The following is a 71,171-nucleotide window of genomic DNA, read 5'->3' on the forward strand; positions in this document are numbered from 1 at the left end:
TTGGTGTTTTTCTCCCCCAGAGTATATGAAGGTATAATCATCTCTCTTCATGCATCCATTATTAGTCCACCTAGTTTCTGCAATACCTATAATATCTAGTTTCATCCTATTAGCCGCCTGAATGCGGTTATCTAATTTCCCTGCCTTATACAACGTCCTAACATTCCATGTCTTGTTTTCAGGGACAGAGCATCACAACCTAATCTTTCCGAAGGCTTTGAACTAGGTTGGTCATTATAATTTACCTTATTTGCAAAAGGCAGCAACTCTTCCCGAAGGCTATTTACAGCAGGACTAATTGTTTGGGGACCAGTCAGGCTTGCATCTCGCTTTTCTCTCTGTCTGTACTTATTCATGATGTTGCAGACAATGGTAATATACATGTACATGGTGAGGTAACAAACTCTTCCATGGTAACTGGCCGTTGGCTCCATGTAAGCTCATCCGCCCGTAAGTTCTATATGTTATAGATCTATAGGATGGCTACACACCCTATGTTAATTGGGTGACGGTTCAGTTGAGCTGTCACGAGCATGAAGAGAATGGCATGATGACACATAGCAAGCACCTTAAACTACGAACTAGCCCTACCGGGAAAAAAAAATGCCTGATCTTGCTGCACCGTTCTCCAGCAATTTAAGGTACAAGACCAGCTAGAACATCACTCACAGGTGCTCTAGTAAGACAGGTTATAACCTACTTACTAGTTACAGCTAGCCATGTATAATCCAACTTGATCTCCCATAACTCTCAAGGCATCTACAACTATCCATCACCCTGCACGTCGCTGGCTGTAGTGTCTACGGCATTACAGTAGCAATTGTGAGACAAGAAGTACTCAAAATTGGCCAGACCAATTCAGAGGACCTATAATTATATGCTATCCATAATTAATGTGACATAGTACCCCATGGGAGAAGGCGCTCAGGAGATAGAGAGATAGAGTGGGAGGCAAAAAAGATTTTTGCTATGAATGGTATTTATCCTATTCAAAAAAGCAAATCTAGATTTGATAAGTCATAATCATAAATAGTGAGCAAGAAAGTGTGAGACATGGTGAGAGATGGGAAGAAAGGGAGAGAAAGGGAAACAGCTGATATACAGCCGGTAATAATCGCAAAAAGCAACAAAGAGAGAGAGAGAACAAGGAAGCTAAAATAAAATATGACTCTTATACAATAACAAATTAATCTGATAAACAGTACTTTTATATAAAAAAAAAATATATACAAATATACAAAAATAAATATGTGACTTGGGAACCTGTACCACCAAATTAATAGCAATAAAAAAAGAGGACGGAATTCAATGCGTAAAAAGAGCTAAGCCTATCGAAAAAAGGACAAAATCTTTGAATTTAAATGTGACTCAGCTGTAACGATGTCTCTGCCGGTAGGCGAGAATAGAAAGAGGATGAATGGCGGGCGTGCGTTGCGCACATGAACCCTGGGAAGGCGAATTATGGGGGTGGGGCATACGCGATTGTGATGTTTTTAGAGTTGTGGCGTAGTTTGGATAAACTAGCAAATGATAGGTAGATACATTGATTTATTGTGGTAAATATGGGTATTATGGATGGGTACAATGGATGGGAAAGATAATGAAGAGAAGATGATAAAGTATGAGAAGAAGAAAGAGTATAAATGATAATGTTCTAAAAGGACATAGAAGTGAGAGACAGAAAAAAAAGCAAGTCCATGCAAAGCGTCCCTTCGCCGGGTAAAAATGGCCTATATTTAGCAAGTTTTTAATATTTATGAGCTGCCACCTTTGACCTTTGACGTACATACTCAACAACATTACTTACATTATTGAATGAAAACCACATTTTCGCATATATAAATAGGTATTTGGCATATTTAAAGAGCTATGACCTATGACCTACATACTCCAAAGTTGAAATTATGCCATATTTTGATACCATGTACCTTCATATCAAGTTTCATTCAAATCGTCGAAAAATTACTAAGATTATTGAACAGAAACCAAATTTTCTTATTAGCTTTTTCCCCACATAATAATGAGCTCTGACCTTTGACAAATACAGAAAAAGAAAAAAAAAGACGAAGACATTAACAAAAATACAAACAAATAGAAAGATAAAAATGATATAGAAAGAGGAAAGATACAATTTTCTTTTCAAAACTACACCCTTTGCGATCTCCTCACAACCTTCTCAATCTTGACCACCCTTTCTTTCCTTCCCTTTTTTACTTCCATATGACCTAATTCTTGGTGTACAAACCACATAGTGTTACCGAAAGCCTTGAATTGTGAATGACATACGATATTCTCCTATTGAAAGAAAGATTCAATACTCTTAGAAGATGTAAAGAGCTATCAAGAGAATTCTACAATATCGAGAAACATCCCTGCTGCAATGGAGAGAAGGGTAAACCAGAGAGAACATTGGACAAGATAAACAGCTGCTAAACAATACTGAGAATGATTAGGTATTACACATTTGAAGTAGAGCCTACTGTATTAAAACATTAATTTATATTAGTGGAGACTTGAGAAGAAAAGTAGAAAAAGCTATATATTACATCTTTATTATATTTTAAAGGAGTCCTATCCTACCATAAGAAAAATCAAAACATCCCACAATAAAAGCAATTATATATGATTAAGATACAAACTGGAAAGATAAGAGAAGGAAAAAAACTATTCATTTCACAGAGAGTCTAACAAATCCTATTAGAAAACACACATGGGATTTACAGGTGCTGTATACCTGAAAATAGTGAACACGATGTATTTTTTGTCTGATATAATGCTTAATATGTCCTCTAGTAAATATGAATAATAAACTAAATTTAATTTTGTTTTTTACCCCAGCCACATAAAGGTGATTTATTTCTTCATATGTGATTTTGTGTTTCTTCTTCGAATTGGTAACATGTCAGGAAAATGCACCCCTTTAAAAGATAGGATTGAGAATAATCCACTACAAATAGAGAAACAGAAGGGGATTTGCTTTACCGGTATATGAGTAGAACCTACATATGCATAACATGTATATAATGTATAAGAAAATAGGATTAAATAAAAGTAATTGCAAATGGGAGAAGATGAGATTTCAGTTGTTTCTTTTAAGGGACTGGAAATCTTTACCAAGAATTTTATGATCACTAATGCTAAAGGATTATAATGGTTTTAGTGTTTTCCCGTGTAACTCGTCTCGACTTTGAAGGGAACACACATCCTTTTTTAAACTTAATTTTAAACCTTTTTTTTATAAAAAGAATGTGTTCTATTCAATTTAATTATTTTGTCCATCTTATTTTGTTTTCATTTAACGTCTCTTTTCAAATTTTAAATTTCATATTTTTTAATTGTATTTTATCATTAGTTTGCAACCATTTTTGTAAGTTCATTATTAATTGTTGGCATCTTTTTTTCTTATTCTTTCGTGCATTCCACATGAAAGAACATTCTGTCATTCGGTCAATTGAACACATTTTAAATTACACATTGCTCATTAATCACCGAGTAGGTCATATTAATAATTTAAGCTTAACCTTTATAAACTCAACACTAAATTTTATAACAATAAATAATACACATTGAAATATCAGTACAACTACTTTTATGAGATGGATGATTGCAAAACCAATAACTAAACTTACAAAAAAGAGACAACTTCTGAACCCTTATAACAATATAACGTATATTAAAAAAGATTTTCAGCCAAATATTCACAAATTCTCAATGTAATAACCTACATGTCAAACCTCAAAAGTATACATGACTTCTATTAGGAGGTATTGGGTAAACTGATCTGGTGAGTAGGAATATATTATCACAAGGTAGACATTGAAATACCTGCATACTTACGACGTGTGTGCGCGTCCCACGGTGAGGCCTGATCTGTGGAATAAAGAGGTTAAACAAATGTTGTATTAGGCATCTCAAAGGATATGATGGGCAGATAAAATCGTAAAAATAAACACAAATTAAACAATTTTGTTAGGTAAAGATTATACCAAGTTTATACATTAATTTCAAAATAGATTTATTTCTGAGTATGTAGACAAAATATAAAGACGTTTTTCACCTTTCAGCCCTACATTTTACATTATATAAACATTTTCCACATAGAGGATACATATAAATGGTATACACTCCAAAATGATGAGGACATGTGCAAACAAAAGCAAAGATGAAGACTCCCCATGTTTTGCCAGGTAATGCTATAATGCTATAAAGAATTAATACTATTTCAAACATATGAAGCCAAAATAATGAACAGTAGACATACCTTCTTGGAATAATTTACAGGCGGTCAAAGAAAGGGAATGGCCTCCGGCGTCTACCTCGACTGACCACACCCAGTCTTTCTTGACTACGATAGTACAGCGGGTCTGGTTTTGAGTGACCATGCACTACCCGTCTCGGCTTCCTCCCTACTACTCCTATAGCAAGGCGTTTACGTCCCGAGAACCTCAGCAGTGTTCGACCCAGTATCCCCCCTCGGTCTCCCCCCTGCTGCTTCTGCGAATCAGTCTGTAGGAAAGGAGAATGAAGTGAGTTTAAAAAATCATTTATACTAAGGGGGAAGTCCACACTTAAATTAAGTTGACTGTAATAAAAGCATAACAATAAAAATATGAAAGTTATGAATTTTAAAGCTGTCAGTGAAAAAAATGTGACATCATGCAAGCTCATCTCCTATTTGCTCTGTAGGCTACAGACAATTTCATGAATTTTCATTTTCTTGGATATTGATGACGGAATAGATACGTTTCATACAGGGGTTGCTTAACACTTGAAATGATAATACTTAGGGTAAATATTTGATTGAAACATTAATTGATTGCACCTTTAAAAATTCATAACTTTCTTATTTTTAATCGGTTTATGCCCAAACTTTCACTGACTGTTTCTCTCATGTTCTGATTCTAAAAAATACACTTAATATCATGGTGGGCTTCCCCTTTAATTTCATTATGAGCAAGATGTTTCTGTTTCAAACTTTTTTTAAAATAAATAAAACAGATTATGTTTTCAGATAAATGAATTTTGAAAAACCCCTATATCATTGTGACAAATAACAATCATACTATTTGGAAACCTTGGATGCATCTCAGTTCATTTTGATCCAACTGATCATTAAAAGTTGCTGCTATGTTGTAAAGTTTTGGCTCATTGTCAAGTCTTCAATTAAAAAAATTGTGTTTGGTACATTGAATACATTGCATGCTCATCTGTTTAGTTATTTTTTGTTGTGGGGGTAGGAATTGTTAAAATACTTAAAATTAGGAAAGCATATAAAAAAATTTACTTACCCAGGCTACAATCACACATTGCCTCGCCTCGCGGCAATCCGGGCCGACCTCCGCAGGTTCTGGTTTGCCCGATTGGCGGCACGACGTTGCTCTCTCTCCGCGGCGAGTTGAACAGCGGCGGCAGCTGCGATCTCTCGCTCTACCAGACGCGGTGACCTTCGTCTCGGGTGGAGTTGCTCACGCTCCTCCGCCCTCCTACGCTGTTCATCCTGCTGTTGGCGATGAGCAGGAACGACCTCCGCACGACCGTTCTCGCGATGCAACTTGTTGACTGTATAAACCAAACGAAAACATAAATGAGGACATGCTACTTAGTACATGCATGGCATTTCACAGATCACATTCAAATACACGATTCTCCATTTATTCTTGAATATACCCCCTGTCAATGCACCAACGTACACATTCAATGATCCCATATTACAGGGTAAAGGGGTAGGCTACTTTTCACGCAACAAAGTAAGGCCCGTACATACACAAAAATCTGGCCAGTATTGACTTTACACACCGGAGATAGGGGGTGCTTTCAAAGGGAGGCCATGCATATATGCTGCCTACCCTAAATAACACTGAGTGGAGGGGGAGGCGGAGGGGGGCAGTGTAATTAGTTTCAAAATATTTTGAATCAATATACATATGTACATGAATCAATATTTACTCTTCCATTTTTAATATTTTTACCAATGGCAATATGCTGCCCTCGATCCCTGGAAAATTCTGGATCCGCTAATGGTCTGGGCAAATACATGTAGATCTATAGTCTATGGTCCACAAGACGCCTTTTTAAAATGTAGATCTAAGTTACATGTGAGAGATTTACTTTGAATAAATGCATACCGTGTTGCGTGCAGTAGAGTTCAACAGCGTTTTCGTCTAGCGAGTGACGTCCACGCCGGCTGCAACGTCTGCCATTCCCATGAAGCCCAATATGTGCAGAGCACTGGACCTCGGCTGGCTGTCTGTAATAAAGGAAACATAAAACAGGACATATAGTCTATTACTACTAGATTGCAAATAATAGAATGCGAATATATAAGACAAAAGTGCAGATGTTGCAATTTTGGTAAGACATTCGATAGGGTAATTACAATGAATGATAACTTTCAACTCACTGAAGGGTCAATATCCTGCGTGTATTAAAGGGACTGTATCAGCAGTTTCCATGCGCAGAAGGCCATAATTCGCTGACACCAGACTTGGTGGAAATACCATTAATGGGGGTACAAATCTGCACACAGCAAACCCGTTGGCCAGTCAAGAATCCCCCCCCCCCCCCTCTGATTTCTCGGATAATACTCGAGAGTTTTCGGGTAACGGGGAAACCAAAGCATTACATAAGGTCTAATGGTCATAAAACTCAAGGCTAACCCGGGTGATTGACAACACCTGTTGTTGGGTAAACACCCGAACGGTGTCGAATTCTCCATGAGAGCTGACTACCGAGTTGGTAAATTCATTTTTAATTTAGAAAATAACTATATACATACTGTCGGTGTTGCCAGCACTCCTCCGGTTCATCAACAGGCAGGGGTGCCTTCCTCCTACAACGAGTACCCTCCAGGGTATTCATCACACAGTTCCCGCTGAACTTGTTGCCGTAAAAGACCATTATTACACAAGTGAAATAACAGTGGTTCAAAGCAAGCTAAGCGAAGCGAACGAAGCAAAAGCTAAGTAAATATCTCAAAACGACTTGTCTAGGACAGAATCTAGCAGAGAATGGTAAATTTCTTGCTTCCCATCTTACTCGAAACCTAAAACCGATTCGCGCGAGCGGTCTCTATTTGCATGTTCAATTGAAATACATCACGTGATTTGTTTATACGGCCAATAAGTGGTGAACACTAATTGTTCTCTGGCATGCGTGACGGAATTATTGCGTTGAAGGTGTTTCATTTGAATATGAAAAGAGAGGATGCGAGATAAGGGTGTGGTGTGTAGAGGGAAGTCATTCTAGCTTCAGAGTGACATCTGTATGTGATGGTTGCTATGGGTGATATTATGTGATAAACGATGTTAGGATGAACTATTATTTGTCTGCGGTACGATTGTATAGCAGACAAATGTTGTTTGTATCGTTAATGAATGCATACTTATGTTGGGCGGGGGGGGGGGGGGGGGGGGGGGCTGTGCCCCGATGGAATGTATATTTGCATAGGCAGCTCGTACAGGTGTGCGAGCTAATTCTGCTACGGAGACCAGGGCGTGGCATGAATTAGTGTGTAATATCATTCTAGCTTGAACTTTCAACAAGACAACTTTTATTTCCAATAAAAGTGCGTTGTGTCATGTAGTGTTACATCAGTGGCGGATCCAGGAGAGAAAAAAATCATGTAAAATCACGCGATTTTTACCTTTTTGGGGGGTTGGGCCCCCCCCCCCTGGCGCTCAAGGGGGGGGGGGGGTGCAAATTTTAAAATTTTCGAGGACCAAAAAAAAAAAAAATGTGCTCACTACCCCCCCCCCCCCCCCCCCCCCCCCCCCCCCCCCCCACTGAGCGACCTTTTCGGCTGGTTGAGTCGTTGCGATTTTTTTGGGGGACTCAAAAAAAAAAAAAAAAAGTGTCCGCTTAATTGATGTGCTATTGAGCATACCGTGCTACCAGGCAGGGGCGGATCCAGCCGGCGGCAGGGAAGGGGAGGGGGCCCAATTCGTGAGAAAATATTTAGTGGCGAAAATTTAAAAATCGCACTGGCCGAGAATTCGCTCAGTGGGGTGGGGGGAGGGGGGGGGGGAGGGGATCGTAGGGATATACTATATTTTTTTTTGGGGGGGGGCCCTTGAAAATTTGGAAAGTTGCATCCCCCCCCCCTTGAACGCCAGGGAGGGGGCCCATCTCCATAAAAAGGTAAAAATTAACGTGTCTTTACACATTTTTTTCCGGGGGGACCACAGGCCCACCGGCACCCCCTCCCCCCCCTGGATCCGGCCGCCACTGCAAGCACATTTTCTTTCCCGAAATTAAAAAATTTGGCCGACCTATATTTCGATGGCTGGGGGGTAAGGTCACTTTTTTGGGGTCACCCTTTTGCACACAAAAAAAGGGTTTTTTTCTTCTTTTTTTAATTAAAAATCACACACATCAAAAATGTTAGTGGGGGTTCGACCCCTAAATTTAATTTTTTTTTTTACCCCAGCCACATAAAGGTGATTTATTTCTTCATATGTGATTTTGTGTTTCTTCTTCGAATTGGTAACATGTCAGGAAAATGCACCCCTTTAAAAGATAGGATTGAGAATAATCCACTACAAATAGAGAAACAGAAGGGGATTTGCTTTACCGGTATAATGTATAAGAAAATAGGATTAAATAAAAGTAATTGCAAATGGGAGAAGATGAGATTTCAGTTGTTTCTTTTAAGGGACTGGAAAACTTTACCAAGAATTTTATGATCACTAATGCTAAAGGATTATAATGGTTTCAGTGTTTTCCCGTGTAACTCGTCTCGACTTTGAAGGAAACACACATCCTTTTTTAAACTTAATTTTAAACCTTTTTTTTTATAAAAGAATGTGTTCTATTCAATTTAATTATTTTGTCCATCTTATTTTGTTTTTCATTTAACGTCTCTTTTTAAATTTTAAATTTCATATTTTTTAATTGTATTTAGTGGCGAAAATTTAAAAATCGCACTGGCCGAGAATTCGCTCAGTGGGGTGGGGGGAGGGGGGGGGGAGGGGATCGTAGGGATATACTATATTTTTTTTTTTGGGGGGGGCCCTTGAAAATTTGGAAAGTTGCATCCCCCCCCCCCCCTTGAACGCCAGGGAGGGGGCCCATCTCCATAAAAAGGTAAAATTAACGTGTCTTTACACATTTTTTTCCGGGGGGACCACAGGCCCACCGGCACCCCCTCCCCCTGGATCCGGCCGCCACTGCAAGCACATTTTCTTTCCCGGAAATTAAAAAATTTGGCCGACCTATATTTCGATGGCTGGGGGGTAAGGTCACTTTTTTGGGGTCACCCTTTTGCACACAAAAAAAGGGTTTTTTTCTTCTTTTTTTAATTAAAAATCACACACATCAAAAATGTTAGTGGGGGTTCGACCCCCAATCCCCCACCTCCTGCGTACACGCCTGTACCTATCTATAGTACTCAAGTTATTTTGACCCTCTTAAAAAAAAAATTAGGAGTCCAAAGACAGAGAGAGAAAAAAAACTCCCTCTTTTAGAGTTTAGAGTTTAAAAAATTAAAAAAAATGATAATTCCAAGAGTTAACTATACTACTATAGTATACCCTTTGACTGAATTTATGTGACTTTATGCTGGTGCAACATTGAGATATGATTAAGAATAGGCCTACAATTAACATGACACGTTTAAATAATATCCAACTAAATGTTCTGTGATTTTTACAATGTAAATGTATATACTTTTAACTTGTGTCAGTGGCGGATCTAGGGGGCACAGGGGGCACGTGCCCCCCACCCCCCCCCCAAAAAAAATAGTGCTCACTACTCCCCCCCCCTGCATGGGGAGCAAAACAAAATAGTGCTCATTACCACCCCCCACCCCACCCCCACCCCCACCTAAGAAATCCTGAATCAGCGACTGTGTGTATTCAGTTCTGATGCTGCCAAGTTCATGAAAGCTGCAATAAAATACAATTATCTAATACGGTTTTTCTCCCGTCGTTCAAAATAAGCCCTTTTTCTCCAATCATAATGGTTTGCTTTGTTTTTGACCTGATATCATTAATTCTTTTATAACTGATAAACGTATGTTATTAATTTACATCATTAAATTATGTAAGCAGTGGCATAGCTAGTGGCGGGGCAAGAGGTACACCCCCCGGTCGAGTGTGAACCACAGGGACAGAAAAAAACTGAGCAAGACTAACATAAGGGTTCAAAAGAAGCTAGAGGGAAAAGATGAGAGACTGAAATGCCTCCACCTCAGGCACCTACCCCAATCAACAGGCAGACGCGGATCCAGGATTTCTTAGGGGGGCCCAAATTTAAAATTATTTGAGCCAAATATTGGTAAGTAATGGTGACCAGCAGTGACATAATTGGGAGGGGGCGAGTTTTCCCCTTTTACGTTTCATTAAATCATTAGAGAAAGAAGACGAATCGTTGTACCGTTCTCAACTCTTAATCCTTGTCTAAATTCAGTCCCCCCCCCCCCTCCCGCGAGAAGCGCGGAAGCTTCGACGTTTCATTAAATTATTATAGAAAGAAGACGATTCGTTGTACCGTTCTCGAAAATTATCCTTGTCTGAATTCAGTTCCTCTTTCCCTCTCCTGCGCGAAGCGCGGAAGCTTTAACGTTTCATTAATTCATTAGAGATAGAAGACGATTCGTATTTCCATCCTTGACTCTTAATCCTTGTCGAATGTAGTTCCATCCCCCCTCCTGTGCGAAGCGCGGAAGCTGTGACGTTTTGTTAAATTATTAGAGAAAGAAGACGATTCGTTGTACCATTCTCGACTCTTAATCCTTGTCTGAATTTCAAAAATGTTCTTTATCTACTCGCTTTTCTCCCTACGTCCTCTTCCATTTCTCTCCTCTCTTTTTTTGGCCGGCGTTTTAGGGGGGGACCACCCCACCGCCCCCTGGATACGTGCCTGCGGTCAAATGAACATATGTTGATACCTTGTCCGCCCCAGAAGCTCAGGGATTTAAGGCAAAAATTTACGGTCAGATTATCATTCAGGGGTCCGCCTTGGGGCCCTAGGCGGGGTCCAGGGGGCAGAGCCCCGGAAGTTCAGTGGTTTTAGGCATGCAATTACGGTCAGATCAGCCTTATTTTGATACCTTCTTATTTTGTGACACTGGCAGGACACTGTTTGGCGTGGGGTCCAGGGGGCAGAGCCCCCAGAAATCAGGGGTTTTAGGCATTAAATTACCGTCAGATGAGCATCTAAGGGCCCGCCTTGGGGCCCTAGGTGGAATCCAGGGGGCAGAGCCTTGGGGGTTTTAGGCATTTAATCATGGTCAGATGAGCATATTTTGATACCTCATTATAATGTGACACTGCAGTTAACTATTTTTTCTTTCTTGCTCTCTTTCTTTCTATTTCTCTTTAATATGCTTTTTCAAAAAAAGTGTGGGGGGAGGGGGGGGGGGGGGGTTCGAGGATCCCGATCCCCGCCATTCCGTGGGCCCTGACATCTAGGCATCTCAAGAAGGATTTTCTTGCCTGGCTGTAAATTTAGGAATTGGTCATTTTCCAACAAACGCATAAAAAAGTAAAATTTACTTAAAAGTGTATTTCCCCAAGGACCCCCCCCCCCCCGGTCTACACCTTGTTGGCGGGAAAATTGCAACTGATATCCCTTACCTTTCTTCATTCTCTTTTTTTCTCTCTCTCTCTCTTCTTTCCCTTTCCCTTCCCTTCCTTCTCTCTCTTTTAGATTTGCTAGGGGGGGAAGGTCATTTTGGCCCCACCCCGCTCCACACATTGTTGGCGGGACTACCCGCAACTGATATCCCCTTCTTTTCTCCCTTTTCTTTTCTTCTTCCTCTTTTTTGTTCTCCTTTTGCTCTCCTCTTTTCCTTTTCCTTCCTTCTCTCTTTTTTTAGCGGGGATTGGGGGGGGGGGGGGGATATACAACTTGTTGGCGGGAAAATTGCAACTAATATCCCCCTTCTTTTCTTTTCTTCTTCCTCTTTATTCCTTCCCTTTATCTCCTCTTTTCCTTTTTCTTTCCCTTTCCTTCCTTCTCTTTTATTTTTTGATTGGGGGGGGGGGGGGGGGAGGGGGAGGCAACAGCCTGGGAGGCAAGTCCTTTCACCCCTCCCCCGATCTCCTTCTTCCCTCTTTTCTTTTCTTCTTCCTCTTCTTTTTTTCCCTTTCCCTTCTTTTCCTTCTCTCTCTCTCTCCTTTTTTTTTGCAGGGGGGGTGGGGGGGGCAAGGCCCGCTCGGCCCCCCTGGATCCGCGCCTGCCACTATGCACCACCACTCTCCGTACTGGCGCAGCAATCAACACTCTTTCTTATAAAGGACAATTAATGATTCTTTTTTACTCCAATTGTGGATGTTATACAATTTATTAATCGTCGAACCGTTTATCATACTCAGAAAACATGAATCATATTCTAATTGCCGATTAAGCTGGATTATCAATTGATTTTCTTGAGCATCTCAGAATCATGTCCTCACACGAATATCCCGATTGATGAGACAAATTTACGCCCTCACCGGCCGAAATTTTGAGGCTGCCCCTTCTAAGATGAACGTCCTCGTTTCATTGTTAAAGAATTTATAAGGTTAACATTTCTCGGCACATGAAATAAAACATTGACATGTAGGTACATTCATTTAAAAAAATATATCTTGATCTAACTTATATACATCGTCTGCTTCCTGTGAAAAAGAACATGGTCAAATTTCAACTACAGTTCAACTTGAGAAGAGGGTCTTAAAATGGTTGTAGACATTACAAAATACTTTTTGAAAAATATAATGTTTATTCAGTTCTTATTCAGTGAAAATCATGCTGTATGGCGGTAGAATTTGCCATACACATTTTTCGAAAAATATACCACATTTTGTTGTTTTTGATAATTTTCACAAAATGTCATATCTAATAATTTTCCAACAAAAGGTGATTGTCTTACTAATTATGACATCTTGTAACGTTCATCATGCCCTAAAAGGTCTAAATTCATGCAAAAAGCTGGCATCCTTGAATCTTTAGAGCAAGGAATAAAGCATTTTACCATCTGCTTTCTGACTCTTTTATTGAAAAACCCACATCACAGAAGGAGCTTAATCACAAAGCTCTCAATGCATTATGTGCTGCTCGGAGCCAAATAGCAACAGCCATTGCCCCAGGATCAGGTCGTCCTAACTGGTCTGGGTTGACGTATCTTGCTCTGCCAGCTCTGGCGGCCATCATAGATGTAGCTTCAGCACTTTGCTCAGCAGCCTGTTTAGGATAGAGAAAAATGATAGGTTGAGATCTGAAAAGTAAAGATCTAGTAAAGCTATAAAGGCCAAAAAAAAATCTGAATGGATTGGTTTTCACTCCCTCTATTGGTTCCCCCTTTTTATTTCTCATTGTGTCCATCGTGCTTTTTACCCATACCACCCCCTCTATTGGTTCCCCATTTCTCATTATCTGTTTCCACCTTGCTCTTTACCCGAACCAACCCCTCTATTGGATACCCCTTTCTGTTCCTCTGTGTCCATCTTGCTCTATACCCATACCACCCCCTCTATTGGTTCCCCATTTCTCATTATCTGTTTCCACCTTGCTCTTTACCCGAACCAACCCCTCTATTGGATACCTCTTTCTGTTTCTCTGTGTCCATCTTGCTCTATACCCATACCACCCCCTCTATTGGCTCCCCTTTCTCTTTAACTGTGTCCATCTTTTCTTTCTCTCTCTCTCTCTCTCTCTCTTCTGTCTTTGATCAAAATGCTAAAGAAAAAGTTATTTTCTGGTTTCATGGTTGTGAAGGATTTTAATCATTTCACATGGGACAATCATCCTATTGGAATACAAACATGATATCTTCACCTCAAAAATGAATTTACTTCCGACACTCTCATGTATATAAATGAGAGTGAATGATACAATCATCCTGTCATCTAAAACTGATATCCTAAGATCCTTTTACCAGTATGCATAACTATCTCATAGTCTAATCTCTTTTTTCATTAATTATGTCACTCCTTCAATGATTCTTCCACTCCCTTCAAACCCACATCCCCCAAATGTGTACATCTGCACATGCATATCAGGAGAATAAGAAGGTATTTCTTTTCACTTGGATGAACTCACATTGACTGCATCTTCCAAGGTCTTCATAGAGTCCGAGTTGTTAGTGTGGCCTTCCTTCAGTATCCTGTATGCTGCGTCAAGCGGATCCAGCTGATGAAAATAATCATAAAATATTTGTTAAGAGGGACAAACACTACAGAATCTTGGTTGTCTAGGACTACAGTTTATGCCTTTACTGTGAAAACTTACAAATTAGCCATACCCCTATATTACTCTGGCTCTTACTTCCGTCTTAGTCTTTTTCTTCTTTTTTAAAATAAATCTTTCTTCAGATAGAATCAAGGATAACATCATACATAAATATTCATAACAAGCACTTAACCACATGTTTAAATGAGATCAAATCAAATTATATTCCTGTAAATCAGTAATAATCTTCCTATTGTCTTAGTCTTCATTTAGTTATATCTGTATTATTTCAAATGCAACTGAACTAAAACAAACTTGTGCTTATCTTCTACATTGATTTTGATTAATAATTAATGCATCTTATATGCACAGGTTCCCTCTCTGAAACATAATTCGAAATCAGTCACTGTTGATGATAAAGATGCTTGATGCTGTTGCATGAATATCACAGTTTGATTCTTGCATGCCTCTTAAAATCATGTGCAAGAGTCAATGAACAAAATTGCTGAGGGGCGCACAATTTCCACATAATAACAAATTTAACAAATATTTTACTGATAAACTTTCAAATATGAATATACTGATCCAAAACAACCAATGATGTGTAATCGTCCATGACCTAGCATCGTTTATCCATCCATGAATGAACCTGCATTCAATCAGCAGATGTATTAGATTTATTTTATTAACAGAAAACCAACGCTCCTTCTCTCCCCTTTCCTTTTCTTCTCTGCAAGTCACTCTTCTGCTTTTTTATTTTTATTTTTATTGTTGTATCTAAGTTGAGGGCTGTGGGCACGTCAAGCTACATTGCTTATTCTGTAGCCCACTTGCATCTAATGTATGTTAATTATGCATGCATTCAATATATTTGTTTAATTTTGTATATTATCTGTATAAAATTATATACACTTGAAATATTGTATCAAACCATATTATGTTCATGAAAAAATGTTTGATGAAAAAAAAAAAGATGCAGAAACCAATAAATAAAATAAAATCAAATAAAATAAAATCTATTATGACATATACCATGGTTCTGTCCCCAACCTCTGCTTTGCCATACTTCATAATTCTGTCCATGCCTTGCCTGAGGGCTTCCCATAGGAAAGAAATGAGCCTGCCGCATACTCCTGCGGCAGACTTGCCGCAGATCTGCCGCAGACCTGCCGCAGACAGTCATCTTTTTCACATGCAAATTAGTTTTGCCGCAGACTTGCCGCAGACTTGCCGCATACTCTTTCAGTATGATGAAGAGTCTGCGGCAGGTCTGCCGCAGACTTGCTGCAGACCTGCCGCATACTCTTTCAGTATGATGAAGAGTCTGCTGCAGACTTGCCGCATACTCTTTCAGTATGATGAAGAGTCTGCTGCAGACTTGCCGCATACTCTTTCAGTATGATGAAGAGTCTGCGGCAGGTCTGCCGCAGACTTGCTGCAGACCTGCCGCATACTCTTTCAGTATGATGAAGAGTCTGCGGCAGGTCTGCCGCAGACTTGCCGCATACTCTTTCAGTATGATGAAGAGTCTGCGGCAGGTCTGCCGCAGACTTGCTGCAGACTTGCCGCATACTCTTTCAGTATGATGAAGAGTCTGCGGCAGGTCTGCCGCAGACTTGCTGCAGACCTGCCGCAGACTCTTCGTCATGAATATTCATATCTCATATAGACCTGCTGCAGACCTGCCGCATACTCTTTCATATCCAGTACGTGGCAATACAGTATGCATGTAGAAGAACCAGTGATAATTAAGTGATTGATACTTCATAATCAATATTGGCAATATCGATATTACCAATTAGGTAATACCAATATATATCGATATTACCAATTAGGTATATTCTATTCTCAATTGTATTAACTTCATCACATTGATCATTTGAAGTGTATTCAAGAGTAACATTTAAAGTGACACAGGCTCGTACACATATATATACTAAATATGTATATTGTTTCTTGGTTAGTAATCATAGTTTCTTGGTTAGTAATCAATATATCTATTGCTTAAACGTGAATGTAATTGTAACATGATCAGACAAAATAATCTATTGGTTAATAATGGCAAAAGGAAAATAGAAATCACAAAAATGATGTGCATTGTCTTAATTTGCTTAACAAATCATGATAAATGTATTTTTCTGTCACACGTGTAAAGTAATAATGAATATGCATGAGATGATTGGTTTCAATTGGCCCTATTAGACTTTAATGGGATTTCCTGTGGCAGACCTGCCGCAGACTGTTCCTGTGGCGTACTGGTATGCGGCAAGTCTGGAGCAAAGTTTCGCCCTGCCGCAGATCTGCCGCAGACTGTTCCTGTGGCATACTAGTATGCGGCAAGTCTGCAGCAAAATTGCATCCTGCCGCAGATCTGCCGCAGACTGTTCCTGTGGCATACTAGTATGCGGCAAGTCTGGAGCAAAGTTTCATCCTGCCGCAGATGTGCCGCAGACTGTTCCTGTGGCATACTAGTATGCGGCAAGTCTGCAGCAAAATTTCATCCTGCCGCAGACTGTTCCTGTGGCATACTAGTATGCGGCAAGTCTGGAGCAAAGTTTCATCCTGCCGCAGATCTGCCGCAGACTGTTCCTGTGGCATACTAGTATGCGGCAAGTCTGCAGCAAAACTTCATCCTGCCGCAGATCTGCCGCAGACTGTTCCTGTGGCATACTGGTATGCGGCAAGTCTGCAGCAAAATTCTTTCTGCCGCATACTTCGGCATACTCTTTGCCGCAGACTAAAAGTCTGCGGCAGGTCTGCGGCAGATCTGCGGCAGGTCTGCGGCAGGTCTGCGGCATACTTTTCACTTTCCTATGGGTTCTACCCAATCACCAAATCCAGGTTCATCTCCTAATGCTTGTTGAGCTGCTAGCAGGAACAACCCATAGAACTACAATCAAGATCAAAAAATGAATCAAGGATATCATTCTATAATCTGATATTCACTTTATACCAGGTATGATATGTACAGCTTTAATATGCAAGTTAAAGAAAAGAACTGGGCAAGTCCTAGCTATTTTTTACCATACATTATCATCCAGTTTACAATTTTAGTATATTTTATGATTGTATTAAATTTTAATATAGCCCTCAAAGAGCGTGGAATCATACAAAATCACCAAGAAAATGATACACTTGATGTCAATTTACATACAGGTTCATCAAATTGTAATAAGGAACACCTTAAATTAACAAATACTTTGGACTTGCCCAATTATAAGCAAAGTTAGGCCATCCTATTTTTCTTGCAGAACAGCCAAATAATTTATCCATTTTTTTATCCAAAGATAATCATGAGTATCCATAATACATTTCCATTAGTATTTTTAGAATATGGGAATACGAACTTTTATTCCAAACTTTCTCATCATATTTTTGATATGAGGGCATTTGAGGAGCAAGCCTTTTTATGGAATATTCCTGCTATGATATTCTTCCAAACCGACATATATAATGAATTAGAAAGCCCCAAACTTTTTCTATTTTTTTTTAAAGGGAATGACTATCATAAAGTGGAGTGTATTATATACCAATAAATGAAAACATTTAATGTATATAAACGAATGCAATCTAATTATTTGGTATTGTCATTATGTTACTGATTTATTTACTCTGCTTTGTTATACTATTGTACATGTATATAATTATAAGTATACTTCTACTTCTACTTCTATGGTAATACTCATCAACGCCTGTTCAGCATCTAGATGAGGGTAAAGCATAGAGTTGTTATATACAGCTCTATGCGGTACATTTCCTGAAAAGGGAACTGTTTCAAGAGCCACATCACTGTATTTTTTGTAAATTGACCCTTTGTTTTGTGCTGCTGGTCGATCATTATATACCAATAAATAAAAAATTAATAAATGAATAATCATCTTACCGCCCCTGAGCTTCCTCCCATAGCCTCCTCAGCAATAAGAGACATGTGACCAGTGACATCACTAAAATAGAGCAGCTCTTCGCTTTCAATCCAGGTCTTCATTGCTGAGGGTCAGATCAGTTATTAAAATCAATTAATTGATCATTTTCGTAATGTCACAATCAAATTTAATGCACAATTTTTTGTTAAGTGCCTTGTTACAAATTTTGTCATTCACCTGTTACGAAGAATTGTATTTTAATAGTCAGAAAGCAAATGGCATATATTGTGTGTTGTTGGGTAGGACAATCCATAATGTTTGTCCTACCTAGCAACAACTAATGTACGCAATTAGAATTCCTACTATTGAGATACATTAATTTGTAACAGGTGAAAATAATGACTCGTAAGGAGCGCTTAGAAAGATTTGTGCATTTAATTTGATTATAATATGAAAATGGTCTACCGGTATTGGGCAGAACTACGTACGGTACTGACAAGCCTACAATTTACTAATGTTATACATTGTACATGTAAATGTATATGTCATTTATGTTGTTTAAGGCATAATAATTATTAAAGCTGATTCAAAAGTTGTTTTCATGATAATCATTACACGGGGTACTCACAATTTATGTTACACTATTTTCAAGTGTTGTCAAATTCCCAATCCTTTAACGACTTGTAATATCCATGGAAATATAGGGTTCCACAATATTCATGGTTTCCCAAAATTGAGCAATGTGATTAAAGTTTTTGAGGTACAAACGTGTGCAAATCTTGATCACTTGCAAACGTCTGTTTCTAATCTATAAACCAGTTTAATCCGATCCAATTCAATACAATGCAATTCGTGCATGAAAGCCTCATGCACACATTTATTGTCTTATACTTAAAAATCTAGTATTAATGCACTTTCATCGACTACACTTATCCCCAGAGTATAGTTAAGCTAGGAGCAGACAAGGTGTACCTTCTGCACCCCTTCTAAGAGTGGATCCACAGTCTCCGTCCCCGCTGCTGGTGTCAAGATCGTTTAAAAGCTTCTCACTCTCCATCAATCGATAGCATACACTGCTCAAAACAGTCTTAATTCTCTTACAGGACTCTGGAATTGAACAAAACAAGAGGGAAAATGATTTTTGAAAAATGAAAAATGAAATCCAAAACCTGACAATTTTATTGTTTTTTGTTTTTGTTTCATTGATTTTATTTCTGCGTTCAAATAACAAATACAAGTTTATACATTTTTACATCAGTAGGCTATTACAATAGCAAATCAAATCAAATCATTATGTTTAGAATTAGTCCTTTCAAGGCAGGTAATTTTTAGGGCTGAATGGAACACATATTGTTCTTCAAATTGGCAAAATAAATATTTTCTTACTGCAACATTTTTCTATTTAATAAAATGAAATGTCTCTGAAAAAAAATTACTTGGGGTAAAAATTTTGCAATGAGTAATTTAAGAAATAAACTAAATCAAATACCCGCTTATGCAGTATACTTTCTTGATGGAAATAATAAAAATCTCACCATTACTCATTTTCTCTCCTTTTCTTGTCACATGGGTGCATGGATCCTAAAGAAGCTTGTTCTAAAACTGGGAGTTCTTTACCAAGTGATATGTTACCATGGCGATGAGATACAGATGGCCACGCTGGAGCTGAGGTTGCCTGATCTATCAACAATCACAATAAATTTTTCTAAATCATGCATTGAACAAGATAACGGAAGAACTATACCTGAAGTATCTTTTCCGGTAATCAAACAAACAAAATCGACTTTTACTATTTTGTAACTGTTTTACGAGGTATAAAAGCCATGTAGGGTATTGGTAAGCACTCAAATACTGTCTACAATAATTCTTTATATTAGTGGATAAAAAAGCATGTTTCCCATAATTTTAGGCATGAGTTGTAAGAAACAAATAATAGATACAAACAATTTTTAAATGACTTTGCACAGATTATAGCTTTTTTATCAGTTTCTGTCATATCACAGCACAGTGGAGTAAAAAAAGAGAAACATCACAATTGTGTATTTTAACAAAGACTTAACTCCTTCTCAGTGTGTCATGTCACTCTTTATTTTTATGAGTCTTACATACATCTATTTTATTGATCAGGACTATATTGCTACTCTGTTAAATGAAATATAGAGTTTATAATTAGAGTGTTGGTCATGTGATCATTCTGGAATAAATTATGAAGGTTAGTTATAAGAATTAGTGTACAGTGTGAGGTTTTATAATCTTCATTATGATAATTGTTTCGGCCTTGCCGAAAGTATCACAAACTGCACATAAAATGTATATATATACAGGACTACATTATTTGTGGTATGAAAGTTTGAATTAAACTTTCTTGTCATATTCAAAATGTGAGGTCATTCTTTCTATACTATTTCTCCAAAGTGACATAACAGAATGAGAAAGAACACAATCAAATTTTATCTTCACCAGAACTCAAACAAAGCTTTAAGCCCATCTGCACTAGTTTGGCCAGGGGTATTAGACCTCCCTGCAAGGTAACTGACAGGTGGATATATATCTCATCAAATCAGCTCTCAATTAACATAAGAAAAAGGACAATGATCATGGGGGATCAACGGGTACCGCTCAGGCATTGTTGGCTGTATTGAGGGCGCAAGTAGCTATAAGTAGTGCAGTGGGGCTTTCAGATAGGAGTAAAGACCACTCACCAAGATACGAGGCTCGGTGTCTACTCCGGTCCAGGATGAGGATAGTAAGAGAGATGCCGACCATCTCTAGTGATGTCATGAAGCAGCCACAGTAAACCCTCTCTACCTTCACTCCTGCATCACCTGCAATAGAAGCGAAAAGATCACAAGATCTAAACAAATGTAAACAATAACACAAAAGTTTTCTCAGGAAAAAACAAGATTCTACGAAAAAATCAGCAACCATGGCGAGCAAGACACGTGAGGCGGCAACCAAGGCAGACATGGCCGAGCTGACCAACACGATTGTGAGTCGATTTGATGGGCTGGCCGCCAACGTGGTAACCATTAAAAAAGACATTACCGAACTGCGCAAGGGACTAGAAGACCTAAAAGCGACAACTATCGACTCATCCGCAAGAATAAATGATTTAGAACAGAGCATACCTGCATTAAAGAACGAACGCTTAAAGGCAGAGAAGGAGCTGAGAGAAGCCATCTTGGCGATGGACATTCACAACAGAAAGCAGAACCTACTAATATACGGAATAGCAAAGGAAGCAGGTGAGAATGTGCAAAGAAAGGTACGAGATGTGATTGGAAATTTGGGGTTATCGGGAGAAGTTGTCACAAATATGTCGTTGATAAACGCCCATCGACTGCCTCGTAGATACCCTGGCCCACCGGGAGAGAAGCGAGGACCCGACCCCTTGATTGTATGATTCGGTACCATGTTTGACCGTGATCTCGTACTACGGCAGTATCAACAGAAACAACGCGACTTAATGGTGGCTGCGAGGGAAAATCGTGATGCCCAGAACCGACTTCCATTGGCTCCTTATCGACCTACCCCCACTTTTGAAGCGACGCCGTTTCGAGCTGGAAAAATGTGCCTACAGATTAAGGAAAGAAGGAAATCAGTCAACGAGAATCCGCGTAGTTGGAATCGAAGTAGTGCTCGAGAAGCGAGAGAAAGGTTCGACATCGGCTTGGAAAAGAGAAGTTGAGTAGATTGAAGTTGAAAAATGTCATCATCATCATGGTCACCAGTTCATTTTCCTGTATATTTTGTTGATATTGAATTGAAGTTAGTATTGATACCGTCAATAATACTAAAGCGATCTATCTTCAACGATTGAAAACTTGAAAAGTGTGACTACTAATACTAGTATTACAGATAAAGAAAAGAAAGAAATCGTCTAAGATTCCCGTTATCTGAATCGATTGTGATAATGAGACAGACCAAGGAAAAAAGTCTACATCTACATCGGCTTGAAGTTGAAGGACTAAAAGACCTAAGATATCAACAGATGGTGAGTATCTTTGGTACATTTTCTTTCTTTTTTTATATAGGAATCAAATATTCAGTTTGTATCACTCCAAAGTGACAAATAAAATGTGAAGAATGTTAAGATTAAGATTCAAGCAGTTCTTTGGGCAATGAAGAAAAGCCATGCATGATGTACATCATGATATTTTGTATTATGTCCAATAGTAAATTACCCACTATTTTGTTGGGAATGTTGGTATGTAAAATAATGAAAGGAGAGAATGTGGATATAACTGTAAAACAGTTCGAAAATCAGGCAGATTATTCCTTGCATTTAGATTTTGTCTGTCTAAGATATTTAGAGTGTAATGAACATAAACATTCTTTTGATTTGAACTTAAATTTCCTTATATCCATAGAAAATGTCATTTTCAGAGGATGCTCTGATTTTGATACGTTTTCATTTTTTCACTTATTGTAGTACTCCTAAAAGAAGGAAGGTAGAGAAAATTTTATGTTTAGAGGATGCTCTGATTTTGATGATACGTTTTCATTTTGTAACTTATTGTAGTACTCCTATTAAGAAGGAAGGTAGAGAAAATTTTATGTTCAGAGGATGCTCTGATTTTGATACGTTTTCATTTTTTTTTCTCACTTATTGTAGTACTCCTAAAAGAAAGAAGGTAGAGAAAATTTTATGTTCAGAGGATGTACTGATTTTGATACGTTTTCATTTTGTAACTTATTGTAGTACTCCTAAAAGAAGGAAGGTAGAGAAAATGTTATGTTCAGAGGATGTACTGATTTTGATACGTTTTCATTTTGTAACTTATTGTAGTACTCCATAAAAGAAGGAAGGTAGAGCAAATTTTATGTTCAAAGGATGTTCTGATTTTGATACGTTTTCATTTTTTGCACTTATTGTAGTACCCCTAAAAAGGGAAAGATTATGAATCAAAGTTGTCAGAAGTAAATTTTCATTATACTTCCAGTCTCTGAATTGTTGTTTATCTTTTAATTTTCTTATGTTTAAAAAAAAAGACTGAGGTATTGGTTTTTGGGAAGGATTCTAAGGATCTGAGGATTCTAAAAGTCATATTTTTGACTTGCAAGACAGCAACATGACTCATTTAGTTCATTGGCAGTGGAGAATAGTACTTTTAGTTTAGTTCTGGATGCAGGATTTGGCAACGCTAAAGAATGTATTCAGATGTACACTGTAGATCTCGTAAGAAACCATGCGCATACCTTCAACAGGTGTCTTCCTTTGTAAATTTCAATAAGCCTTTATAGAAATGTACTTGCTTGAACTCTTGAACTTAAGATGTTGCACCATCTATCTCTATCTCTCTTTCTGTTACACTCCCTGCTATGTAAATTAATGTAAATCGTTGCTCTTGTATTTCAAAGGGTCTTGAGAGGATTTATTTTGGCCACAATGCTGTTGCCCGTGGCTTGTCGGTCGTGTCGTTACTCGACCTTTGTGTTTGATGTTTGTGTTTCTGTATGTGTGTTAGTTGTATTTATATTGAAAAAATTTTGCACAGGTAGTTCGTCGTCTTTTTTCGCCTCAGTACTCTCGTCTGATGCAGGGTGACATTACTTTTATTTCAATGAATTGTCACGGCCTAGCAAATGATAAGAAAAGAGAAGATGTTTTGTTATATTTGAAATCTAAACAATATGATGTATGTTGTATTCAAGACACTCATTTCACTCCTGACATAGAAACAGAAATATGTCGCAAATGGGGAGGCAAGTGTATTTTGTCTTATCATACATCCAGCTCTAGAGGAGTAGCAATTTTGTTTAAGGATACTATTCCGGTCAAAGTTAATCAAAGTAGAATAGACAATGGTGGAAACTTAGTAGTTTTAGATTTGACATTATATGAGTACGACATTACACTGGCGTCTTTATATGGCCCGAACACTGATAATCCAACTTTTTATACTGATTTACAACGTATCATAACAGAGTTCGAAAATCCACATGTTGTTATTTGTGGAGACTGGAATTTAGTGCAGGACCAGACCCTTGATACTCATAATTATGTTCATGTAAATAATCCTAGGGCGAGACAGCAGGTTAAAAATATGAAGGACGAATTAGATCTATGTGACCCATGGAGAATTAGATATCCTGTGAAAAAATATTACACGTGGCGCCAGCCGAACCCTTTTAAACAAAGTAGATTAGACTTTTTTTTTATATCATCAGAATTACTATCATTAGTTCATAAATCTGATATTTTATCTGGTTATCGAACAGATCACTCATTAGTTCGTCTTAGCTTGTCTTTAAATAAAATTAAACGGGGTCCGGGAATTTGGAAATTTAATAATTCTCTATTAAAAGATGAAAATTTTGTGTCAAAAATTATAAAAACTATAAAAGAGACAATTACATTTTATGCAAAAGATGAGGTAGAGTTTGATGAAAAGGATATAGTTGGAAATTGTGAATTGTCTATCAATGACCAATTATTTTTTGAAACTTTGATAATGCTATTGCGGGGTGAATCTATATCCTATGGCTCGTTCATTAAGAAACAAAACATCAGTCGGGAAAAGGAACTGGAAAGAAATATCGAAGTACTGGAACAAAGACTAGTGATATCGAATGATAAGACCGCATTACTAAAAGAATTAAGTGACAAAAAGTCACAACTTGAAACCTATCGCTTAAAAGTAAATGATGGAATTATCATGAGATCTAGAATCAAATGGATGGAGCTGGGAGAAAGGTCATCAAAATATTTTTTAAACTTGGAAAAACAGAATAAAGTAAATAAAGAAATACGGCAATTGTCAACAGAAAATGGAGATGTTATTAGTGGACAAGATGGTATATCTAACGAAATCTTTAAATTTTATTCAAACTTATATAAGGCGAAAGACACTGAAGAGGTAGATATAGACACATTATTAAACTATCCAGATATTCCTAAGTTAACTCCAGAATTGTCCACATTATTAGAAGGTCCTTTGAGTGAAAGTGAGGTTTGTTTAATGCTAAAAAGTATGAAAAATAATAAATCCCCTGGGCAAGATGGCTTCACCGTTGAATTTTTTCGTTTCTTTTGGCAATATCTTAAAACGTTCATTATCAGATCTTTGAACTTTGCTTATTTTACAGAAGAATTGTCGCAGTCACAAAAATTAGGAATTATCACTTTAATTCCTAAAGGAAACAAGCCTCGACATTTATTAAAGAATTGGCGTCCTATTTCACTTTTAAATGTTATATACAAAATAGCATCTGGGTGCATAGCTAATCGATTAAAGCAAGTATTGCCCCGCTTGATACATGAAAATCAAAAAGGATTTTTGAAAGGCCGTTTTATCGGAGAAAATATTCGTTTACTTTATGTCTTTTTATGATATATTATTATATACCGAACTTAATGATATTCCAGGCATGTTGTTGATGATTGATTTTGAAAAGGCCTTCGATTGTATATCTCACAAGTTTCTAATCAATGTCCTCGACTTTTTTCATTTTGGGCCATCGCTGAAAAAATGGATTAATCTATTTTATCAAAATGCTTCTTCTTGTGTCACAGTAAATGGTTTTTGCACAGAAAGATTTACTATAGGACAAGGGTGTCGTCAAGGAGACCCATTATCTCCATACCTGTTTTTACTTGTTAGCGAAATATTAGGAATTTTGATTAGACATTCCAATGATTTAATTGGCTTGCATCTACAGGGAAAAAATAGTAAATTACTACAATACGCAGATGACACCATTTTGACACTTAACGGTACAAAAGAAGATTTACAGAGCTCATTGAAAATATTGGGTGATTTTGAAGAAATGTCAAACCTAAAGATCAATATTACAAAAACTCATGTGATATGGATTGGGAAAAATAGAGCCTGCAAAAAACAGCTAATGCCAGAGCACAAACTAAATTGGGTATCAGAAGGTTATTCGAGATACTTAGGAATAGATTTTTCGGTTAACTTAGTAGAGATGGTAAATCATAATTATACTGAAAAAATTAAAGATATAAAACGCCAAATTATTTCATGGTCCAAACGAACCTTAACTGTCCTCAGAAGAATAACTGTAGTCAAATCTTTGTTGGTGCCAAAATTGAACTATTTGTTGCTTTCACTTCCAGAACCGAATTCGCAAATTATGAAAGATATAAATCGTTCTTTGTATGCATTTATATGGGGTAACAAACCTGATAAAATCAATAGAGAACAAATGTGTCAACTGTATAATAAAGGTGGGGTTAAGATGATTGATATTTACATTCATGCTAAATCCCTGAAAATATCATGGATTAGAAGATTTGTAACTAATTCTCAGATAGAAAGTTTCACTTTTCACATTTCCAATTCATTCTTGCCCCAAACCTATTTTTTTCACCTGTATATGGGCTCACATTATTTTAGAAAATTAGCAGACTTGACTCCAAATCCATTTTGGAAAGAGGTCCTTTTCGCTTGGTCAGACTTGGTCGAACTTCTTATTGACGACATTGCAAGTCAACCTCTCTGGAATAACCCCCACATTAAAATAAATGACAAAGTGGTATTTTGGGGGGCTTGGAATTTACGAGGAATACGTTTTGTGAATGACATCCTAAAAATAGATGGTTCTTTTTGTTCATATTTTGAGTTTCAACGGAGATTTGACATACAAACAAACTTCCTCCAGTACTATGGTCTTTATAATGCAATTCGGTCAGGTTTTAAAATGACTACACATGTAGCTCCTAGTAAGGCCTTGGCACCTATCATTCCCGAAGCCGTGCACCTTGTGGTGAAAACAAATGTTGGTTGTTCACATATTTATCAGTCTTTGCTAAAAAACAAAGTAAAAGAATGTAAAGCCCTTACAAAGTGGTAAAGTTTTTTAGATTTTCAAGATGTACTTTGGGGTTCGTATTGTCAAAATTCCATTTTTAGTCAACAATAGATATCAACATGAGGTGGTTTCAAATCAAGATTTTAAATAGACCATTATATATGAAGACAGTTTGTTAAGATTTGGTGTAGTGGCTGACAAGAAGTGTAATTTTTGTAGTAACAATGATGAAACTATCATACATGTTTTTTGCTTTTGTAACTATTCTAATGAAGTATGGTCGAAGTTAGAGTTCTGGATATTTCGTAATACGGGGGAAAGGATCAAATTTACAAATCAAAATAAATTGTTTGGGTTTTGCGGTAGCAATAATAATGCACTCAACTGTGTTCTGATGGTTGTAAGACAAGAAATATTTTCAGCTAAATTACGAAATCAACTACCATCATTTGATATAATTTTATCAGCTGTAAAACGTTATTATGAAATGGAAAAATATATATATACCAAACAAATCTCAGAGAGAATAAACTGAAAAAGAAATGGTTTCACTTTAGAAAATATTTTGAGAGTGTTGGAAATGTGCTAACATAAACATGATCATGTATTTTATGTTTGGTATTTTTTTTAAATTATATATTTAAAGTACTAATTTTGTCATAAATGTTTGTTTTTATCTGCCACAAAAGTTTTTGACCGTGATGATTATTATCTGTGTCAAGCCATTATGTGTGGAAATTATTTCTTTAATTATTTGTATATATATGATATATGGATATTCTGTATAATTATGATGAAATTTGTTTTGAAAATAAAGAACCCTGTGGAAGGGGGGAAAAAAAAATAAAAAAAAATAATAATAATTGATCCAACTTGAGATTCTGGACTTTAATGTGCCCAGTCAGTACAGCCAAAGACCCCGTTCTCATTCACTTCTCAGACCCATCCAGGCTAGATCAGTCTAACCGTGAGTGTGAACAGACAAATAGTCAAGTCGGGTATAGGAAATTGTATATAAATCTGCCCTCGGGAAAGTTACTATTTATGCCTCCTCATTAGCTAATTTTTTTGCTAGACCCTCGAAAGGTATTGTATAGTTGTATACTATTTGATTAGAATAAGGAGAAAGTTTGAGTGTTTGAATGGATTAATTAGTTATGAACTGATTTATTTTGTCTCTTACTGAATATCATTTTCAATGTAGTCCAATGAAGGAATTCATGCTGTCTGTCTATTTTATTACTCCTTCATAAATCTTGCTTGAAATAGGAAGAGATCAGAGATTAGTAACAGATTAACAGTATCGTTGAACAGGTAACTTCTATCACATAATAGATGTATACCCCATCTTCCATAGCTTTCAATTTGATTTCTTCCAAATTAAGACATTTGAGAACTTCATTAATGAAATCCTAAATGCTCCTCTTTCTTTTGTATTGTAGGCCTGTCATGTGACTTTGAGAGCCCCTGTGATTGGCTAAGTCCTCCTATTGACATGTTCACTCCAGGATGGGAGGTACGAGAGGGGGCGTCGACCAACCCTTACACAGGACCCCCCGGAGGTTATGATCCGAGCGGGGAAGGTATAGTTTATATCTTTTTTAATCTCTTTTACATCTTTTATCTCTTTTACTTTCTATTTCATAACTTTAAACCATGGAAAATGAATTATATTATTGAACATTGAATTGTATATCTGATCTCTTGTCAAAATTACTGTTCTGTTGGAAATGAAAATAAAACTGAAAACTGAAACTGAAACATGGTGTCAGAGAGTTGATTTATTTCCTATATCAACTTTATGCTGACATAAAGAACAACAAAATTGAATCCTGGATTGGCGAACAAGTTGCAGCAGAGAGTATTGTACTCACTTTTGAATATCAAGGATAGAATTCTTGATCAAGAACTAAGGGTATAGTTCATTCGGTTCAAAAGGCGTAAATCTTTATAACTAAAGGTCACATAATACAAATTTTCATTGAGGTATACATGTGATACAATGAAAACATTTCCATATTTACTATTGCTTCCACTACCGCTGATTTTCCTTCTGAAATAAGAATACCCTAATGCAATCAGTTATGATGAGAATAAATATCTTCTGTTTCATAGCCAGGAGGGCTTAAAAGGTAAAGATCAGTTATGGAAACGCCCCCCTCTCAAAAATGAATGGTAGCTCTTATTACCAATCATGTGAAAGAATATGTTTTGACTAATACGTGATCATACACCACCTACAATTGATATATTTGGTAAATTATTATATCTATTTGGACCTGATAGATATCGTGCACATGTTGCGTAGTCCCATATACATCTTTCTGTGTACAGTACTTTTAACTTTACCAAGACTGGGCCAAATTTCTTATCATTTTGATGATTCCAGAACCTTGCAGTACACACCAATACTTATATGCTAGATGATCAACCTTTTCTGATCAATTCCACAACGTTCCTTTGACAATGCAATCGCATGATCATAACTGGACTTTATCTTTAACTCTTATTTTTCAAACAGATAAATGTCCTTCTGTCTTTCAACAGACAAGGGACTGCAGTGGAAAGAAAGAGAGAGAGAGAGAGAGAGATAGAGAGAGAGAGAGAGATAGAGATAGAGAGAGAGAGAGAGAGAGAGAGATAGAGATAGAGAGAGAGAGAGAGATAGAGAGATAGAGAGAGAGAGAGAGAGAGAGAGAGATAGAGAGAGAGAGAGAGAGAGAGAGAGAGAGATAGAGATAGAGAGAGAGATAGAGATAGAGATAGAGATAGAGATAGAGATAGAGAGAGAGAGAGAGAGATAGAGATAGAGATAGAGAGAGAGAGAGAGAGAGAGAGAGAGAGAGAGAGAGATAGAGATAGAGAGAGAGAGAGAGAGAGAGAGAGAGAGATAGAGATAGAGATAGAGAGAGAGATAGAGAGAGAGATAGAGATAGAGATAGAGAGAGAGAGAGAGAGAGAGAGATAGAGAGAGAGAGAGAGAGAGAGAGAGAGAGAGTAGGAAAGAGATTGACAGAGGAGTATAACGAGGATCAAGAAAAGAAATAGATGGCCAAACAGAGAGAAAATAAATACTTTTTGCCATAAAAAACGGCTTTCATGAGCATACTAATACATTCTTGCATATAGAAACAGAATTTAATGATAACCACGCCAGCATGCTGAATAGAATATGAATACATGTACATTTACCTACTGGCCCCTAACTCATATTACCTGAAGTAAAGACGAGGCATCCATGGATCCTTCTTATGAGATGAAGAGGGCCGTTAAGTTATTTTGGTGAATCAAAAACATGCAGAACCAGAAAGGTGTAAATAATTTCAATGTAAGGTACCAAAGGTACTTCCAAAATACCAATAACTAATGGAAATAAAACATGCATAAACCAAGATATTAACATTGATAATGATGATAGTGACTTTTAAAGGACAAGTATTTAAAGTATGCTGGAAATGGTTACACTCTTTTGTGCCAGCGACTCTAAGGCCTTTTAAGAGTAACAGTTTGGACTTTTGAGCCTTTGTTCATGCTGGATGGGTATGATATATCACTTTTCCTTGAAACTAAACTGCATTGTGGATATATTAATGTACCTAGTGTGGTTTCAGAAAGAAAGAGCACTTTTCTTTTGCTAAATGTGAAGACTAACATTATTTCTCTGGAAGAATTGTTCTACTTCAGCCAAATTATGGACTGAATTCCATGGCAGAATTCCCACTTATGATAAAAGGAACGGTAAATAATAACTTGCCTTTAAACTGATTTAGAGAAAGGTGATCTCTTTAAATATCTCGATAATTTGACTTAAAGCCCCTTGCACTGCTCTACTTATAGCTACCGGTACTTGTGCCCTCTACATAGCAAACAATTCCTAATCGGTGCCTGTTGGTCCCCTTTGATCCTCTTTTTCTTATGTTCGAGAGCTGATTTGATGAGATAACCACCTGTCAGTGACCTTGCAGGAAGGTCTAATCCCCCTGGCCAAACTAGTGCAGACAAGCTTTAACATGAAAGCAATCGAACGAACCCCCAATCCTTATTTTGACTGTGAAAACAAATCTACGTTGGATTTGACTTTAATGATAAACAAACATATGCCAAACCTAGGACCTTTCATTTCCTTCTACAGAATGTCAGCATTTATAATGAATTGGAAAGACCATGTTAACCATAAAAGCATTTCATGCTAGACCAATTTGTCCATTGTGCATCAATTTGTCGGAAGCGTGTCAACCGTGACATTTTCTTTGATACCCTGGTGACGGATCTTTATCAATGATTAAGTTCCACAGATGAGGGAGCTAATCTCAAAGTGATGAATTATAGATAACCAATTACGTTATCTACAGATCGGTTGCGACAATCATCTATATATTTATCAGATTATGATGGATGAATGCTCAAGGTAATTTGATACAAAATGGGAAATTGTTGACTTTTCATGAGACTCTATTAGTATGGAGAATTATTAATTTAGTTCTTTATATGTAAAGCACGTCAACATTTAATTTAGACTCATGATTTTTGTTATACTTATTTTGAAATTTGAAGGTGTTTCAAGGTGTTAATATAGGCATTGTTTTGGGGAAGATCAGCTCCTTTGAAAGGCTTTGATAGCACCTTTTTGAATCAGCTATTGGTTTAAGGTGTTGGTAAGCACCTTACTGAACCAGCAACTACCTTTGAAGGTGTCAATAAACACCTTTTTGTACAAACACCTCTGTTTAAGGTGTTGATAAGCACTCTTTTGAACCAGTCAAGAATTCTAAAGGTTTTTAAAAGCACGTTTTTTAACTGTCAACTCCTTTTAAGGTTCTTAAAACCACCTTAATCCTGTATTGTATCAACTCCTCAAAAACAAATATGGTTTCCATTCAATAACTTTAGTAATGTTTGACAGGTTTTAATGAAATTTGATATGAAAGTACATGGTATCAAAATACAGCCTGAGGTCGATTTCTGAGTATGTAAGCCAAATGTCACAGCTCATTAAATATGCAAAATTGCTAATAAAGAATTGCTAATTAGGTACGTGGTAATTAGTTACAGTAATTATGTATGCAAAATTGTCGTTTTTCGTTTGATAACTTAAGTAACGTTGGTTGGATTTTGATCGTATGAACGTATCATTATAGGCCATTTGTACCAGGAGAGGGGATGCTACGCTCTGCATTTTCTTGTTATTTCTCTCGCAGAAGCACAACTCATTTCATACAAATAACCCCAAATCATTTGGTGGATTTTAAGTAGGAGTAGATTCATAAAAATGGAGGGTTTTGGACTGGAAGTGCTCATAGGGAAAGATTACAATGTTAAAAATGAAAATTTCACAGACTTATTTCACAAAATTATGTGGATATACATTAAAACAACCATGCGTTTGCTATACCCGCCCACACTCTTCTTTTCCAATTTGTCAATGACATTCTTTGGTTGTTCTATTTGTTTGTTTTCTCATTGTATATTGTATCTTACATTTATATTTTTTGATGAAATTGTGCAATAACACTTGCATAATTGCATTTTGTATAGGTTCGATTAAAAATATATAAATTGACTCATATCAAATACATTAAGCAATCTCAAAATCAAATGTATTTGTGCACTCTCAAAATGTGAAATGTTATTTCAGAATCATATTATGATTACAATGTTTTCTTTAGACAGTGTTTGCCTATTTTATAGAATAATGTTCCTTTTTCTTTTTATATTTGTTTTTATAGCCATAGGGAACTACACCTATGTCAGTTCTCATGGAAAGTTGGATAGGGCAATGGCTGAACTGGAGAGCCTCACTTACCAAGAGAGTGGTGCTCTCTGCAGCATCAACTTTTTCTACTACATGAACGGAACTGACACCGGGACACTTACATTATCGGTTGCCATGGACAACCAGAGATATCCCATCTGGCAACGCTTGGGCAGCCAAGCAGCAAGGTATGGCACTTTGTTTAATTTGGATGATTAGCTTTGAGGATTGTTAAAGGATAAGAGATGATGGCAGGTAACTATCTGCTGACATGCAAGCTCCAGCCTTGGCCTTTGTTCAAAGCTCATACCTTCCATGAGATAAACGGAATTGAACGATAATCAATATTCAACATTATTTAATGTTAGTACTCTATACACCGATTCGGTTTGGGGGTTTTATGTACCTGCCCGCCGGTGGCGGCGCTATAACTGGGGGGCTTCTCCGATCCAGCTGACAGTACAGAGAGCTCGAGAGCGGTTACTAGCTAGCGGAGCAGCGACCCTGGCCGGCCTGGGCGAGGTTCGGTATAGGTATAGCTTTTGCATGCGCTGCAATGCAATGTAAGCTAGCTAGCTGCAGTCAGACGCCCCCCAGTTATGGCGTCACCTTATGAGGGCGCACTTCCACCAGAAGTCGCCCGAATCGGTGTATAGTGCAGTCTTTTTTATAACTGATAAAATGGTGTATTTTACCGGTGTGTTGGCTCAGTCAGTAGAGCGTCTGCCTCACAACCGGAAGGTCGTGGGTTCGAACCCCGGCCACGTCACACCAAAAGACGTTAAAAGACGGGAGTCGCTGCTACCTTGTTTGGCGTTCAACAATAGGGGATAGAGCAACGTCGATCTGGCGCTGCTCAGTGGCTGCCGGGCTCACGATCAATTGGGCAAAAAGAATTTTCATTTTCGGTTTAACTTAATAAAATTTGGAGTGGACTTTAACAGATTATTATTATAAAGTTGTGGTCTAGTGGATACGCCACAGTGCTGGGAGCAGGCGCGGATCCACGGGCCCAATTCTTCCGGCCCGGCTATTGCAAGCCCTTTGTGTAAAAACTAGATAAACTCTATTTTTCTCAGATAAACTCTGTTTTTCTCAGATAAACTCAGTTTATCAACAGATAAACACAGTTTATCAGAAAAACTCAGTTTATCAGTTGATAAACTCAGTTTATCAGTTAATAAACTCAGTTTATCAAGAAAAACTCAGTTTATCAATGATAAACTCAGTTTATCAACAGATAAACGGAGTTTATCAGATAAACAGAGTTTATCAGTTGATAAACTCAGTTTATCAGAAAAACTCAGTTTATCAGTTGATAAACTCAGTTTATCAGAAAAACTGAGTTTATCATTGATAAACACAGTTTTTCTGATAAACTGAGTTTATCTAGTTTTTACACAATGGGCTTGCCATAGCCGGGCTGGTAGAATTGAGCCCGTGGATCCGCGCCTGGCTGGGAGTCACATTGTTCGCCATTAGAGTCCTGACACCGCACCTATGTCCTTTGGCAAGACATTAATCTACATTTGCCACTCTCCACCCAGGTGAGGTGAATGGGTATCTGGTAGGAATTTATTTCTTAAATGCTTTTAGTGCCTCAGAGCTGCTGGGTTATAGCCAGGGTATAAACAATAGTACTTTGTAGGTAACTTGAGCATCCTCTGGGATGGACACGTGTACAATATAAATGTAGCTATTACAGTCAAACCTGTCTATAGGGACCACCCAAGGGAAACACAAAAAGTGGCCTTTAAAGACAGGTGGCCTTTGTAGACAGGTTCCCTTAGTACATTTTTTAATGAGAAACCATTTTCAAGGGAAACAAAAAAATGTGGTCCTTGTAGACAGGTTGTCTTTAAAGAAAGGTGGTCACTAAAGCAGGTTTGACTGTATTATCATTATCAAGATCACAATTAAATCATGTATGCCCAATAATTTTGTTAAAAACTGCATTAGATATGGAGAAGAAAAAAAGAGAGAAATTTATTAAAATATGCAATATGCTTTTTAATCTTTTCAACTACACTTCTTTCATTTAGGTGGATAGATGAAGTCATACTGTTAAGGTCAATGCCCTTGCCATTCCAGATTGTGTTTAAGGCTACGATGACAGGGGGAAGTGAAGGAGATATTGCTCTGGATAATATACAGCTTCTAGACTGCTCACCAGGTCAGTTGATAGTAGAGGTGACCAGGGGGGTGTTTCACAAAGATCCTAAGTTGAACTTATCATTAAGTTGGACTTAACAGTTATGGAAAGCCGTTAGTTTCTATGAAAATATTGTGTAAAGTTATTTTAAAAGGCATAAAATGTTGATTCAAATCATTCATATTTTCTGTTATCAAGGAGATTTCATGTTCTTGATGTGGAATTTATGAAAAGTCTAAAATATTTCAATTTTTGCTTTTGAATATATTTTATTTTAAAGCTACAAATGGCTCTTCATAATATTTAAGTCCAACTTAGAGTTTAGGTTGGCTTAGGACCTTTGTGAAACACCCCCCTGGTCTAGTAGATATGTCGCTGGACTGGGAATAACATTTTTAGCAATTTGAGTCCTTTTACAAGATATTTATCTGTATATGCCACTCTTCACCCAGGTGTATTAAATGTATTGAGTGTATTAAATATCTGGGACGATTTGATATGTATGTTTGTTTCAAAACAGCTTTGCGTTTATCATCTCTCAGAAACATGATTCTGGCTCATTCTCACATTCAAAACACACTTTTTTGGGCGTTTCAACATACCCATATCTAAAGACGTTTGAAAACAGGCTTGCATTTATCACCATGCAAATTTGCCTGAAACACGTTTGAAAACTCTGGTTCTAACCCAGAAAAGGGATGATAACCACTCTCTAGTCGGCCTGCCCATGCCTAATATGAATTTGATTAAGTTTTCTTCACTGTGGGATGATTCATCGGTCCAGGGATGGAAGGTCATTATCTCTGTGTTAAAGTAGTCACCGAAGAAAATTCACGACAATTGATAATTATGGACAAATTATATGGATGGAAAGATTTTCTCTAGAAAAACATGATTAATTTCCTGAAAAATCTTATAGATATCATGGAAAGGTGTAGAATGCTTTGTGGCTAGCTGTGTCTTGCATGTGACGTCATTAATCTTGACGCTCTACGGAGGACCGCTGAAAGCAGAAAATCTGGATCTCAAAATTAACATTTTTGAGAGATGATTACTGCAGGCCCCAAACATATTTTGAAGAGGAAAGTTGTTATATCTGATCAGTATGAATTTTGCATAAATTCAAAACACTTTTGATTCTTTGGGTGACTACTTTAAGATCAATGCCCTTCTGGCTCCTAGCTAGCAAATGATATGTACATATATGTTGCAAGAGATTTCTTTCTAAGCCTGTTGGACATTAAGGCTTGAATGAGCAATTCTGAGTAGATTTATAGGTTGCCAGGAAATGTGACCTTTATAGAAATGGAGCACAGGATTTTTTGTTTGGTTAAGATGATGCACTTTGGATTGAAATCAGTGATGATTGAGGGAAGGATGGGGGAGAATGAGAAAAGAGGAGACATTGACCTGGAACGGGAGAAGTCAAGTTTTGTGATAAAACTGCAAGGAAAAGACACTATTGGGAAATACCTTTTGGATTTAATTTGATTGGATAAAGAAGAAAGGGAAAAGAGAAGAAGATGTTGTTGAGATGGATGAGGAAGCTAAGATAGATGTAGAATGAGAGTGTAGATAGCAGTGGGGTGCAGCCTACTTATTCTTTGTTTACAAACGAGGAAGATATTGAGAGAAAGAGCCAGATAGATAAATCTAGAGGGAGAGCAAGAGAGAAAATGAGAAAGTAAGAGAAAGGGAGAGAAAATGTGAGAGAGACAGGGAGAGAGAAGGTTGCAAATAAGAAAAGTTTCATAGGGAGATATACATCAAAATAAAGTAAGGAGGGTGTAAAACAAAAATAAGGATAGATAACAAGAAAATGTTGGAAGAGATAAACATGGAAAGGAAAAGGGATAGGAAGAGAGGGCAAGAAGGAGAGAGGTAGGGAAGGAAAGATAGAGAATGAAAGAGAGAGAGGTAAAGAGAGAGAGAGAGAGAGAGAGAGAGAGATTGTGAAAAAGAGGGAAAGTGGGATGTAGATACAGTTATATTCAGATAGAGAGAGAGAGAGAGAAAGAGAGAGAGAGGGAGAGAGAGAGAGAGAGAGAGATTGATAGATAGTGAGGGGTGAGGGGCATAGAAGGGACATTACCGGTACATAAATGTAATACAAAAATGGACAATTTATATATTCCACAAAACATCAAAAACAGATAAGCAAACTATCTTTTCAACAAATCAAAAATGATCACTAAACCATGCAACACCATGCACAGAAGGAAGAGTATTTTATGACCCTTTTTGCTTTGTTTTTCAGTCATTTAGAACCATGATTGATAACTTTTGAATATCATCTGACAATAGCCCCATTAGAACCAATTCAGGTTGAATTAAGTGGAAAGATGAGAGCATTATATTCATGTTCTTAAAATGGTTTTAGTACAATCCATTATGTTGCCTATTGAGATCCAGAAAGGACCTATGAAACTCTTATGTTAATGCCTGTGAATAGGTATGTCCTCATCAGCTCGAGATTGCCAAATAACCCGCTATTTTAACTATCCCGATCGCAAATTATCCAGCTAGTTTGCCTCTTCATCAGCCCGAGTTGCAATGAGTGGAATCTTTGGTTGAGATAATCATCCCAAGATTTCTTGTGCTAGTTTGCAAAATATCCTGCTATTTGGCTGGTGCGTCTTCACCAGACCGAAGACTGGCACAATGCGCAAACGCTGAGCAAAATATCTCAAGCTAATTTCTCAAGGTCGAATCTCGAGCTGATGAAGAAGCGATTTGTAACTTCAGGCTTATTTCCCATATCAGAAATTGCAGGCTATTTGGCAATCTCGAGCTGATGAAGACATACCTAGTGAGTCGAATCTCTGCTGGCTCTCAGCAGAGGATATATTAGATGGGCCATGCAAACATGCAAGCTGCTTTCAAGAGTGCTATCTCTTATCAGGAGAATAAAGAAATTTAGTGAGCTCTTAAAACATTTTGTCTGTGGAGATTCAAAAGGGCATGATATATCTGTGAGCATCACGCCATTCAGTGAAATTCCGCTCATCTTTTTTTAACAAAGACATCTTCTAAACTAATGTTTTGATGTGAATTGACCATGTAAAATATTATTAAAACGAAATACATCAGAATCAAAAAATTATTTATTACAAAATAAACTACGGTAAATGCTTTCTATTTTGAAAAACAAGTTTAGGAACCAAATATAAGACGACAATAAATGATTAATGAACTGAAATGAGGAGAAGGTGAAAGTCAGAGAGAAAAAGGTACTAAGTCGTTAATAATCAATAAGGTTCTCCATTAAGAGCTTCCTTGCTAGGCACCCACCCGCCTACGTAATGTGAATGTACATAGTGTAAAGGAGCATGAAGGCTGATACTCATCACTCCATTTCATCACTTGTCATCCGTTAGGATCCATGGATGAGCAATGTTTGTCTTTAAGTTATCGTTTAACAATGTTAAATCTGAGATGCGTGGCCCTACGTGTTATCAGTGTCTGTGATTTGGTGTAATATTGAAGCCCTAAAAAAATTGTGTTTCAAAATGATCATGAAGTGCCTCAAAAAAGTAAAAAAATCTTTGAGTGACCGGTTCTACCGTTATCATTTTCTCCAAATGACTGTAGTGTTATAAAAAACGTTAGGAAAACAAATTTTGCAATTTCTAATTCCAATCATAGATATCTTGATAATCAGACAGGCGATTGCTTTGTAAAAGTCATGGGATTCCTGACTGACCTAAGGTTTATAATTTGATTGCAGCATGAGCAAAATCCATGATTTTGTTTCAGAATCTGAGGCAATGTTACCGAGTCACTTTAACAATGATTCTGTGAATTTTAGAACTTGTTAGTCAATCATTTAACCATATGTGGAGCCCCACAGAATACCCCCCCCTATTTTTTTGTATATCTTTGACTATGTATGTATGACACAAGTATATTTCTAGCCCCCATATAGTCCCTCCTCTTAGTTAATTAGGTACCCCCTCCTGCGAGAGTGGCCTCACCCACAACTAACCTAAACACACCAGCTGGGATACCAGGAGTGGCTTCTCACTTTGTTTTGCCATGCATCCTAGTCAACACCTTTCTTATTTTGTCTTCCTTTAATAGGTAAGAAAGAATCTTATATTATTCAATTGTGTTATATTCTTATTCTTCATAATATGTGTATTTCTAAACTATTAGCTTCACTATTCACATATCTTGTATTAGTATTACTGTGTAAAAAGAGATATTAATGATCTTTGCCAATGACTTGTTGGATTATATGACATGTGGACTATGAGAGGAAATATAAGAAATGTCATGTGGGAAGAGATAATGTCATTGATGAACATAGTAATCACTTGTAGAAATGATAGGAAAGTATTATCGTGTGTGTGAGATTGATGATTATGTTGTTTGACTTAATTAGACAACATTTTAAGTAAGTTTTGAGAAGAGAACATACTTCTTTAATGTCAGTATATTTGTCTTTTGCTTGATATTCATGTGTATATTCTTAGCCTAGGACATGTGCCATTTACTATGCATTATGCCAAAGCACATTGTTATATATTATAGTTTGGTTAGATACAGTTTTGATAGCGAAATGAGTGGTTCAAGTCCAGATTATCTTTAACTTTCAGTATTATGGTATGAGTGAGTGTGGACGCACCATGTGTACAATACTAGTGTGTTATCGGGAAATGGCAGTGCAAGCAGTGTAAACACAACTTCTTATCAAAGTTCTTAATCCCCTCTCCCCAAGCTTTGTTTGCTTTTTGCCCATGCTGGAAAATGGTATCTTAGGCGGGAATGAAAGTTTGGTTGGGGAATACACTTGTTGAGAAACACATGGTCAAATTGTCTAATAGTTAGCTAGTGATGGATGGGTTGATGAAATATTGTAGTTAAAGACTTGCATAATCACTGTCTGGAATTCATTGTATTATATTGTTAGGAATGATAATTCAGGTTAAATGTTATTGGGAATTACTCTCTCTCTCTCTCTCTCTCTCTCTCTATATATATATCTCCCTCTCTCTCTCTCTCCCCTCTCTCTTTATATTCTCTCCCTCTCTTTTTCTCTCTCTCTCTCTCTCTCTCTGTATGGTTCACCCTTTCTCTTTCACTCTCACTTTGCTTTGTATATAACCATGAAATGAATATACATGTATTTAGTAAAACTATTGGTTGTTGTTTAGAATTAGAATATGAACTGTATGTGAAGATGAGATTATACAGTAAGAGGAATTCGTAATATTGGTTGTAAGTTTGCTAGAGCTATATAATTAGTGCAGACTGCAGACTAAGACTATTTGCCAGTTCTGTGAATATTGTAAGGAGTTTAGGATATAAGTTGTTGAAGATGTATCTTTTCAAGTTCAGTAATCTCGCTGAAAAAGATAGTATTAGATCAAAGTGATGCAGATGACTATATTGGAAAATACATGAGCTATAGTTAAGGAAGAGTTATAAGTTTATTCAGTATTAATGTGAAGTCCTGAGACAAGAAGTAACTTGTGAATTTAGGGATTAGTGAAGGCTGAGAGTAGAATTACATTCTAAGGGTCTATGTGCACAAGGGATCCTCAGTCTTGGAGCGTAAAGAGTAGAAAGCTTATTAGGCAATAGTATAGGGATGATTATGCCAACATTCTTGTATTAGGTCTATATATGTGATTTCTTGAAAGAGACGCTGAGTGAAGAGTTATATGATTAGAAGCTAAAGTAGATTGACTGATACCGCAATGTTATAGACATTTGATAAGGGTTAAGTTATTTATTAGTAGCCAAGTTATGATTATGAGATCGGTGAAGAGTGATATGAATAAAGCATGGAAATAAGGATAGTTTCGTTTAGAGATAGTAATGTAATGAAACTTTCCCAGATGATGTTCTTAGTGATATAGAAAGAGAACACCGAGAGCTAATGAACTCAATGTATGCGAACAGGTAGATTTATTTGTGTTTAATACTTGAAGAGTATTTTTATGCCATTTGATCGTATATTTTTTGTAAGAAAAGACTGTTATTGTAGAAGATTAAGTAATAAAGACTTTGTTTTTGCCACGCATCTCAGTCAACACCTTTCTTATTTTGTCTTCCTTTAATAGGTATGCCCCCTCCCTCGGGGTGTGGGCGCTACACATATGTATTAAAAATTACCAAAATTCCCTCAATGCGTTTATTGAATTTGAGCACAATCCCATGTTTCTGAGTATGATATAAAGTGTAAAGAGTTTATTCATTTACTTCAAAGATAATGAATGAAAGAAAGAGAAGAGAAAGGCAGAATATTTTCATACAAAAAGATACATATTCATATGACAATTTTCTTGTATGCTATGTACTTTAAAAAACAATATACCGTAATGTATTAAGATACAAATGGAATATTGGTGCCATTAGATCAAGTATGCATGAGAGAGATAATTAGATTAGTCATTACTTACACGTTCAGATTTCTGTTTTTTAATTTTTGTTGTTGCTGTCAGTTGTTTACTTTCAAAGCAATATATATTTAAATTATTAATATACATATTGAATAGAAAGGAGTGACAGCCTGGTCACAGTCTGTAGTGAAATATTAGCAAAAGGCCAACAGATGAATTTAAAGATTAATATGAAAAAGATAGTCTTTGCTTTGTCATGATAAGGTTAATTGATATTGATTTTTGTAGCGAATGCCTTTTTGTGGTGAGATGTGGAGAATTCTCATGTTATAGTATCGAACCTGAACGACAACAAGAATTATGATAAGGCCCTTTTGTATCATATTTTATAATTATTTACCAACCGTTCCCACCTATTTCTTCCTATATTTAGCATCCCATATATGTTATAGGAAATATTGTTATCAAATAAGACTTTGTATTTTCAGTGATATTCATGTCCTTAATAAAAAGGTTATGAGTATTAAAGGTAATGAAAGAAATAAATTCATACAAAGAGATTCTCCAACCACTGAACAGATTATCTAGATAGTTCCCTTTCTATCCTGAAAGCTTTCTCATCTCTACTTATTACCCTCTACATAAATAACTATGGTTCTGTGAGGGGGTGTTATGATGCAAGCGAACGCCTGATAAATATCCATTTATCTCTTCCCCCACTCGTCTCGGTGTAATCCATCACTTCATTAGAGACCTGATGCTCTTTTCTTCCGCACATTACAAGTTCTTTTTCCGCTTAGCATTTTTGTTGCGGCTGGCATTATGAAAGTGGATAGCCCTTGTTATTGGAATGTTTAGGTTACTGTCTGAGTATATTGGATCATCTGTTACATAGGGTTTGAGATGATATCTAGATTTGGTAAGAAAAAATAACTAATACCAAACTTTGCTACAAATGTACTTACCGGTATATTGTTGCACTTGTATCAAATGATTCATGTGCCAATTATCCTTGCTCTTTGGTTGAAGATACTCTTGAGTTCTGGTAAATATAGAAAATAAGTTCCCACAGAATTCAACAAAACTTAAAGGGAATGTAAAATTAGAATAAAGTTCAATTTTGTGAAACAGATGCTACATGTGCCCTCCAAAACCATTATTGTGGCGTTACGGACATTACAGTTTTGTCCACTTTCATAAAGTGTTGATTTTAGATGACCAGTTCATTAACAATACAAATCGAACACTTACTTCACCTGCACACACATGCAATTTCTTTTCTTTAATTTCTTTCCACTTTTTATTCAGATACTTCCTAAACAAAATCTTTATACGTGACGCTTTATTCCCCTACATACACCTATGACAGCACCATGTTCCCCCCTTTCCGGCTGCTATCAACTTAAGCATTCTTGCTTATGATAGTTGGCCTCTGCATTTATCTTGATTATTTTTTTTTTACTTACCTCCATATTTTCAAGCTTTCAATTATGCATTTTTATTTGTGTGTATTCAAGTTGTCACTCTTTATGTAAATGAATTATATTATATACTATTATTGTTATTTGAATGTTTTATATTTGATTTATCAATAAATGCAGAAACATCTGCTAAAAATATTTTAAAAATAGTCAATTGTGTATATGAATATTTTCCATTCTTTTCTACTGTATGGTCAATTAGACACATTTTCCAAATGTTCCTTAGCAAATTAATAAGCATTTTTTCTAGGAGTTGCAATTTGAGGATAATTCGTTAAGAATTTTTGTAAGTATGCATGAAGTATGCCTAAACAGGTCTATTTTAATCTAATGACTTGAAAGCACTTTAATCAGTTATTTGTGATTTATGAAAAAATGATAATCATGATGATTACCATTTTGATTGTACATGCATATCTAATGATGTTCTAGCAAATCCATATAACCTAGCTTCTGCTGTATGTTATGCTTACAGAAAATGGTTAACTTCTAATTCATTTTCTGAATCTACTTGCAACAGATCATGTAGCTCCCTCTTGCTCACCGAATAGCTACTTTGAATGTACCAACTTGGAATGTATCCCCAAAGAGAACCTTTGTGATCTTCGACCAGACTGTCTTTTTGGAGAGGATGAGCAGCCATAATACAATTTGTGGTAAGAAATGCCAGTTGGCCCTTTATATCGATTTCTAGAGATAGATTATTCAAAATTCATTCCCTGAATTAATACTTGATATGAGAGCAAGGAATCTTTTATCTTTTATCTTATAATTTATCTCAATATCCATACCCTTTATGTGCCTTGACATTTTGTTTGTTTGATACTCACAGCTATATTGCTTTAATAAGTGCCTCAATAACTGCCTCTTATTGTTTCAAAATATACAATTGAACTTTAATCCATCTCTGCACGCATTGTATACACACCATTTTTGGTCCAGTAAGTTCTTTGTGTGCATGATCAGAATAAACAAAAACAGACTGAGTAGGCCTATACCCACTCATTTTTCAAATGATATGATATAGGGTTATCAAATTTGATTTTGAGTTGTAGTTTCATTCTTGCATGATACTTATGATGATGTACTAAAACCACTGAATTAAAAAAAAAAGAATATCCCAGCAAAAGCATGCTTGCACGCTAGCTTTCACCAGACATACCGGTAGTGAAAATTGTACAAGTATAACCCGTCACAGCCTTTTGCCCTAGAGACTTGCAGAATAATGTTTTTGTTTGTTTGTTTGTTTGTTTGAGTCTTTTTTTATAGCAAGACTAGGCCAGTCTTATATAATTTTGATGATTCCAAAACCTCACAGTATACTCCAATACTTATCCGCTACATGGTCAAACTTAATTTCTAATTGCTTCCAAACAGTTTCTTTCAAATTGCAAGTACGTGAACTCAACTGCAATTTTTAATATTTCCTACATTATCTGTGTTACATGTCCCACCACTGCCACCATGTTACATTATTGGGTTTGTTTAAGTGTTATTCTTGACTCAAACAGAAGAGTGTTTTAACATGTGGGGAAAGTGTATAGTAAAAAGCATGAGTGCGCCCTCTAACTGAATATACATTATAGTCTGTCAGTTGACTAAATCACTTAAAGGTACTATGTCCCATTTGCAGGCCAAAAAAATAAAAAAGGTTAAATTCCAACGGCATTTGAAGGATAATACTAATTTAAAACTTCCCTAAAGAAAGTGGGGCTTGAAAAAGTCTTCAAGTGGGAAAATAACGACTATTAGTTGTAAAATCGACTTAGGAGCTATAGAGCCAATAAGTAATAGTCTTGATTCTCAGACCATTGTACCGAATGGTCATACGTTTTATGCTGCGCAAAGATTCAATCAGTTTAACTTTGGCCATCAAAAGAAGTGGGTTATTGATGTAGACAAATGCTCATGTACCCTTTACAGCTCTTTTTATGTATGTTATTACCTGAGAAGAAAAAATGCCAGTTAGTCACTCAATGGTGTCTGACAGTGAAGTCTAGCAACTAAATGGGTTTCCTTTCATAATTTGAATATTAGGACACTGCTAACGTTTAAATTTCACTGATAGGACGTACATGACATATTCATGATTCCTGCAAAGTTCTACAGAATTTGAGGTTGGCTGCAAGAGGGACAGAGTACCTTTAAAGGCATCGTTTAACAATGTTGAATCTGAGATGCACGGCCCTACGTGTTATCAGTGTCTGTGATATGGTGTAATATGTAAAATTGCGCTTCAAAATGATAAAGAAGTGCCTCAAAAAAGTGAAAATCTTTGAGTGACCGGTTTTACCATACTCGTTTTCCCTAATAGACCGTCAGCAAAATTCAAAATTTGGTTTCGATTTTCAATCATAAATATCTTGATAATCAGACAGGTGATCGGCTTGTAAAAGTCATGGGGTTCCTGACTGACCTAAAGGTCTATAATTATCATTGCAGCATGAGCTAAGAAACAAAGTTACTGGATCCCTTTAAAAAGCATGAGTGGGTCCTCTAACCGATTATACATTATAGTCTGTCAGTTGACTAAATCACTTAACAGGATTCTGTTACAATCTGATAGAAATATAAATCTCAAAATATACCACCCTTGTTGTTTGTCCTTCAGGTCACATTCCGTATGGGGCCAAGTGTGACTTTGAGTCTGGACTCTGTGGATGGTACAACATTGTGGGCCTAGACCATCAGAACTGGACCAGGCATCATGGGTCAACCAAGTCCACAGGAACAGGACCTAGTGTGGACCATACTTTGGGAACTGAAGAAGGTATGATCAGATTATCGACAAATTGATAGTTATATAGTCGCTTAAACATTACAAAGACTCACCAATCTTGGGAATACTTTTTAATAATAGCTGGTATTGGGTAAAAGTAATGTGATAATGATCCATTAAAGTATTAAATGAATAGCTTCTGCTGATTTGTATTTTTTAAATTTCATGTCATTTGAAACTCAGTGTGTACTTTACAAAGTGCATTAATGAAACCATTGCACGATGGTGGAATTTGCATTTGATAGTAATGAGACATTTATGTGACTGTTCATCTAGGAGGTCAGTTAATATTTAACTATATCTCTAGGTTCTGTTTGGGATTAGTGAATTGAGAATTAAACTTATGGGTTCATATTACATTTTAAACAATTGTGTACAGCTAGAATATGTAAAATTAACTGCAAATAACTTTACCTAGCAGGTTTATGGTAAATGAGTACCAAGAAATCAAGATAACATTAAATCTTGCTCACTGTTGCCAGGCCAGACTTGGGTTTCGACGATCGAGTCTTCTTACATCTGTTAAGGGCCAGCATAAGAGCTCTAATTTGGTTTGAACCTGTCATTTCATTGAGCAATGTAGTTGCTCCCAACCCCTGAACGTTGTACACCTGTAGGCATCACAGTTAACTTAATTGCTTATTGGAGGAGCCTTAGCTATTCTTACATTTACCTCTTATGTATTACAGGTTACTACTTTTATTACGAGACATCAGGAATTGGAACAGGTGATGAGGCATACATGAGGAGCCCGGTGTTTGAAGCTCCGCCCGCTACTACCAGAAATAGGACCAATCCCCTGTACAAGGCATGCAAGGTAATATTCTGTGGAAGATACAATTATTAAGTGATTAAGTTGTTCAGGAAATCCATTTTAAGATGCTTGAAAAATAAAATTGCTTGTTTGAAGGTGCTTGAAAACAGTGGAAAGGTTTGAGCAAATAAAAATGCTTTAAATATACAAGAGTTATTTGTTTCTTTACTCTTTCTCTCTCTCTCTCTCTCTCTGTGCTCTTCTTCTTTTTTGTCCCTTTGGAAAACGCAAATAGATATAAGTGACCATAACTTTTGACAAATTTAACTTATTGGAGAAATAAGTCAATTGTTTGTTTTGTCTTGTTTTGCTGAATAGCACTTTAGATGGATGTAACACCAAACCCATACGTTAAATGATACCATTTATTTGGTTTAGGCAAATATAGTTCACTTTTAATGTACCCATTATCTTCTAATTTTTTCTATTATGAATTCTCACTAGATTTAAGTCATGCATTGTACCTTAAAAATCTGTCGAAATGTCCTTAGTCAGGCACGCCAATAATGTATCTGTTTTGTGTTGCATTCACAAAATATGTACAGAATTTATAGCTATATTTCACTTTCTTTTTCCTCTGAGTGTCAACAGTTTGTATTAAGTGAGATTAAGTAAGTTTATTTAGATACATTTATTGATACTATGTCTTATATGCTGTTTTCTGTTTTTCCCAGTTTCGCTTTGCGTACCACATGTATGGTATGGAGCCCAGCACGCTTAAAATCTTTGCCATCTCTGCAGAAAATCCAGACATTTCAAGTCAACTCTTTAGCGAGTATAATAGGGACATCGATAGATGGGTAGAAATTGTTCAGCCAATGCCTGATGTTATTTCAGACAGGTGGGATATGTTTTGCAATTACCTGTGTGTCTCAAATTCTAAAGGTGAAACTAAATTTGCCACAGTATGGTTTTAGTTTTTTCTAAATTTGTGATTAGAGATCCATGTCTGGAGGTTTTTCTTCGTGAAAGAGGTCACATGTCTCAAGGTCATCTCTGTATACCCCAATACAAGTGAAATGCTATTTCTTTGATGGAAAGGAAACTCAACTAAAGTTATCATTGTAGAGTACTGGTCCCAGTTATTGCACAAAATTATTATCAAACACAACTCCCCAAATCGAACTCAAATCCTAAATTAAGACTTCACTTTGTTTTAAGCCAAGATAAAATTCATTTTTTGTTAGAGTTCCATATGTAATTTGTATGTATTGAATATTCTATGATCGTTATGAAGATCGATCATATAGATATATTTATGCTTTAATCTTATATGTATTTTGTATTGATTTTTTTAATAAATCAATATCACCTTTATATTCTGAATTTTTAAAACTTTAATATCAACTTCGACCAGATACTTTATACAAATTGAAGCGACAAGGGGTAGAGGCTGGAAGGGGGATGTTGCCATTGATGACATCTCGCTCAGCCCAGAATGCTTTGAGAAAAACAACACTTCTGTAGGGTCAACTGCAGGGTACACCAACACATGGTCTTCAGGCCCAAGGACTGCCAACATGACATCATACCCCACCCCCAGCAAAGTCATGACAGGTATGTAGAAGAGTAATTATACTGTTTAAGTTCTTTCTATCTATTCTCATGTGAAACTCTATTCATTTATCATTCATGATGTACCTGATGATGGTAAAGAATGTTATTGTATTAAAAATAGAAGTAAACACATGTATTTAGTTTGTATAACTCATTGTATAAATCTTTAAGAAAGAAAACTAAAAATCTTTTTTATCCCTGCCCTAGCTTGCACCCGTCCCCCCTCTCACTCTCGGTTATGTCTTCCCTACCATTTTCAACAATGTATTAATTATGATTAATAGTATAAATAGATAAAGATTAATTGTGTAACAAGATATACAGCAAATACAGGCATGTTATGCAAAACTAATTTTTCTGCTACTCGGAGTAAACCTCATCTTTTATTTATGTTAGAGTATTGAAAAGCTTACCAGTATCTTTTATTCATGTTTAAGCAATTACATTACGGTCTGATAACATACAAACTGCAAATTGTCAACTTCATCTTATAAGAAAATCTGAAATTTGATCCTAGATCCAACCAGTGGAGTAAAAACCACTGTGGCGACCACTGTTAAAAAGGATCCCGTTCCAAACGTTAACTTCACCTTCACAACCTGCGGCACCCATGGACCTTATGGACCAACCCAAGCTAGATGTATTGCAGCCTACCGCTACACTAACCTGACAGTCAGGGTGCTTAATCATGAAGATTCCATTGCATTGGCAGGGGTGCAAGTCTGGACAGCACCAGAGACGAGGCTCTACAGGTGATTTCTCGAAAGGGATTCCTGTTATATAGTCCCAGATTATATTTAGAGCACTTATGTAATTTTGTTAAAGATACCATATCCCTTTTGCAGCCAACATCAAATTCTGTAGAACTTTGCAGGAATAATGAATATGTCATGTATGTCCTATCTGTGAAATTTAAACATTAGCAGTGTCCTAGTATGCAAATTTTGCAAGGAAACCTGTTTACCTTCTAGACTTCACTGTCAGACACTATTGAGTGACTGACCGACATCTTTTTTTCTTCGGTATAAATAACATACACAAAATGAGCTGTAACAGGTACATGAGCAGTTGTCTATAACCCACTACTTGTAATTGCCAAAATTAAAGTGATTGATTCTTTGTGCAGCATAAAACGTACAACCATTCGGTAGAAGGGTCCACAAATCAGACTATTACTTACGTGATTACAATCACTTAAGTCGATTCGACAACTAATGGTCGTTATTTTCTCACTAATGGCCATTTTCAAGCCCTTTCGTTTTGAGGAAAGTTCTAAATAAGTATTTTCTTTCAAATGCCGTTGGAACCTTTTCATTTTTTTGATCTGCAAATGGGACATAGTACCTTTAAGATGTATGGAAATAATTTCCTAGCGAACCAAGATAGCAGTGTGTACATACATTGAATTTTTAGTTATTTGGGGGAATGGAAATTTTTAGCATAGTGTCAATTGTTTATTATTTATCCTTTAACTTTATTCTCTTCTGAACAGTTGATTTTGATGAGGGATAGAGTATATGTATGAGTGTGCGTGTATGTGTGTGTGTGTGTGTGTGTTTGAGAGATAGAGAGAGAGAGAGAGAAAGAGAGAGGGAGAAAGAGGGGTGAGGGAGAAGACCTTACTCTGTATTTTAATTTGGTGCTTTTCAATTCAATTTAATTCTATTCGATTCTATTCAATTCTGTTATTCATCCAAATTCACAAGAATACATGGAAATTTGTTTTGGTCGTATATTGTAAAAATATGTAATATATATATATCATTTTAAAGATAAAGACCAGTAATGGTCATGCAATCGCAGTGTAAAAGAAACGTGAAATCGATCAGAAAAGGTTGATCATGCATCTAGCATATAAGTATTGGTGTGTACTGCAAGGTTCTGGAATAAAATGATAAGAAATTTGGCCCAGTCTTGGTAAAGTTACAAGCACTGTACACAGAAAGATGTATATGGGACTACGTGACACGTGCGCGACACGTGCGAGATATCTATCAGGTCAAAATAGATATAATAATTTACCAAATATATCAATTAGTAGGCGGTTTCTCGGCAAAATGTGTATCATCACATATTAGTCAAAACATATTCTTTCACATGATTGGTAATAAGAGCTTCCATTTCATTTTTTGAGAGGGGGGCTTTTTCAAAACTGGTCTTTACCTTTAAATTGTTTTGTCTTACTGTTTATAAATTTGTAATTGGGATTAAAACTGTAGTTTTAATTCTGTATTAAAACAAAATGCAATTAATGCCATTTTTCATCCCTAAACATTGTTCACACATATGACCTAGTAAACTGCCACAGCAAAATATACGCTGTTTTAGGTATGAATAAATGGCAAATGGGGTTGAGAAAAATCAACTGACTTTGTGCGTAATGCCATTTTATTGAACTTTGCCATATTTTTTAATGCGGTTTACCATTCAATAATTTTTCGTTATCAGTTCTGTTTTTAAAACATTGATCAATTCTGAAACTCCAGTATAACTGCCTATGGTGCTAGCGGAGGGGCCGGTACGCTTATTTTGCGCTAATTTTTAAACCATGGGTTAAATGTAAACCTCCTTTGTGAATTTGGGCCATAAAGTCTACATTTGCAAAGACTATGTGGTAGAAATGCCAGTTTGTTTTGATAATATTTTGAACAACTCAATTCCTCTCAATAAATGGAGCATGGTATTGTAACAAAAATAGGACTGTGTGCAAAGCAATTTTGTTGTTGTACTCATGCATTGGGTGTATTCTTAAGGCTCTGAATCAAAAGTTGTGGAGCCAAACCTTAAAATATAAGCCATTGTTTTGAAAGAATCAATCCAATCCAATCTTATCGACTCTTAGTCCAAACTACTTGTTCAACACAAATATTCTCCTTTGGCAAGAAAAGGGTTATGTTTTATATGTAATACCTGGACGTTTCAGTAGCGTGAGGATTGAGGTGAATCCCCTGTAATTCCCTTCTAGGAAAAGCCTTCTATCATCACCATGAAAGACCTGTTAAAGATGTCCAAGGATTATATGACATATGAGTAGAACCTTTTAGAGTTTTATTTGTATTTGGATTTATTTATTAAACCATAAAATAACATCAAATGAAAACAGTAACAGTATATCAATTTAAAGAGTAAATAAAATTATGGTTAGGAATACTGAAAAGCAAAATGCTTGTAACATGGTAATTCTGAAAGAAGAAAAAGGGAAAAACATTTAAAGATTTAAAAAACAAAAACAAGACTACATACATTATCACACACAGACACACAAACGCACGCACCCTCACAGATACACTCACACGTACATGCCTGGGACTTCAATTTAAAATATAAAATGGGGGGGGGGGGGTCATATATAAATCATTCATCATACAAATGCATATATCCATACAATTTCAGTAGAAGGAGCCTAATAACATTGAATTTTACAATAATTTAATTTGCAATAGTTAAAGTTATAGTAAACTAAGAAAATGACTCCTTCATAATTCCATTTTAGGAAAAGCCTTCATCCATCACGATGAAAGACCTGCTACAGATCACCCAGGATGTAGCTCAAGGATGCCGCTACTTGGAATCCAGACGCTTCATCCATCGAGACATTGCAGCCAGGAACATCTTACTCACCACCAAGGAGTCTGGTAGAGCTGCAAAGATTGCAGACTTTGGCATGGCCAGGGATATTTACAGGTAAGAATTTGTATCTGCTATTTGTCTTTGCAAGCATTTGATGCGATGGCTGCACTAGAAGATGGATTGCTCCACAAATGTACCCCCGAAAAAAGAACAAGATACTTGATAATGTTACAAACATGAAGGAGTTTTGAAATTCTTTTCATTTTCAGCTATTTCATATGGTAGTTGAAGGAATATAGTAATGATTGTTGAATTTGTTCATTCCTTACTTTTGCTGTAGCCCTAAATAATCCTTGATCGGCATTCTATATATTAAGAGGAAGAGGGATTCCAAAGGGAAAAAATAGAATGACTGTTAAGATATGAAGTATTTAAAAAAAATGATTTATTAACCAATTTTTCAAGTTTATGTCTAAATATATATACAGTCAAACCTGCTTTAGTGACCACCTGTCTACAAAGACCACATTTTTTGTTTCCCTTGAAAATGGTTTCTCATTGAGACATGTACTAAATGAACCTGTCTGCAAAGACCACTTTTTGTGTTTCCCTTTGGCAGTAGCTATAGACAGGTTTGACTATATATGTACCTACGTTCCTTACTTGTGTCTTGTTTGTTTGAAAGGGCTGATTATTATCGCAAAGGAGGACAAGCTCTGCTCCCTGTGAAATGGATGCCTCCTGAAGCATTCCAAGATGGCATCTTCACATCGAAAACAGATGTCTGGTATGTTGATTTTGTTTTCTTGTCGCTTAAATCCCCACTGCACTACTTATAGCTAATTGGGCCCTCTATATAGCCAACAATGCCTAAGTGGTATCCATTGATTCCCCATGATGCCCTTTTTCTTATGTTAATTGAGAGCTGATTTGATGAGATAACCACCTGCCAGTGACCTTGCAGGGAGGTCTAATCCCTCCATGCCAAACTAGTGCAGAGGGGCTTTATGTCCTATATACTTGTAATTAGAGTTCATAGAGAGCATAGATCCAAATTGATGACACTGTCTGTGACATCATGTTAGGAATAACAAATTATTATGTAAGTGGCATATTTGTGATTATGACAAGTTTAATCACTGAAATGGTCTCTTTTTTGTTCTTCAGAGATCAAATCTAATTGTTCTGATTATTTGAGGAGGTTTTTTACACCATTCTCCTTTCCACCAACTTTCATCAAACTTCAGTTCAATTTGAATTCAATCAAATCTATTAATTTTATAAAATCATGCTAGTATATTATCATTTAAAATTGTTTAGGGTCTAGCAACTTGTAATTCTCAACTGTACTCCAAACAACAAATCAAGGTGGCAAAATATGCATTGTAGTTTTCCTGTTGTAATTTTAAGTATTGTTTTATTGCTATTGATATGCCATGGCTAAATAAACTGCAGAATACTCCACCGTGCATCGGTACAAAGTATTGGGATAAGGGTTGGGATTTGGATTAGGATTAGCAATATGGTCATTTGGATCAAGATTTGGGTTTGGGTTAGGGTTACTTGTGTGGTAGACTTTTTATTTATAGAGTCTTGGTGCCCTTCTGGCTTTCAGCACACGACACCATGTTTTTGTCTTATGTTTTATATATTACATGTTATACCAATGGAAAACAAATTTCTGTATTATATTATGGACAATAAAATCTTGAATCTTGGTAGGGTATTTTGCTGTTCCAGAATACTACATTTCTAAAGTGTTTGTGTTCTGTGCAGGGCATATGGTGTGCTGCTATGGGAGATCATCTCCTTAGGATTCATGCCGTATCCTGGGATGAGTAATCAGGAGGTGATCCAGTTTGTATCAGCAGGAGAGAGGATGAACCCACCAAGAAGCTGTCCCCAACCTGTGTAAGTATCAATGCATAAGTTATACTGAGGGGTCAGTGACACAAAGTCATAACTCCATTTTGGCCATTTTTAGAAAAAGTGGTTTATGTGTCACTGAGCACTTGGGCCTTTAGAGAAAGTTGAGTTCTGGGAAGAGGTGAAAAAATAATTTGTGAGCGTTATCATTGCTATTATGCAAGTGTGAAGAACATCAGATAAAAAATGTTCCCTGAAAAGCATTGCTCTTTGAATGCTTTCATGTTCTAAATATGGCATGTAACAACTTAAAAATCGGGACAGATTTTTATGCCACATGTGTGTGTAGCCTCATATACATCATTTTGTGTACATGTAATTTTTACAAATAATGGTCCAAATTTCTTATCATTTTGACGATTCCAGAACCTTGCAGTACACACCAATACTTAAATGCTATAGATGATCAACCTTTTCTGATCAATTCCACACCTTTTCTTTCACAATGTTATTGCATGACCAGAACTCAACTTTATCTTTAAGGAGTCAAGTCTATGTTTCACTAGCCATTGACTTCAATTGAGTGGAATTAAGTCTTTGTGTTTCCTGGAAAACCCACATTTATCTGAACATTTTGATATCAAATACTCATCTTGGCGTAATATGGAGTTATGTCTTTGTGTCACTGATCCCTCGATATAGAGTGTGATCGATGCCCGATAGGCTGTCTCCCACAAGCTCTTTGATTTTCATCATTTTCACATATTTGGCTTGATAGTAAAGTTAGCTCAAGTTAACAGTCTCTTCTTCATTTTACCATGAATCTAGCTGACAAGATTTTTTTTTAAAGATTTCTTCATTTGTTTCTCATGCATTTGAAGGAGCAACATTTTCAGTTGCTGATTGTAAGTCGCTGTACACTGTATGTGTAATGTTACATGGATTCATGATCTCTCAGCCTCCATTGACCAAATCTGTCTGAATGACAGTCAATGATAAGGATAATGGGGTGGTTTTCTTTTTTGTTGATTTTGTGCTTGCCTGGCGCCAGCAATATGATAGTTTCAAACACCAGCCTCTTTCTACACCCGTATGTTTCTACATCCACATTGCATGGTTTTTGACTGCCTTCAAGAAAGTTTCTAGGACTCCCTACAGCCTACTATCCTAATCCAACGTCATCTTTTCTAATAAAAATTCTTCGAGTACGGTGATGTCAATCTCAATCCTGGGCCCAGTAATTTCAACCACACTGACCAGATTGGTATGGTTCCTGACGGTCATCCTACCGATATCTGTCCTGTCTATGATGTATCGTACGTGTTGAAATGCAACCCATCCTTAGTGGGTTCAAATCCCACCACTGCCCCCATGTGATGTTTCATTTGTTAGTTAGAATGAGGGAGTCCTGAATAATAACTCAACAAACGGTGATTTGCTGTGCCTTAACTCTGTCAGGCTGTAAGGTTTATTCTGATGCGCTAGTGCCTTTTGGTAAGGCATTAATCCTCATTACCAGGTCCCTCAGAGAGGACCTAAAGCCGTCGGTCGTCTGGTTGCTTACTAACAAACATTTATGCTTTCTTAGCAGCCAGGTAAAATAACCACCACCACCACGACCAAATAAGTTATATTGGAAGGCTCTCTAAGCCCTCTTGCATTATAAATATTATAGTCTCAAGTAGATCACGTAAAAAGGAATTTGGTTACACCGACCAAATCCCACCAGTTCCTCTCTGTGATGATGTGTAGGGAGCAATCCTTGATCATGGGGTATCTAGACATGCTGGGGAAGTTGGGAGAGCGTGTTGTGAAAAGAGGACACATTGTGGACAGAGAGCAGGGGGATGTTTCACAAAGATCCTATAAGATGAACTTATCTCTAAGTTGGACTTTACAATTATGGAAAGCTGTTAGCATCTATGTAAATATTTTGTAAAAGTTTTTTTAAAAGGCAGAAAATGTTGATTCAAATCATTCATATTTTCTATTATCATGGGAGATTTCATGTTCTTGATGTGGAATTTAGGAAAAGTCTAAAATACTTGAATTTTCGCTTTTGAATATATTTCATTATAAGACTACAAATGGCTCCCCATAATATTTATGTCCAACTTAGAGTTAAGTTCGACTTAGGATCTTTGTGAAACACCCCCAGGAAGAATGAAACAAAGACAACTTTCTGCTGTTGCCTCTAATCTTTCTTCTTACATGCCTTTTGCTATTAATAGTTATCAAAATAGAGGTATATAATTCACCCCATTCGATGACAGTCAACTCTTTTAACCCTTTTGATCTGCTTTGAATCTTAGATTTAATTTGATGTCCCAGTGCTGGCGTCACATCCCTGAAGATCGACCACCATTCACCACCATCTTAGAAAGCATCAATTACTGCTTACAGGTGAGTGCAGGACTAGACCTGATGATATAGCTCTAGTGATAATAAATATTGCATTTTTTATTTAAAAAAAAGTTATGTTACAAAATTGTTTTTTCAATAAAAATTTAACCTTACTCCATCAAGCCCTTCATAAAGAAAATAAGGCATGTGCAACTTTGTTCAGATAATACTCTACCATGTTGGTTGCCTGACTAGTATCTCACTTGTGGTGGCATCAAAAGGACTTCATAATTAATCACTTTGGCAAAGTTGAAGAACTGAAATGTCTGACTCTTTACACAAATATGTTTAATGGCTCAAATGATCATAAGATGCTACCATGACAAGTATGATTTTTGAATATGTATTGTCTTTGGAAGCCTTTCAAATAGATAAATTGATCATTCACAATAATGACTGGGCAACTAAATTACTTTAGTATGAACTTTTCCACTGTTTGCAGGACCCAGATGTTTTAGAAACACCACTTCCCAAGGTGCTGACTGAACGGAAGAAACAGCTGACAATCATGAGACCTCCAGACCCCAAGAGATCCCCTGTCCTCAGAGTGGAAAGGGTCATCAGGTCATGCGAGCCTTCACCCTTCAGTAGCCAAAGGGTGTCGCCCCTCCATCACACCCCATCCCCAACACACCAGCCCACATGGGTTGGGCAAACGGGGGAAGGGTCATCCCAACAGGGGCTTCATCATCAGGATGAAGGGATTGATAGAACTTACAATGGGAAGAGGTTTCAGGACCATTCACCTCTCAACTCATCTTCGATACTACTCACCAACAAATCGTATGGATTCAGGAGTCTTGCAAGAGACATTACAGGAGATGCTAAAGACAGGACTTGCCATAATGGAGTAACTGAGAATTCATCACAAATGAATAACCTCAGTCCAACCAGGCATGTTAATGAAACAGAACAATCGAGTGAGATGTCGACTCTGCTTCACGTAGGGAGAAGCGGGTCTTCAAGAAGTGACTCTCTAAGCGATATCCCTGCAGGAAGCAATCAGGAACCTGGATGGTATCCTGATCCAACATGTAAACCGAAGAGATCTGCGAGCATGCGCCACGGCGAGGCATCCAGGGAGCACACCAAGTCTCCCTTGACACGAGGCCTCAGCTGGACCCAAAGGCCTCCTCAATCACAAGACAATCAAAACCCGCAAGATACCAATATCCATCGTTCCACAAGTCTTCCTGGTATCCCGGTCATCGTGACCACGCCCAACCCTATGTCGAAGGACAACATCGCATTCAAATTGCAGCTGAAGACCGCCACCAATGGCAGCTTCTCTCGGGCTGGAAGCTTGAAGAAAAAATTGAGCAAAAAGTTGTCGAGGGACTACCGTAATACAGATAGCGAACCGCTGGTAAGTGAAGAGAACATTATCAACAAACAATCGCAGGATACGTTTTTATAGCGCTGGTTAAGAAGCATTCTGTCATTTCTTTTGCTTTTACCTGGAATATCTGATGACTCCAATTCACTCTGGATGATTACAGCATTTGTTATTTGACCTTTCTGCAAAGACAATTTAAATACGGAAATGTTGATATCTGCTATCAAAGTGCTGTAGAAATATATTTGAAATTGTTGATACTCTGTACATGTTGATTAACCATCATATGCTGCATATCTTATTTACTCCTACTTAATATCCTTAAATTAAGCTGATACGTTGAGATGTGCACATTCAATGAACAAAATAATGTATGATTTTAAAGCACAAATTGAAATATATGTATGTTGCAATATTACAAAACACAGAATTATTATTATTCATATTAACTTTTTCTACTGTTTTAATAGATGAATTTTTAATGCTGATACTTGTCTATCTTGGAATATATATGCAATAACAGATAATGATAAATCTTATGTATATGTTGGATTATTTTATATTTATATGTAAATGCTTCAGCCCTGTACGTGATGTTGCATTTGCAAGCTAAGAGGGATATGGCAAATCTTGTGTAGACCAGTTTTAGGGGATCCAGTTTGATGGACTATATAAATCAGGCGATAATACTTAAAATATTATTTTCTTCAATAAAGTCTTTCAATGACCAAATCTTTCAAAACAATTTTTTAGTTTCGATGATCAGAATTTTTTTTGTTAACACTAATTTTCTAGCAACATTTTGTGTGTGCGCGCCTTAATATGATGTCAATAAAAACATTGTATCGTTTGTATATTTTGATGTAACTGATCTCTTTGGAATATAAATCAGAACTATTACCCTGTCAGAAACATTGATCAAATATACCATGCACTGAGAGGCTTCTGTCGAAAATATGGATTCTCCAAGATGACTGCCATATAGTACTACTTTCCAAGGGGGGTCATTTTAATGGTGCCTCAAAAAAAGGGCACAATATATTTGATTTACATTTCTCATCGAAATAAGAAAATAAAAGTGTGAACTTTAAAGAAAGAAATCTTTGTCCAAAGACTCATGGTGTATTGCTGGTTAATAATAATATTAATAATAATAGGATTTATATAACGCCTCTTCTAGAGGATACAAGGCGCTGTATTTTTAGTCTTAAGGACAAATTAAAAATTGTAGAGGTATTTTTTCAGATGTTCTTTTTAAGAAATCAAGCGAAGATTTGAAGGATTTGAAGCCAGCTTTTTTCAGTTATGAGAAAGGAAGGAGCTGATAAAGTTATGTAAGCAGACAGGGGCTTAGCTAAAGGGGGGGGGGGGGGGTGTATCAGGATATTGTCTGTAAAATTGCGCTGCTGTCAGTAAAAAAAGAGAAAAGGGGGAGGGGAAAATGAGAAGAAAAGAAAAGGAGAGAAGGAAAAGAAAGGAAAGAAGAGAAAAGTGAAAGAAAAGATGAAGGAGAGGAAAGAAAAGAAAAGAAAGAAAAGGAGAAAAAAAGAGAAAAAGGAAACAAAAGAAACAGGAGCTGAAAGAGAGGAGAGAGAAAGAAGGGGGTAAGAGTCTGAGAGAAAAGGGGTGGGAGTAAGAGAGAGAGAGGGAGGGGGATGTAGGGTGGAGTCACCATATAGAGGGAGCAAGAAAAATATGCACAGATAATTATGTTGCTGTGTCTGTATTCTTGCTCGATCCTCGTGTACTATATCAATGCAGAAGTTTGAAGTCGGTGAGATGTATTATGTTGGTCGGCCGGCAATTTTATTTTCCCTAAGAACTTTGTGACTTTTTATCAGACAAAGAAACGTTTTTGAAAATTCAGACAATGATTAAAAGTTGGTACAACGAATCGTCTTCTTTCTCTAATAATTTATTGAAACTGAATTCAGACTAGGATAAAGAGTTGAAAACAGTACAACGAATTGTCTTCTTTCTCTAATGATTTAATGAAACGTCAAAGCTTCAACGCGTTGCGCGGGAGGTGGGCGGGGAACTGGGGGAAACCGGAGAGAATTAAAAACTTTCATTTTCAGCAAAAATGATGAACTTACCCCTTGCCATTTTTGCCAAAAGGTGGCGATTTCAAAATTTATCCTAAAATTGTCCTTTCGCCCCATTTTGGAAACAAAAGGGGATCAATATAATTCTGAAGGCAATCTGGGACTTTCATGATGAGGAAACAAAGAAGATTGAAAATTTTCAATTTTGGCAAAAATGGTGAACTAACCACATGCCATTTTTGCAAAAAAATATGAAAACCACCATCCCATTTTATTGAAACGATCCCCATCTCTCTCTCTCTTAATTCATGTTGTACAACTTTTAGAAAAGTGCAGTTGGGTCTAAACACTGAATACACAATGTAAAGAATAAAAAAAGTTAATCCAGTATATACCCACTATGCAGGCGCGGATCCAGGATTTCTTGGGGGGGCCGAAATTTGAAAATATGCGAGCCAAATATTGGTACGTAATGGTGACCAGCAGTGACGTAATGAGCAAAAACGTTAGGGGGGGGGGAACAAAAAATCTGCATCACCAATGCCCAGGAAGCTCAGGGGGTATGGGCTATTAATGGCGGCCAGATGAGCATATTTTGATAATTCATGACACTGGCAGGTGACTAATTGGCGTGGGGTCCTGGGGGTAGAGCCCCCGGAAGCTCAGGGTTTTCAGACGTTTACTTACGGTCAGATGAGCATATTTTGATACCTTATTTGTGACACTGGCAGGACACTAATTGGCGTGAGGTCCAGGGGGCGGAGCAGGGGGGTTGCTATATAAAGGGGGGTGTTAGGCTACTGTCAGTAAAATTACGCTGCCATCGGGAAAAGTGAGAAAAGGGGAGGGAAAAAACGAGAGGGAAAGGGAAAACTGAAAGGAAAGAAAGGGAGAGAAAGGGAAATAAATTAAATTACCGACAGATTAGCATCTAGAGGACTGCTTTAGGGCCATAGATGGGGTCCAGGGGGCAGAGCCACCGGAAGATCAGGTCAATTCAATTATGGTCAAATGAGCATATTTTGATACCTGTTTTGTGCCACTGGCAGGTCACTAATTGGCCTAGGGGCCCGGGGGCAGAGCCCCCTGAATCCGACGGGTTTTAAGCATTATATGACCGACATATCAACATCCAGGGGTCCGCTTTAGGGCGCTAGGTTGGGTCCAGGGGGAGAGCCCCCAGAAGCTAAAGGGTTTAAGGCGTTTAAATACGGTCAGGTGAGCTTTTCTTTTAATACCCTATTTGTGACACCGGTAGGACACCAACTGAAGTGGGGTCTACGGGGCAGAGCCCCCGGAAGCTCAGGGGTTTTTGGCATTCAATCACGGTCAGATTAGCCTATTTTGATACGTCATTATCTTATGAGTACGCCAGTGCCCCCCCACCCCGATCTACACCTTGTTGGCGCAAACAATTTGCAACCCATCTTTCCCTTTCTCTCCTCTTTGCTGGGGGAGGGAGGCAACAGCCTTTCGCCTCCCCCCCCCCCCCTGATACACACGTTGTTGGGCAGATTAATCCCAACTGATCTCCCCTTCATTTCACTCTTTTTTTCTTCCCTTTTAGCTCTCCTCTTTCCCTTTCTTCTCTCTTATTGTTGGTGGGGGAGGGGGAGGCAATGGTCTATTGGCCCCTCCCCCCCCCCCCCGATCCACAACTTGTTGGAGGGAAAATTGCAACTGATGTCCCGCTTTTTTCCAACCCTTTATTTCCCTTTCCTTTTCTATTATTTTTAAGATAAAGGGGGGGGGGGTCAACAGCCTGGGAGGCACCCTTTTCCCCCTCCCATCTCCTTCTTTTTCCCCCTTTTTCTTTACTTCTTCCTCTTTTATTTCTCTTCTCTTTCCCTTTCCCTTCTTTTCCTTCTCTCTCTCTTTTTGCTGGGGGGGGGGGGGCCCGCTTCTCCCCCTGGATCTGAGCCTGGTGGTAGAGATAGGAGGGTGATACAGCTAGGATGGTGGTAGAGCTAGGATGGTAGAAGGGGAGGATAGTGTGAGAGGGAGGATAGTGGTAGAGGGAGGATTTTCATGGTCGTATACGATGTATATTGAGCGGAAGAACAAGATAGGTGGTCTTAGTAGAGGTAGGATGGTAGTAGAGGTAGATTGAAATGATCTGTAGGATGGTGGCCGAGGTAGGATGGTAGAACGGGTGGGTGGTAATAGACGTAGGTAGGGTGGTGGTAGAGGTATGGTGGTAGTAAAGGTAGGATGGAAGAACTAGTAAGGTGGTGTTCGTAGACGTAGGATGGTAGTAGAGGTAGGATGTTCATGATCGTATAGGAGGTAGATGAGTGTGAGACAACTAGGATAGAAGAAGAGGCAAGATGGAAGAACAGAAAGGGTGGTGGTAGAGGTAGGATGGAAGAATGGGTAGGGTGGGGGAAGAGTGGGGGTGGACGTAGGATGGTAGTAGAGGTAAAATAAAAGAACAGGGAGGGTGGGGTAGATGTAGGATGGTAGTAGAGGAAGGATGGTAGTAGAGTAGAATGTAAGAACGGGTAGGGTGGGGTGGGGTGGGGTGGATGTAGGATAGTAGTAGAGGTAAAATAGAAGAACAGGTAGGGTGGTAGTAGACGTAGGGAGGTACAACGTGTAGGGTGGGGGTAGAGTGGGGGGGGGGTGGACGTAGGATGGTTGTAGAGGTAGGCTGGGAAAACAAGTAGACGGTAGACGTAGGATAGGGTAGACGTAGGATGGGGTAGATGTAGGATAGTAGTAGAGGTAAGATGGTAGAGTGGGTTAGGTAGGGGTAGCTGTAGGATGGTAGTATATAGAGGTAAAATGGAAGAACAGGTAGGGTGGTGGTGGGGTGGATGTAGGATGGTAGTAGAGGTAGGATGGTAGTAGAGGTAGGATGGTAGTAGAGGTAGAATGGAAGAAGGGGTAGGGGTGGGGGTAGAGTGGGGGTGGACGTAGGATGGTAGTAGAGGTAGGATTGTAGTAGAGGTAAAATGGAAGAACAGGTAGGGTGGGGGTGGGGTGGATGTATGATAGTAGTAGAGGTAGGATGGTAGTAGAGGTAAAATGGAAGAACAGGTAGGGTGGGGGTTGGGTGGATGTAGGATGGTAGTAGAGGTAGGATGGTAGTAGAGGTAGGATGGTAGTAGAGGTAGGATGGAAGAACGGGTAGGGTGGGGGAAGAGTGGGGGTGGACGTAGGATGGTAGTAGAGATAAAATGAAAGAACAGGGAGGGTGGGGTAGATGTAGGATGGTAGTAGAGGAAGGATGGTAGTAGAGGTAAAATGGAAGAACATGTAGGGTGGGGGTGGGGTGGATGTAGGATGGTAGCAGAGTTAGGATGGTAGTAGAGTTAGGATGGTAGTAGAGGTAGGATGGTAGTAGAGGTAGGATGGTAGTAGAGGTAGGATGGTAGTAGAGGTAGAATGGAAGAAGGGGTAGGGTGGGGGTAGAGTGGGGGTGGACGTAGGATGGTAGTAGAGGTAGGATTGTAGTAGAGGTAAAATGGAAGAACAGGTAGGGTGGGGGTTGGGTGGACGTAGGATGGTAGTAGAAGTAGGATGGTAGTAGAGGTAAAATGGAAGAACAGGTAGGGTGGGGGTGGGGTGGATGTATGAATCTAGTAGAGGTAGTAGAGGTAGAATGGAAGAACAGGTAGGGTGGTAGTAGAGGTAGGATGGAAGAATGGGTAGGGTGGGGGTAGAGTGGGGGTGGACGTAGGATGGTAGTAGAGGTAGAATGGAAGAACAGGTAGGGTGGTAGTAGATGTAGGATGGAAGAATGGGTAGAGTGGGGATGGGGTGGATGTAGGATGGTAGTAGAGGTAGGATGGTAGTAGAGGTAGAATGGAAGAACAGGTAGGGTGATAGTAGAGGTAGAATGGAAGAAGGGGTAGGGTGGGGGTAGAATGGGGGTGGACGTAGGATGGTAGTAGAGGTAGGATTGTAGTAGAGGTAGAATGGAAGAAGGGGTAGGGTGGGGGTAGAGTGGGGGTGGACGTAGGATGGTAGTAGAGGTAGGATTGTAGAAGAGGTAAAATGGAAGAACATGTAGGGTGGGGGTGGGGTGGATGTAGGATGGTAGCAGAGTTAGGATGGTAGTAGAGTTAGGATGGTAGTAGAGGTAGGATGGTAGTAGAGGTAGGATGGTAGTAGAGGTAGGATGGTAGTAGAGGTAGAATGGAAGAAGGGGTAGGGTGGGGGTAGAGTGGGGGTGGACGTAGGATGGTAGTAGAGGTAGGATTGTAGTAGAGGTAAAATGGAAGAACAGGTAGGGTGGGGGTTGGGTGGACGTAGGATGGTAGTAGAAGTAGGATGGTAGTAGAGGTAAAATGGAAGAACAGGTAGGGTGGGGGTGGGGTGGATGTATGAATCTAGTAGAGGTAGTAGAGGTAGAATGGAAGAACAGGTAGGGTGGTAGTAGAGGTAGGATGGAAGAATGGGTAGGGTGGGGGTAGAGTGGGGGTGGACGTAGGATGGTAGTAGAGGTAGAATGGAAGAACAGGTAGGGTGGTAGTAGATGTAGGATGGAAGAATGGGTAGAGTGGGGATGGGGTGGATGTAGGATGGTAGTAGAGGTAGGATGGTAGTAGAGGTAGAATGGAAGAACAGGTAGGGTGATAGTAGAGGTAGAATGGAAGAAGGGGTAGGGTGGGGGTAGAGTGGGGGTGGACGTAGGATGGTAGTAGAGGTAGGATTGTAGTAGAGGTAGAATGGAAGAAGGGGTAGGGTGGGGGTAGAGTGGGGGTGGACGTAGGATGGTAGTAGAGGTAGGATTGTAGAAGAGGTAAAATGGAAGAACAGGTAGGGTGGGGGTTGGGTAGATGTAGGATGGTAGTAGAGGTAGGATGGTAGTAGAGGTAAAATGAAAGAACAGGTAGGGTGGGGTGGGGTGGATGTACGAATCCAGTAGAGGTAGTAGAGATAGAATGGAAGGGTGGTAGTAGAGGTAGGATGGAAGAATGGGTAGGGTGGGGGTAGAGTGGGGGTGGACGTAGGATGATAGTAGAGGTAAAATGGAAGAACAGGTAGGGTGGGGGTAGGGTGGGGGTAGAGTGGGGGGGGGGGTGGACGTAGGATGGTAGTAGAGGTAGAATGGAAGAACAGGTAGGGTGGTAGTAGAGGTAGGCTGGGAAAACAAGTAGAGGGTAGACGTAGGATAGGGTAGACATAGGATGGGGTAGATGTAGGATAGTAGTACGGGTAAGATGGTAGAGTGGGTAAGGTAAGGGTAGCTGTAGGATGGTAGTAGAGGTAAAATGGAAGAACAGGTAGGGTGGGGGTGGGGTGGATGTAGGATGGTAGTAGAGGTAGGATGATAATAGAGGGATCATGGTAGAATGGGAAGGGTGAGGGTGGACGTAGGATGGAAGAATGGGTAGGGTGGGGTGGGGTGGATGTAGGATGGTAGTAGAGGTAGGATGGTAGTAGAGGTAGAATGAAAGAACAGGTAGGGTGGTAGTAGAGGTAGGATGGAAGAATGGGTAGGGTGGGGGTAGAGTGGGGGTGGACGTAGGATGGTAGTAGAGGTAAAATGGAAGAACAGGTAGGGTGGGGGTGGGGTGTATGTAGAATAGTAGTAGAGGTAGAATGGAAGAACAGAAAGGGTGGTAGTAGACGTAGGGAGGTAGAACGGGTAGGGTGGGGTAGAGTGGGGGGGGGGGGGGGTGGGCATAGGATGGTAGTAGAGGTAGGATGGAAGAAGGGGTAAGGTGGGGGTAGAGTGGGGGTGGACGTAGGATGGTAGTAGAGGTAGGATTGTAGTAGAGGTAAAATGGAAGAACAGGTAGGGTGGGGGTGGGGTGGATGTAGGATAGTAGTAGAGGTAGGATGAAAGAACAGGTAGGGTGGTAGTAGATGTAGGATGGAAGATTGGGTAGAGTGGGGGTGGGGTGGATGTAGGATGGTAGTAGAGGTAGAATGGAAGAACAGAAAGGGTGGTAGTAGACGTAGGGAGGTAGAACGGGTAGGGTGGGGTAGAGTGGGGGGGGGGTGGACGTAGGATGGTAGTAGAGGTAGGATGGAAGAAGGGGTAAGGTGGGGGTGGACGTAGGATGGTAAGTAGAGGTAGGATTGTAGTAGAGGTAAAATGGAAGAACAGGTAGGGTGGGGGTGGGGTGGATGTAGGATAGTAGTAGAGGTAGGATGGTAGTAGAGGTAGGATGGAAGAATGGGTAGGGTGGGGGTAAAGTGGGGGTGGATGTAGGATAGTAGTAGAGGTAGAATGAAAGAACAGAAAGGGTTGTAGTAGACGTAGGGAGGTAGAACGGGTAGGGTGGGGGTAGAAAGGGGGGGGGGGTGGACGTAGGATGGTAGTAGAGGTAGAATGGAAGAACAGGTAGGGTGGTAGTAGAGGTAGAATGGAAGAAGGGGTAGGGTGGGGGTGGGGTGGATGTAGGATGGTAGTAGAGGTAGGATGGTAGTAGAGGTAGAATGGAAGAAGGGGTAGGGTGGGGGTAGAGTGGGGGTGGAGGATGGTAGTAGAGGTAGGATGGTAGTAGAGGTAGAATGGAAGAAGGGGTAGAATGGAAGAAGGGGTAGGGTGGGGTCGGGGTGGATGTAGGATGGTAGTAGAGGTAGGATGGTGGTAGAGGTAGAATGTAAGAAGGGGTAGGGTGGGGGTAGAGTGGGGGTAGAGTGGGGGTGGACGTAGGATGGTAGTAGAGGTAGGATTGTAGTAGAGGTAAAATGGAAGAACAGGTAGGGTGGGGGTTGGGTGGACGTAGGATGATAGTAGAGGTAGGATGGTAGTAGAGGTTAAATGGAAGAACAGGTAGGGTGGGGGTGGGGTGGATGTACGAATCTAGTAGAGGTAGTAGAGGTAGTAGAGGTAGAATGGAAGAACAGGTAGGGTGGTAGTAGAGGTAGAATGGAAGAAGGGGTAGGGAGGGGATAGAGTGGGGGTGGACATAGGATGGTAGTAGAGGTAGGATGGTAGTAGAGGTAAAATGGAAGAACAGGTAGGGTGGGGTGGGGTGGATGTAGGATAATAGTAGAGGTAGGATGGTAGTAGAGGTAGAATGGAAGAAGGGGTAGGGTGGGGGTAGAGTGGGGGTGGACGTAGGATGGTAGTAGAGGTAGGATTTGAGTAGAGGTAAAATGGAAGAACAGGTAGGGTGGGGGTTGGGTGGATGTAGGATGGTAGTAGAGGTAGGATGGTAGTAGAGGTAGGATGGAAGAATGGGTAGGGTGGGGGTAGAGTGGGGGTGGACGTAGGATGGTAGTAGAGGTAAAATGGAAGAACAGGTAGGGTGGGGGTAGGGTGGGGGTAGGGTGGGGGTGGACGTAGGATGGTAGTAGAGGTAGAATGGAAGAACAGGTAGGGTGGTATTAGAGGTAGGCTGGGAAAACAAGTAGAGGGTAGACGTAGTAGAGGGTAGACGTAGGATTGGGTAGACGTAGGATGGAAGAACAGGTAGGGGGTAGGCGTAGGATGGGGGTAGAACAAGGGTGGTAGTAGGCGTAGGGTGGTAGTAGACGTAGGATGGTAATAGACATAATAGATGGTAGTAGAGGTAGGATAGAAGTATGGATAATGTTGGGGTTGATGAAGGATGGTAGTAGAAATAGGATTGAAGTACAGGTAGGGTGGTAGTAGACGAAGGATGGTAAATGAGTTAGGATGGAAGAATGGGTAGGGTGGTAGTAGGCGTAGGATGGTAGTAGAGGAAGGATTGAAGAATGGGTAGGGTGGGGTAGACGTAGGGTTGGGGTAGGGTGGGGTTGGGGTAGGGTGGGGTAGACGTAGGATTGGGGTAGACGTAGGATGGAAGTCTGACTGTAGTGGGAAAATGGTATGAGATGTAGGAAGGTAGCAGAAGAAGGACTTACGCATACACAAACACATACACGCACTCATTATAAATATCTTTTAAATGTTTGAAAAGCTCATTTCATTGAAGAAAAACACATGACAGTAGAAAGTGTATCAGAATTTCATTTTATCTTTCAACAGTACGTTATGTATTATATCACAAAGTGTATAATAATTCCAAAGAATTATTTATTTATTTATTTATTTATTCATTCATTTATTTATTTATTTCTAATCTTTTGACAGGATAGCCCATTCACCAATAAGTAGTGGTCTTCCATGGGGCCCTGAATAAACATGAACATATTTACATCGTTTATAACGTTTATACAGAACAGTTAAAAAATAATACTCGTTTGCAAAATAAACATATATCATTAACATTATCTTTATTTGTGAAATACATTTATATTTTTTGGTCTCATAAAATCAGTAATTCAATCATTAGAGTTATACAAATTTTTACACTATTGCAATATGTCAAAATATTCTAATAATTATGCATATATTACATTTGAATTTTCTGGATTTTCAATGACATTGACATTGACATTGTTCACAAACAAATAGAGTCAGTAAATAGTATAAATATGCTTCAATAAATCAGTTATGAGTATTGTATTGAAACACAAACAATGATATTACCCAGGGACGTCAATCCTAAGGGTTGCAACTAACTTTAGAAGTAGCTGTCTATAGATCATAATAATGCAATGTGTTCCCCTAAAATGGATTGGCGCCCCTACCCACATCATAATAATAGTCGTTTGCAAAATAAACATATATCATTAACATTATCTTTATTTGTGAAATACATTTATATTTTTTGGTCTCATAAAATCAGTAATTCAATCATAAGAGTTATACAAATTTTTACACTATTGCAATATTACAAAATTGTCAAAATATTCTACTAATTATGCATATATTACATTTGCATTTTCTGGATTTTCAATGACATTGACATTGACATTGTTCACAAACAAATAGAGTCAGTAAATAGTATAAATATGCTTCAATAAATCAGTTATGAGTATTGTATTGAAACACAAACAATGATATTACCCAGGGACGTCAATCCTAAGGGTTGCAACTAACTTTAGAAGTAGCTGTCTATAGAACATAATAATGCAATGTTTTCCCCAATAATGGATTGGCGCCCCTACCCACATCATAATAATACTCGTTTGCAAAATAAACATATATCATTAACATTATCTTTATTTGTGAAATACATTTATATTTTTTGGTCTCATAAAATCAGTAATTCAATCATAAGAGTTATACAAATTTTTACACTATTGCAATATTACAAAATTGTCAAAATATTCTACTAATTATGCATATATTACATTTGCATTTTCTGGATTTTCAATGACATTGACATTGACATTGTTCACAAACAAATAGAGTCAGTAAATAGTATAAATATGCTTCAATAAATCAGTTATGAGTATTGTATTGAAACACAAACAATGATATTACCCAGGGACGTCAATCCTAAGGGTTGCAACTAACTTTAGAAGTAGCTGTCTATAGAACATAATAATGCAATGTTTTCCCCAATAATGGATTGGCGCCCCTACCCACATCATAATAATACTCGTTTGCAAAATAAACATATATCATTAACATTATCTTTATTTGTGAAATACATTTATATTTTTTGGTCTCATAAAATCAGTAATTCAATCATAAGAGTTATACAAATTTTTACACTATTGCAATATGTCAAAATATTCTTCTAATTATGCATATATTACATTTGCATTTTCTGGATTTTCAATGACATTGACATTGACATTGTTCACAAACAAATAGAGTCAGTAAATAGTATAAATATGCTTCAATAAATCAGTTATGAGTATTGTATTGAAACACAAACAATGATATTACCCAGGGACGTCAATCCTAAGGGATTGCAACTTACTTTAGAAGTAGCTGTCTATAGAACATAATAATGCAATGTTTTCCCCAATAATGGATTGGCGCCCCTACCCACATCGATGTGACTGGAGATGTCATGAAGACATTTCTTGAATGTCTCCTCTTGCCATCAAACCTGTCATGTGGGTCCTACATAGCACAGGACGTGCAGTTACCATGGTTACAGGTGGCAAGTAGATTTACCTTGATCACGCAATAGTACAGATATTGGATGAATGTTGGACAAATGAACTTCATTATGTCCAATGGAAATAATCATCCTAGTACCAATTGGAAATTATCCTTGTGGAACTCAAAATCTAATTCTTGTATCGTCAACCAACTTTGATAGGATGAGGATTTAACTATTGATGAAATTAGAAGGGGGTATGTGATGGGGGAAATTCCTCATGTGATTCTTTGCCCCTCCCATATGAGTCGAACGTGGTATATTTGGGATGAGGTACTTTATTGCCCCTCCCCTATAGTATAATAATGGGAGGAGCCCGTCAATGTAGGAGCACTGCTTATATATGCCACTAGCTAGGCTCCTCCCTGTCACCGTATATATGCATTGGTATGCAGGGGAGGGACCCATTTGAAGATGGTATTCTGAGTTTCCCCTCCCCTTCTAGCTTACAACAGGCAATGAGAGGAGCAATTGATTGAAGCTCCTCCCTATCTGTATATGGTATGCAGGGGAGGGACCCATTTGAAGATGATGTTCTGCATTTCCCCTCCCCTTCTGGCTTACAACAGATAATGAGAGGAGCAATTGATTGAAGCTCCTCCCTATCTGTTGTGTTTAAGGATCAGGGAGGGGTACATTCTGACCGGCACATTTTGTGTTTTTTTATCATCCATTGGCCCAGGCTTGGGGTATTCCCTACCACTGTCCTGTAATTCCTGTTGTTTAGCTCAACTAGGAGGGGCTCCATCCTCCCATCCTCACCCCCTTCAAAAAAATATTTGTTATGACCAGACGCCCCAGCCCTCTAAGGGCAAAGGCATTATAGAGTTCCAAAAGAGAATCTCAGTAAAGCTTACTTGCCACCTGTAGTAAAAAAAAAAAGATAAAAAAAGGGTGCAGGTATTTCAATGCTAAACCATCCACTGTATGAAAACGATAAGGATATATGTCTATCCTAAAACCATACAAAAATACCAGTTCAGGGAAAAGGTGCAGAAGAACAGGCTACATACTTGCCTGGCTACACCAAACTGGTATATACTACAAAATGTACGTATCTTCATCGTTATGTAAAAAGCAGCAGTTTAAATGTCAAGTAAAGAGAGAGAGAGGGTATGCACTGACGTGACACAAACATATAAGACAATGGGAGGAAACATACTATGAATTCCTCCTATTTCCCTCTCTCACATATTCTGCTAACATCTTATAATCAAACCTTGAACATAAAGGTATGTTGTTCTAGTGGAACATTGATTATCAATACAACAAACAATGTTGTATGGTAGGAAACTGTCTACCAATAAAGCTATACACTCTCCTATAAATATACAGTGGATGGCACTATACCAGTCAAACATTCTTTTAACCGTGTAACCATGTTTCCCATATAGAGACATCACAGATGTATAAGCACTATAGTATCCTACAATCCAATGACCACCATTTTACGAGGCCATTTGAACATCTAAATAGTGTAAACATTTGTTTTCAGAAGGGAAAAACAAAGTCAAATTTATTTTCAAACATGGCTTTAACATGAACAGGCACCTTGCCTAAGCTAGTACACATACAAGGGACATATCCCTGTATAAACAACAAGATGAAGCAGATAATACTGCTTAGTGGGAACATACACTTGTATGGCATGGTTAAAAGAATGAATGCAATTTGTGGTATAGCTACACTTGTGACAGTTCCTAACTCACCAGAGGTTCCTAACTCACCAGAGGTACACACGTATGCATCCATGAATATGGTACATACATGTACACCATACCAAGCTAACAAGGAAGCTTATGCCAGGCTTCAGGAGGACTACAGCCTCCACCCTCATCAAAATGAGAGCTCCTGGATATGTTAACAGGAGATTATGGGGGTTCTAAAATCAAATTATATTAGAGTATGGCCGTTACTAACAAATATATACCAGTAATTATATGTGATATAAGAATTTCAAACATACTATGGCAAATTAGAAGTGTTTTTAACACAGTATCAGGTATTGCAATCATCCCTTCAATAACATAAACGCATGAATATACAAACAGCAAACTTGTGTTGCATTTAAATCATTTCACAATCAACAATTAGCAACGATAAATCTCTTTTTCACAATAAATGAATCCATCTTTTTTTAAATATCAAATCTATGTTATGATAAAAAGTAAAGCATGATAACTAGTATGATAACCAGTGCAGAACAGAATGTTTGATAACAACTACAATAAGATAACAAAGTATATAGTGCTCTAACTTGGTTCATAATATAAATTATCAAAATATCAATATTAATATTGATACAAAAGCAAACTTGTACAACATTTTGTGTACAGGCAAAAAAAAAAAGGTCTCACATAAATACTTGGAATGTATGATTTACAATTACC

The 71,171-nt window shown here is 37.9% G+C and overlaps 6 protein-coding genes across 6 annotated transcripts; 3 read left to right on the top strand and 3 right to left on the bottom strand.

Moving 5' to 3' along the window:
• Window positions 1-3,324: 3,324 nt before the first annotated feature.
• LOC115929744 lies at window positions 3,325-7,129 on the bottom strand. Its single transcript, XM_030999687.1, has 5 exons — window positions 6,776-7,129; window positions 6,126-6,247; window positions 5,289-5,559; window positions 4,262-4,506; window positions 3,325-3,870 (listed from the first exon to the last, which is right to left on the bottom strand). Exons 1-3 carry the CDS (start codon window positions 6,895-6,897, stop codon window positions 5,300-5,302), a joined length of 504 nt encoding a protein of 167 aa, XP_030855547.1. The 5' UTR covers window positions 6,898-7,129; the 3' UTR covers window positions 3,325-3,870; window positions 4,262-4,506; window positions 5,289-5,299.
• Window positions 7,130-12,849: 5,720 nt separating this feature from the next.
• Window positions 12,850-15,255, bottom strand: LOC754849 (triokinase/FMN cyclase). Its single transcript, XM_030999722.1, has 3 exons — window positions 15,184-15,255; window positions 14,023-14,112; window positions 12,850-13,164 (listed from the first exon to the last, which is right to left on the bottom strand). The coding sequence occupies exons 1-3, from the start codon at window positions 15,232-15,234 to the stop codon at window positions 13,009-13,011; spliced, it is 297 nt and encodes a 98-aa protein (XP_030855582.1). The 5' UTR covers window positions 15,235-15,255; the 3' UTR covers window positions 12,850-13,008.
• Window positions 15,256-16,954: 1,699 nt separating this feature from the next.
• On the bottom strand, window positions 16,955-20,823 carry LOC115929480 (triokinase/FMN cyclase-like). The gene is made up of 5 exons (XM_030998466.1): window positions 20,717-20,823; window positions 19,550-19,694; window positions 18,987-19,121; window positions 18,035-18,138; window positions 16,955-17,041 (listed from the first exon to the last, which is right to left on the bottom strand). The coding sequence occupies exons 2-5, from the start codon at window positions 19,557-19,559 to the stop codon at window positions 16,955-16,957; spliced, it is 336 nt and encodes a 111-aa protein (XP_030854326.1). The 5' UTR covers window positions 19,560-19,694; window positions 20,717-20,823.
• Window positions 20,824-21,810: 987 nt separating this feature from the next.
• LOC115929481 (MAM and LDL-receptor class A domain-containing protein 2-like) lies at window positions 21,811-43,166 on the top strand. Its single transcript, XM_030998473.1, has 5 exons — window positions 21,811-22,008; window positions 28,232-28,372; window positions 32,516-32,729; window positions 34,584-34,714; window positions 43,042-43,166. Exons 2-5 carry the CDS (start codon window positions 28,285-28,287, stop codon window positions 43,164-43,166), a joined length of 558 nt encoding a protein of 185 aa, XP_030854333.1. The 5' UTR covers window positions 21,811-22,008; window positions 28,232-28,284.
• Window position 43,167: 1 nt separating this feature from the next.
• Window positions 43,168-50,404, top strand: LOC753560 (ALK tyrosine kinase receptor). The gene is made up of 7 exons (XM_030998648.1): window positions 43,168-43,177; window positions 45,133-45,291; window positions 45,990-46,117; window positions 46,789-46,955; window positions 47,472-47,671; window positions 48,189-48,423; window positions 50,158-50,404. Exons 3-7 carry the CDS (start codon window positions 46,043-46,045, stop codon window positions 50,207-50,209), a joined length of 729 nt encoding a protein of 242 aa, XP_030854508.1. The 5' UTR covers window positions 43,168-43,177; window positions 45,133-45,291; window positions 45,990-46,042; the 3' UTR covers window positions 50,210-50,404.
• A 725-nt stretch (window positions 50,405-51,129) lies between these two features.
• On the top strand, window positions 51,130-57,938 carry LOC115929526 (protein sevenless-like). The gene is made up of 5 exons (XM_030998647.1): window positions 51,130-51,355; window positions 51,927-52,028; window positions 53,018-53,152; window positions 55,420-55,510; window positions 55,953-57,938. The coding sequence occupies exons 1-5, from the start codon at window positions 51,186-51,188 to the stop codon at window positions 56,925-56,927; spliced, it is 1,473 nt and encodes a 490-aa protein (XP_030854507.1). The 5' UTR covers window positions 51,130-51,185; the 3' UTR covers window positions 56,928-57,938.
• The last annotated feature ends 13,233 nt before the right edge of the window (window positions 57,939-71,171 follow it).

Source organism: Strongylocentrotus purpuratus, unplaced genomic scaffold (assembly GCF_000002235.5).
Source record: "Strongylocentrotus purpuratus isolate Spur 01 unplaced genomic scaffold, Spur_5.0 spur5_scaffold_5, whole genome shotgun sequence".
Classification (NCBI taxonomy): Eukaryota; Metazoa; Echinodermata; class Echinoidea; order Camarodonta; family Strongylocentrotidae; genus Strongylocentrotus; species Strongylocentrotus purpuratus.

Excerpts from the sequence above, each read along its gene's own strand:
- LOC115929526 (XM_030998647.1), top strand. The coding sequence starts at position 51,186 with ATGAAAGACCTGCTACAGATCACCCAGGATGTAGCTCAAGGATGCCGC. Across the intron at positions 51,356-51,926 it reads ATGGCCAGGGATATTTACAG|GGCTGATTATTATCGCAAAG; the intron begins GTAAGAATTTGT and ends TTTGTTTGAAAG. Across the intron at positions 53,153-55,419 it reads AGAAGCTGTCCCCAACCTGT|ATTTAATTTGATGTCCCAGT; the intron begins GTAAGTATCAAT and ends TTTGAATCTTAG.
- LOC753560 (XM_030998648.1), top strand. The coding sequence starts at position 46,043 with ATGAGGAGCCCGGTGTTTGAAGCTCCGCCCGCTACTACCAGAAATAGG. Across the intron at positions 46,956-47,471 it reads CCTGATGTTATTTCAGACAG|ATACTTTATACAAATTGAAG; the intron begins GTGGGATATGTT and ends AACTTCGACCAG. Across the intron at positions 48,424-50,157 it reads CCAGAGACGAGGCTCTACAG|TATAACTGCCTATGGTGCTA; the intron begins GTGATTTCTCGA and ends CTGAAACTCCAG.
- LOC754849 (XM_030999722.1), bottom strand. The coding sequence starts at position 15,234 with ATGGACAGAATTATGAAGTATGGCAAAGCAGAGGTTGGGGACAGAACC. Across the intron at positions 14,113-15,183 it reads AGGTTGGGGACAGAACCATG|CTGGATCCGCTTGACGCAGC; the intron begins GTATATGTCATA and ends TATTTTCATCAG. Across the intron at positions 13,165-14,022 it reads CCTTGGAAGATGCAGTCAAT|GCTGCTGAGCAAAGTGCTGA; the intron begins GTGAGTTCATCC and ends TATCCTAAACAG.
- LOC115929744 (XM_030999687.1), bottom strand. The coding sequence starts at position 6,897 with ATGGTCTTTTACGGCAACAAGTTCAGCGGGAACTGTGTGATGAATACC. Across the intron at positions 6,248-6,775 it reads GAGTGCTGGCAACACCGACA|ACAGCCAGCCGAGGTCCAGT; the intron begins GTATGTATATAG and ends CCTTTATTACAG. Across the intron at positions 5,560-6,125 it reads ACTCTACTGCACGCAACACG|TCAACAAGTTGCATCGCGAG; the intron begins GTATGCATTTAT and ends TGGTTTATACAG.
- LOC115929481 (XM_030998473.1), top strand. The coding sequence starts at position 28,285 with ATGTTCACTCCAGGATGGGAGGTACGAGAGGGGGCGTCGACCAACCCT. Across the intron at positions 32,730-34,583 it reads TTGGGCAGCCAAGCAGCAAG|GTGGATAGATGAAGTCATAC; the intron begins GTATGGCACTTT and ends TCTTTCATTTAG. Across the intron at positions 34,715-43,041 it reads GCTTCTAGACTGCTCACCAG|ATCATGTAGCTCCCTCTTGC; the intron begins GTCAGTTGATAG and ends TACTTGCAACAG.
- LOC115929480 (XM_030998466.1), bottom strand. Across the intron at positions 18,139-18,986 it reads TCTTAGAAGGGGTGCAGAAG|CAATGAAGACCTGGATTGAA; the intron begins GTACACCTTGTC and ends TCTGACCCTCAG. Across the intron at positions 17,042-18,034 it reads TGGGAGGAAGCTCAGGGGCG|TTCTATGGGTTGTTCCTGCT; the intron begins GTAAGATGATTA and ends TCTTGATTGTAG.